We start from the raw sequence: 71,338 nt of genomic DNA, 5'->3' as shown, positions 1-71,338 counted from the left end.
ATTAAGCTAGCATAATGAATGAATTCAATAACAGAAGATTAATGTGCATACCTTCCCTGTGAGTAGTTCCCACATCAAAATTCCAAAACTAAAAACATCAGTCTTGTGATCATAGGGTTTGTGCTCTATGACCTGCAAGTATGTAAGATTTTGTTAGGCGACATACCACTTCTGGAAAAATTAGTAAACTGGACAGCTCTATTTCTTGAGTCCACTGCAGTCCACAGCTTGTGATCATTTGGAAGGTACCCTATACCACTACAGTGTACTGTAACAAATTTTTTGTCATGGCCTGGTCCAGAGCCACCTCCACTTGCCATAGGATAGCTGTACAAAGCTACCAGCATACAATAGCATGAAAGTCCTCACAATTCTTCCTTCACCAATTACTTTACTGCATATCATCTTTATTTGGTTGAGGTTGTGGATGTATGCTCAGATGGCCAGACCACCGAAGTTCAAGTTCTCTCGAGGTGAATTCATATGCCTATTTCTTTTAATAAAGCCACCTGTCCACCCCTAGGATGGTCCAGTTTTTCATATATCATTTATATTTTCGGATAATTATTTGATGGGTGGCGATTTAGTACACTGCTAAAAGACCTCTTGCAAATCACTCTTTTGTAGAAACAATTTGTTCTTTTATGATGGTACAATCAATTAATAATAATGAATTTCCACTTCTCATGCTACGAGGAAATCCATTGATTTCATTCACATCTTAAGCACGAGACATGAGATGAATTTAGAGCATAGGTGTTTCCTGATCACATTTATTTAATATAAACATATAATCATTGGCAGTGGTAAATGATAAAGGTAGCAAAGCTAATAATAAAGAATTACCTCTGGGGCCATCCAACGGTAAGTACCAGTTTCTGCAGTCATAACTCCAGATTGAGCTTTAACACGGGCAACACCAAAATCAGCAACTTTAACAGTCTGCAGAAAGAAGCTAATAAAAGTAAGCCGGGCAAATGTACCCAGTCCTAGATTTGGTACAGTAGAAACTCTTTCTGGCCATGAAGAGCCATTGAGGCAAAAGGAACTTGTCACAAACAATACATGTGTTTTGCATGTCTGAGTATAGAAGGAAGCTAAAGTGTTAACTGAAATGAAATCCACATGAAACAGGAGCAACTCCACATTCTAAATGGCCTTATTAGATTACTTACCCCATTTTCATCCATCAGAAGGTTTGCCGTTTTCAAATCACGATGAATAATATTATTCTGGTGTAAATAGTTCATGCCTTTTGACACATCCATTGCAACTCCAACTAAAGCAGGAAGTTTGAAAACACCTTTATGTTTATGGAGGTAATCATACACACTTCCACCGGACATAAATTCTGGAAGAAAGGAAAATAAAATGGTTCATTCATTATCACGATTACCATCACAACAAGAAAATGGACAACTTGAAGCGACCATTTTCTTCAACCATACCTGTGACTATACATAGATTTGGGGGTTTAGTGGAAGCACCAATAAACTGCACAACATTCTTGTGACGGACCTTCCTAAAATCCAGAAACATACTCAGCAAAGTAGTACATAAAAAAGCAGAGTGCCAGGGAAGCACTCTATGGGGTGATTTTCATCATAAAGGTGGTGCATTCATCCAGTTACATCCTGCATTTGAAGTTCAAATCTAGGCTCATTCTACAAGAGATCAGTCAGATAAAAGGATTGTTAACATAAGATGTTGGCAGGTAAATGACAGTGAAGAGATCTCGACGTAAATGATGACTTGAAGTGACTGTAGGATAGTAATCATTGTAGAAGAAATAAGACTAAGTGACATAAGGTAAAATAACAAGAAGCCAAGTGCAACCTCAGAAACTTGACGGTATATTTAATTAGCATGCCAGACTACCAATATCACAATAAGAACCCATCTGTAATACAAGGTGAAACATAGTTGAGTGTATAGTAACCACCTCATAATATATACTTCCTGAGCAAATTCTCGCTGCATTTCTGCATTTATTCTCTCAGGTTTCAGCACCTTAATAGCAACATCTTGACTGCAATATGTACCCCGGTAACTGGAAACAGAAACATATCATTATGTGAAAAAAATCTCAAAAGGTATTTTTTCCCATGATAACTAGCAACAAACACTCACAGATCACCATATGATCCTGATGCTACTTTATTCCCAAACTTGAGCAGTTTTACATCAATTTCCCATTCACTAGCACCATCTGTTGGTATCTCAACACGGTCAGCTGCTGAATTCTCAGCAATCTGCATGTTTTCAACTGGAGTAGACCATGAATGAGATGAAGACCATGCTTGTGTCTGTTGAATCCAAACCAAAGTAGAAAAATGAGGATACAGAAAACAAGTTGTTGCAGTTAAGGCCCATTAGTCCACAATGAATGAGTCTGTTTTACCTCTTCAATCCTGCCAATCTCCTTCTGCACCGCTTCTACTAAATCCTCTGTTTCCTAAGTAAATTAACAGGTAAACAAATAGTAAGAGATTGGATAATAAAAAAAAGGGTGTACCCAGTGCAGAGAGCTCCCGCTCTGTGCGGGGTCTGGGGAAGGGTGTCAGTGGCAAGCCTTACCCTCTCCTGTGCAATGCGAGGAGACCGCGACTCGAACCCAGGACCTTCCGGTCACAGGCGATAAGAGATTGGATAATAACAAAACAAAATGTGCAGATCACAATGACGCTCTTGCTCTGAAGTATCGACAGTTCATTGATTACATGATCGATATATGTTGCATGATCCATGATGCTAGTCACATGTTCTCATGCACAATTCCATCAAATAGGTAAACTTCACGATTACTAAAGACTTTTTATCTGTCTTAGACCACATTAACTAAAAATGCTAAACCATATTAGACCACATTAACTAAAAATGCTAAACCATATTATAAACTATCTTGCGGATATCTTATGCATTAATTTCACAAGCAGCATTCTGAGAACTCTTGCTCTCTGACTTTATTCTTTGAAAGATATACACAAAGGCTACATATATATTGAAAAGACACACAAGACTCATTAGGCATGGGCAAATGATAACCAGAAAAGAATTAGTTAGTGAATACCTCATCATGCCAGCCGACAACAACAAAGACATCAAGTGAGTAGCCATCATTTGTTGAAAATGCATGTGCTTCTTGAATGTTTAGACCAAGCTCCCCAAGCAGAGATGTCAGCTGTCAGTATCAGAAAATTTTATATCACTAAACAAATAGATAAGAAGACTAACTCTACTAAATATCAAATGTATTAACTCAAGTAGAGGTAGTGAGATATCAGTGAGAATGTATAATATGTACAGAAGGACAAATATATGTACAAGACTTTTGAAGATATAAACCATCCCTATGAGAAATCCAACTGTACACAAGTTTACCTCACTAAGAAGTTTTGGCTTGTCAATGGTTGAAAAGGTGATTTCATGCATGGGCCTGAAATGACAAACAAGAAAACTATTGTATCTGCAGAGGAACAAGTACTTAACAAAGGAAAAGAACGTAACTGGAACTTTTCTTATACCATACAGCATCAACTCACAAGTTACAAAAATTTTAATATGAAACTATGGATGAACTAGGATAAAATAGAAGGAAAAGGTAACTGGCAGGAAACACTTCCTGTAAATAGATCACTCATTGTGTGCTCCCACAGAAGTGCAACCTACAGGTCGGGAGTTCAACTCCCCATTCTCACCTAAAAAAGTGCCACTCACTGTGCTATTTTCAGTGAAATACGTGGTCCACTAATTGTTGCAATGCGATACGTGGCTGCAGGTGCGTCCTTGCTGTTAGAAGCACGTCCTGGACAGATGGGGTTCGTGGCCTTTTCTTGACACTAGGGAAGAGAATCTTCTACTTTTCCGTCAATGCCTCATGGAGGTCTTGCCCCCAGGGGTCGGTTGATTTTCGTGTACTCTTGCTGGTTACACTGGCTAGGGAGCAAATTTGCACCTAGCTGGCAGGGGTTTGAGTCCTTGTTTAATTTAGTTGAAAAAATGGTGGACGTCTAAGGTGCTCTAAAATAGAATATAATAATATAAAGGTACCTAGAGACTAGAGTTTAAAAGGAAAGAGTACCTGTACAGAGATCGACCATTATCAGAGGTGCTATCATGATCTTGATGAGACTTGCTAGCTTCAAGAGCAAGGGCCTCAAGATTTGTAGAAGAACCGAAGGCAGGAGGAGGATGTATGCTGGAAACAAGTCATACATGTTAAACAAAGACCACATCAAACAAATCAGTAGTAGATATATATTTTTTTTCTTGTGCATAGCAGTAATGCAAAATAGTTGTCATTTGCCAATAGACAGATATGAAACCACAGGTACCTTTGCTGCCTGTTCAACGGTCTTGAAGAAACTTCCTCCCCTGCAGTGTTCGAATCAGCATCAGTCTGATTCCCATCAAGAATTGGAGATACCTAATGAATCAAGGCTCCAATAAGGATAATGACCAACAATAGTTGAAGGCCTTTATATATTAATTGCTAATTAGCAACTAGTTAAAAAAAAGAAAAGAACAACTTTATGTACAAAATTAAGAGTTGAAATTCAGGAACAATAGCATACCACCGATTAAAACAAGGGCACTGACGCTTGTGGAAAGCTTAAACTCTAATTTGTAGGTATGGTTACTTGGTGAAAAACACAACATGGATAGACATTGAACTATTGGCATGATCAAATTTTCAGAGAAATGCATAAACACAAAATGTTTGTATTGATAGCTCGATACAATACCACGTGGTCAGCATTCAAGAGAACCCAAATTTGAGATAGTGAAGTAGAATGAAACCCGTACAAGCTTCAGCATAGAACATAATGAAAAAAAAAATCGAGACCGTGCCTATGGCACGTATTTCATTAAGAGGAAGTAGAGAGACATTACAAGCTACCCCTGCAATGGTAAGCGCCTGGCTTACCAACGAGGAGGAGGACCAAAGAACACAAAAGAAAGAAGAAAACACAAAAAGAAGCTGCGGTAACAACTAAGAAGAGTCGATCACAACTGCAGGAAACCTGCCAACGCCCAAACAAGGGCCAACTGGGCTACGACCCCCCGAGCCAGCCGACAACGCGCTCGGCCATTGAGGCCCCGCAATATCAAGGCTAAGCCAGGAGCGTGTCAACCTCCGGGGCAAAGTTGTCCAGGAACGTAATGAAATTTAGCCCAGCCAGTACCCTGACTACTGAACCTAAACAGCAAGGCATGAATGCAACACCGTGACATTACTTCCATGCTTTTGGCAATGAAGAGCTCAGAAGGATCTGTTGGATTTTCCGATCAAAAGGAGCACGAATGCACAACAAAGCAATGAGCTCGTCTCAGTGGAAGATTAGTCCATTCAAAAGGTAATCAGGTGAAAAGTGCACTTAACTAGTTAAAGTAGACAAAGACAAGCAGTCCAGCCTTCACACAGATGACATAAGTACAGTAAGGAAAAGATCAGACAACTGGAATTCTCCATTGCAGGAACGGGTGACAACCAAGTGAACCAAACAACTAAAATCAACAGTCGGTAAAAACATATTGCGAATAAATAAACGAAGAAAACATGTGTTTGACTTTGTCTACTTTAACTAGCTAAGTGCCGTTCAAAATTGCATTCGAAAATCATCACCTGCACGGCCCGCACCGCGAAAGCCGGGCGCTGAGCTGGATCCTTGGCCTGCTCCAGAAGCCGCTTGTGCGTGAGCACGTCCTCCGCCCTCTCCACGTTCACATCCATGGCGTAGCTGCAGAAACCAAAGCGAATCCAAGTCAGCCCAGCCCAGACCGCCGCCCGCAGCGGAAACCACTGGTGGGGGCGAATTGCATTCGCGCCACGTCACTGTCCGAGGAGGAAGCGCTGTCGCGCGAGCGAGCGAGCGAACGAGCACGCACCGGGCGGGGAGGCGGTTGAAGTGGTTCCAGAGCTCGTCGTCGAACCCGGGCGCCCGCGCGTCGGGCAGGCCGGCGTCGTGGAGGCGCCGGAGAACCTCCGTGTACACCTCGAGCTTGTGGCGCTGCTGCTGCTGCTGCTTCCGCGCCTGCGCAGCCGCGGCGGCGGCCGATGACGAGGACGTCGCAGGCCCCGCCGCGCCGCCGCCGGACGCAGCGGCCGCGGCCGCGGCGTGGCCGCCGCAGCTCTCCGCGGCCTCCTCCACCGCCATTCGCCTAAGGCCCTCAGCGCCGCCCGCCCGCCCTCCGCTCTAGGTCTCGATCTCCCCCCAGCTCGCGGATTTGGAAAGCGGAGCGGAGCGAGGGAGATAAATAACCGTGGCCGATTTTTTAAGGAGGAGAAAGGAAACTGGAAAGTGAATGAAACGGCAGCGGGGAGCGGAGCCGCGGCCGCGCAGGAGAGAGATTTGCGGTGACTGCCGGCAGCCGGACACTGGTTATATATTCCCGCGTGGCCGCTTGCGGCCGCGCCACCCGGTCACCCCTTCATCCGTGGTGCGTAGATGCAGGGCGTAAAGTTTTAGGTCCTGTTTAGTTGCCAAAAAAAATTTTACATAGTAACTGTCATATCGAATTTTACGGTACATACATAGAGTACTAAATGTAGACGAAAAAAAACTAATTACACAGTTGGTCGAGAAATCGCGAGACGAAACTTTTGAACCTAATTAGTCCATAATTAGACACTAATTACCAAATACAAACGAAATGCTACAGTGAGCCAAAATCCAAAAAAATTTTTATCTAAACGCACCCTTAGATAGACGTTACATGGGCCATGTTTAGTTCCCTACTTTCCTGAATTTGGCACTATGCAAAAAGAAGATTTTTCGTCACATCAAACTTGCGGTACATATATGAAGTACTAAATGTAGACAAAATCAAAAACTAATTACACAGTTTGATTGTATTTTGCGAGACGAACGTTTTGAGCCTAATTAGTCAATGTTTGGACAATTACTACCAAATACAAACAAATGCTACAGTGCACTACAGTACACCTGCATTTCAGGCGGCGCCAACTTTGGCCCGAACTAAACACGGCCATGGTCGTATACGGTGTTTGGATACTGATAAAAAAATAAATTACAGAATCTGTTAATAAATCGTGAGATAAATTTATTAAGTCTGATTAATCTGTCGTTAACACATGTATGTACTGTAGCGCTTTGTTGTCAAATCATAGACTAATTATGCTTAAAAAATTTGTCTCGTAAAGTTGTCGTAATCATATGTAATTTGTTATTTTTTAGTCTATATTTAATACTCTATAGATGTGTTAAACATTCGATGTGATATAGTGTAAAGTTTTAGCGGAGGAACTAAACAAAGGCTCAGTTTACCTCGACTGGGGAAACTTGGCTGGCGCTGGGTCGGACGACGGTGCCGGTGTTCTGCGTCGGTCTGCCATGTGAGGATGTGGCTTATAAGATTGGAAGGATTATCGCCTTGTTCGTTTGGTTTATAAGTCGTACTTTTTTAGCCAATGAATGATATTTTTCTCTCACAACAAATCAGCCAACAATCAAGACTTATCAGCTAAACGAACGTGGCATATGTATTCCTGATCCTGTGGTTTGGATCTCTGCCATAATAACTATGGAAGAAGCTAACAGGTTGTTTGGCTGGCCTGAAAAATAAGTCAAAATACTGTTTCGGCCAAATTGTTATGAGAGAAAAATACTGCTCTAATTGAAAGATACTGTTCATATGACCAGTGCCACGTGAGTGGGCTGGCCAGCACCAGCTCAGCCAGCCAGCCAGCCAAACAGGCGGTAAGTTGAACTAAACCAGAGCCAAATCTGGTAACATGGTCGTCTGTTGGAAATAATACTTTAAACAGGTGGGAAGTAGCAAGGTTTGAGTAGAGTATCCTTATCGTGCAACAATAGCTAAATTTAGCTACTAGGGATCTAATAAAAAACTAGCTAAAGTTTAGCTGGATTTAGTTATTTTAAACCAACTAAAACCAGCTAATGGTATGAATATGATTCACCGACTAAATTTTCTGGCTAAATTTAGCTACTAGGGATCTAATAAAAAACTAGCTAAAGTTTAGCTGAATTTAGTTATTTTAAACCAACTAAAACCAGCTAAAGCTTAGCTGAAGGATCAAACACCCTAGCTAAAATTTAGATGAAAGAACTTTTAGCTGACTAAAGTTGAGCTTTGAAATTTTAGCTAGATAAAATTTAGTTGAGCGGATCTAAATAGACCCTCTAGCATGAGGATGATGTTAATTTCTGTGGTAATTCGGGCCTAATGTCTTGTGTCCGCCGTCAGTAAGTAACTCTTTCAGATGAGTAACTCAACCAGTCAACCTAATGGAGTTTACTCGCTCACATGCAGGTGAAGACGATGGTCTTTAAATAATTATGAGTATTATAAATGCTAATCTGCCTCAAAAGCAGAGTTAGACCAAGGACTGGAAAGAAACTAAACAAAAAGGGTAAGAGATTTAAATTTGTTTTGCTTTAGTTTTTATCGAAACACAGTACTATTGTACTTTTCCATATACTATGTAGGAGCAATTTCGAGAGTCTTTTTATATCTTTCCATATTGATAGAATAGAGATTTTAAAATCCCTCTTCAATTAGATCTTCAAATATTTCCACCATCTATTCATAGCTTCTCGCTAGCTAAAGATAGGAATTAGCTCTCCAAAATACCGAACAGGCTATATAGGAGTTGTTGGAGTGCAAAAAAATGTAGAGTGATCTTTATTAGAATGGCTCTCCGAATGAGAATGTAAAGAGTGGGTTTAAGAAAGATTGTTGGAGATTCTCTAACAAAAGTTCACGATGCTTCTGAGGCACCAAATCAAAACTAGATGCTCAGATTTCTTTCCTGTCGGCGATGCTCTAAAAGTCTATGTCGACACATCTTGAACACCTAGAGGACACTAGAGCCGATAGATATTAAGGTTGACAAAGTCAACATAGATGCCTGTCACGAATGAACAATTGACTAGCGCTGAATAGATAATAATTAGTTATAAATATAAGCACATGTGCTGAGGTGAAAACTTGAGCTCGGATGAACTTGTGTTATTATAGAAAACATACTGTTCAAATCGTATGGGCCCAAATTTCATCAACATACAGAATCAAGCAAAACAATAAAGTTCGCATAGACGAGGCGTGCCAGCTCGATCACATGCTTGTTTTTGTATGGCGTAAGGTTAAGGTATGGTTTGGGCGGCATAACCATAACCATTTGGGTAAGGCCACTGGCCACTAGCTGAGCTGAGCTCTCGTTGCTGTGGGCAGAGGCAAGGTGGTCTGGTCCGCGGAGCTGCGGGCGCGTTCTCACGTGTGGGTGTGGCGCACAGTGCTCCCCACTGCCGGTCTGCCGCAGCTGATCAAAAGTAGCAGTTGCAATGCTCCAGCCACGCCGGATCCTCGGCGCCTAGTCCCAGACACGCGGGGCCCAGGACGGGATCCAGCGACCAGGTGTGGTGTGGGGCTGTGGGCGCCCGACCGCGAGTCCGCGACGACTACGAGCCGACGGAGCGGGCGGGAGTAAAAAAAGCGAGGAATGACGCGGACCTGTTGATACGGAACGTGGAATATGCCGGACGGGGCGGGATGCGGCAATTGGAGCCAGTTTAGTTCCCTTCATTTTGCCAAAATTTTTAAAGATTTCCCGTCACATCAAATCTTTGGACACATGCATGAATCATTAAATATAAATAAAAAATAAAACTAATTACACAGTTTAGACGAAATCCACGAGACGAATCTTTTAAGCATAATTAGACTATGATTAGACACTAATTACCAAATAACAACGAAAATGCTACAGTAGCACTTCGCCAAAAAATTTGCCAACCAAAGAGGCCCTTGGTAGCCCGTAGCCGCATCCTCGTGTGGACCCTCTTCCTGCGGCCGGATAAGAAGGCCCGGTCAGCACCAGCCACCAGGCCAGTGAGCACCCAGCCACCCACTAATGCTACGTTCAAAAAAGAGCTAGCTAATGCTAATGCAGACCATGTCATGTGACTATGTGAGGGAGGGCGCAACTAATGACTCTTGCGCACCAAGTAACACTGCCGCTCCATGTCGGTCCTGCGGGCCAGTTTGGTTCACGGCGTGGCCTGCCTGTTATGTTCGGTTGGTATTTCTACGGTTGATAAGTCGTCTAATATTGTTTTTGTTATGAGAGTAAAATATTATATCATGGCTGATAAGTCAAGTTGATAAGTTCAAACGATCAGAGCGTCAATCCGTCCGTCAGGCGCTCAAAATCGACGGCATGGAGAGCTGCCTGGCCAGGCAACATTAGCCAGGGTCAGAACCAAACAGGCACGCATACCTCGACGGCTCCACCTTGTTTTATCATGTGATTGCCAAAACTGTAGTTTCAACAAACAACTAGATTTGTACTCTCCTGTTTTAAATTATATGTCATTTTGTTTTAAGTCAAACTTATATAATTTTGTCTGAATATATAAAAAGATGTCCCAATATATATAGCATCAAATTACTTTCACTCAATCCATGATGCAATATGTCTCAAGAATTCACTTATTTGGCATTGTGGACGGCAATATATATTTAAGTGAAGTCCGTTTTACAACACCCCCCCTAAAATCAAATATCAGACATTATAAACCCCTAAACCTTTGAAACCATACAAAGTCACCCCGAGCCCAGTTTAAGCTGGCTTTGACCCGAGTCTTTATCCATGTCGACACCCTGCCACTTCGGCTCCCAACCCTAACCACCCCTCTCCTCTCCCGTGCTTGTAGTGCACCCGCCTCTCCCTCACTTGGCATAGTCGTCATTTCTCCTCCTCTTCTTCATTTCTTGGGCATGTCAGGCATCTTCACATAACTTGGAGTCCGTGGCTTGGGCAATCCTAACCGTGTAACGACCTAAAAACCTGTCGCTTTTGAAACTTTTTGTTAAAGCCTTGTTAAGCCAAATAAAATTGTCTTGATGCACTTGAAATGTTGAGTGTGTTGAACTCTCCCGTTGAGACCCACGTGGTTGTATTTTTTTTTTTTGTTGGACATCTTGGAGTATATGCACTTTAACACTTTATAAGGGCTTCTTTGATAGAGCTTCTCCTGTTCCAGATTCCCTATAAAAGCTGATTATCTCGTTCTAGTTTATAAGTGATTTTATAACTGAAAATGTTTCTCTATGGTTCTCTTGGATAAACTATATGCGTACAATGACTTTGTGCATAGAGTAAATAAGGAGAAGCTTTTTTTTTACTTCTAGTTCCCAAGTTCATTTATTAAGATAATCACTTCACAAAATCAACGTAATCACTTCTCAGTAAAAAAAAACTATTTCGCAGAGTTCTTTCTGGATTTAACCTGAAAGCTACTCTGAGTGGTCTGCAAAACATGCCTTAAATAATTCCTGTGATATATTGTACCCGAAAGAATTTTTTTAAGGACAGGAAGATACAACCGAAAGTAGAGTGAGCAATAATCATTAATCCAGCAAAAAGAAACAATTAAGTTATTGGGCGATGTGAAACAATTCAGATAGGATAGATTCTGATCGGCTCGAGGCAGTGGACAATCCTGCTCACTAGTCTCCGGAGCCACGGGGCACGAGTTCCTTATCGGAGAACAGTCGAGACACAAGAAGATTTGGTGTGTGTGTCTATATATATATATATATATATATATATATATATATATATATATATATATATATATATATATATATATATATATATATATATATATATATATATATATATATATATATATATATTCATAATCGAAGAACCCAAGATCGGCATTCAGCATCGGAGCAAACCACGAGACACCGAAGACACTCTCTCATCCACCACCCACTCCACCAACTCTTCACCCACATAAATACACCATGAACATATGATCTCAGAAGCACTCTGAGAATCAATCCATCGTTAGTAGTAATCACCCACTACCGTTGTATCACTCTACCTTTGTAAATTAGAGAATAAAGGAGGTCCCCGTGATCATCCTACGCTTGTAAGGTAATCCCTAAGGTTTATGCTAAGTGCTTGGGGTTTCCCGAAAGGAAAAGCCGTATGTAAGCTTGCTCTGTGGAAATGAATTAAGCTTTTCTGTTTGAATCCCTGCCTTCCTTCAAGCTTGTTCATATGGGGCGACGTCTCTATGCTAGGGACCCTAGAGGAGAAACCTCTGCGTGTGTTGTTCTCGTGTTAGCCATGGTAGCGACGTTTGTAGAGAACCCTGTGTGCGCAGAGAAGTGTTCCCCTTAGATGGAACTGCCTAGGGAGACGATAGAGCCTAAGTCCTTTGTGTACGTGGCTGGGGATAGCCAGGGAGTAGACCGGGTTAGCCTAGTTCTGAAGCGAGCCAGTGATGCATACGGTGAGTACCGAGTAGGACTGTCACAAGCATAGTCGCACAACCGGCTGAACTGTTGGTCTCGCCAGCCTGCAAAAGATCCTTAGAAATAATCCGCATAAGCATATTCACTAAGCACTAGCTTAACTAATCGTGAAAGCGACATATCAATATTTATATTCACTAATCACTCGCTCACTCATCCAGCGTCCATAAAATATTCGCTGCGTACGGGTGGCTATATTCACTGAGAACTCGAACGGATTCAAAATTCGAATTTTAAGATCTCGAGTTACTATTCACAGCACTATTCAAATTCAAATTCACTATTCAAATTCGCGGATACTATTCAAATTTGGATTATGAACAGTGCACGAGAGCAGCTCAACCACTTTACTATTTAAGACACGAGGCCTCTGCAAGTGTCGCTTTCACGCGTGAATATTTTATGGACGCTGGATGAGTGAGCGAGTGATTAGTGAATATAAATATTGATATGTCGCTTTCGCGATTAGTTAAGCTAGTGCTTAGTGAATATGCTTATGCGGATTATTTCTAAGGATCTTTTGCAGGCTGGCGAGACCAACAGTTCAGCCGGTCGTGCGACTATGCTTGTGACAGTCCTACTCGATACTCACCGTATGCATCACTGGCTCGCTTTAGAACCAGGCTAACCCGGTCTACTCTCTCTCGCTATCCCTAGCCACGTACATAAAGGACTCAAGCTCCATCGTCTCCCCAGACAGTTCCACCCAAGGGGAACACTTCTCTACGCACATAGGGTTCTCTATAAACGTCGCTACCAAGGCTAACACAAGAACAACACACGCAGAGGTTTCTCCTCTAGGGTCCCTAGCATAGAGACGTCGCCCCATATGAACGAGCTTGAAGGAAGGCAGGGATTCGAACAGAAAAGCTTAATTCATTTCCACAGAGCAAGCTTACATACGGCTTTCTCTTTTGGAAAACCCCAAGCACTTAGCACAAACCTTAGAGATTACCTTACAAGCGCAGGATGATCACGGGAACCTCCTTTATTCTCTAATTTACAAAGGTGGAGTGATACAACGGTAGTGGGTGATTACTACTAATAATGGATTGATTCTCAGAGTGCTTCTGAGATCATATGTTCATGGTGTATGTGTGTGGGTGGAGAGTTGGTGGAGTGGGTGGTGGATGAGAGTGTGTCTTCGGTGTCTGGTGGTTTGCTCCGATGCTGAATTCCGATCTTGGGTTATTCGATGATGAATGAATGCGCCCGACGTCCCGTTTTATAGCACGAAGGAAGCGTCCTTCATTCTTATCATCTGATGGAGCGAGCCTTATCGTCAGAAGGAGCCTTTGAGGCGAAGTCTTTAATTATCCCTTCTTACTGTTGCCTGGATAGCTGGACGGAGAATAATTGTCCTAGCTACAGTAGAGTGATTGTATATTCCTTTTGCGCTGTCCTCCATAGCGCATGGATAGTATCCTTCTGGATATTCTTTAGTATGGTCTTCCACGCCCGAATAATTGATGTTGCAAACATCAAATCAAGGATAGGCATGCGGTATTATCTCCATGGCATATAATATTATTTTATAGTAATATTCAATAGGCATGCGATATTATCTCCATGGCATGTAATATTATTATCTCTTCCCTGGGCCAAATTGTTGATAAAACCTTATCAACATAAGGAGTATATTTCTTGTATAAATATATTAATATTGAATTGAGTCTATATTGGCTCTTCAATATTTTCTTCGTTGTCCACTTCTTCAGGTTGCCATATTTCATACCAGGACAACAATTCACGATATTCTTTTCATCATATTGAGATCTAATATTCTGGTCTTTGTCCATGACCACGAATGTCCAATATCTCATCATTATTTTCATCATAGTCTGATATCTGTATATTTATTTTTTACTCATAATCTTTCTTAATATTTACTTCGTAGTCTTTCATCATAGTTTCAAAATTTTCATCTATTTCACCTTTTATTTCTTGTATGATTTCTTCCTTTATGTCTTTCTTCCATTGGAGAGTTATTGACTCTAATTTTTCCATCATCTTAGTATTAATGTATTCATCATTCCATGGATCTATATCTTTTTTTACCGCCTCTTTATATGTATGCAGTCTAGAAGATCCTTCTTCTCTTATATTTGGCCCTGTCCATATTGGTTTTATTTCATTGGCCTTTCTATATTTCTGGATATAGTCTTTGGCTGCTAGCTCTAAATAATAGTTTATTTCCAGAATAGTTCTTGCATATGAAAGAGCTTGATCAATATCTAAATATTTTTTTCAAGACACTCCTCCATCTTTTTCTTTTTCTATTTGCTGAGCTATAACTTCTTCAAATGATATATAAATTCTGAGTGTTTTCCCCTATATATAACATATATGGGTTTCTTCTCCATATTGCCAGATGGCTCTTTTGGTTGTATTTTCTCATTAATCATATGAAAATATTCAGCCAGACTATTTAATATTGCTAGCATATAACCTTTATCTTATCTTTTATTATTATATTGGAACCAGAAATTATCTAGAATGCATTCTTGTATATCATCTAGAACAATATGGTCTCGAGGCTTGAATTTATAAGTATTTGGTGGGAAAATTCTTAGCTTATTATCAGTTCTAAAACTGAAACATTCACCTCCAATAGGGCTTGTTCCTCTCTTCATTCCTACAAAATAGAAGATCGTGAAAATATATCAGGCAATGTATTATCTTTGTCTTTTATATGCTCAAATATTACTTTATAACCATTTCTTGTAATAATATCTTCAAATAAAACCCATCGCCTTGTTGAACTTTTCTTACTATTGATTTTATTGTAGTATCTACATATAGCTTCACAGTCTGTTCTAACTATGAACTCTTTAAATCCTAGATATAATCTAAAATCATTTATTGCATTAATAACAGCTAAAATCTCCCTATCTGTATTATTTATTGCTTTTAGCTTATATTTTTCTGAAGCATACCTACATATTTGTTCTTCTAAGTTTGAAGAGTACTTGTGTGGTTTTTGCTTTAATATTGCACCACATCCTAAGTTAGATGCATCTGTCTCTATAATGAAATAATTATCATCTAAAGGTAACTATAGAGGTTTTAAATCTTTGACTTTTTCTTTAATAGTTCTTACTAACTTTATATCTTCAGAATTAAAATGTTTTTGCCTTTCTTAATTTTGCATACAATGGACCAGCTAACTTAGCTAAATTTTCAATATAATTTCTAGCATAATTGACTATTTCTAAGAATTGCTACAGGGTTTTCTTATCATTCATGACATCTGGAAATTCTAAGATTTTCATTGCAATATGATCTTGTAAATAAATTTTTTCCTCTCCTATTTCATGACCTAAAAAATTTATCTTTTCCTTACATATCTCCATTTTCCTTTTAGACAATATTAACCCATACTATTCTACCTTCCTAAAGAAGGTTTTCAGATGACCTATATGCTCTTTATAGGATTTTGAGAATACTAATAAGTCATCAATATAAACCAATATGAATTCTTAATTTTCATTAAAAATATTTTGCATTTTTCTTTGAAATAAAGCAGGGGCATTTTTTAATCCTAAGGGCATTACTAGCCATTCAAAATGACCTTGAGGACAGGTGAAAGCAGTCCATTCTATTGATTCTTCTGCTATTTTTACTTGCCAAAACCCAGCTTTTAAATCAAATTTTGAGAAATATTTACTGCCTTGTATTCTGTTTATCCATTCTTGCTTATTTGGGATATTATAAGCATCATCTATAGTATTATCATTTAGTCTTTTATAATTAATAACCATTCTTGACTTTCCTCTGGCTATTTCAGCATGATTTCTAACTATAAATGAAGCTGATCTATGAGGACTTCGGCTATCTCTTATAGCTCCTAATTTTAGTAATTTTTCAATATGCATCTTAAATTCTTCTATATCTTTAGGTGTTGCTTCTATAGGACTTGTCTTAATTATATAGTCAGAATTTATTATGTTAATTTTACATAATATACCATTCGTGTCCCAATGCTTCATTGGTATTTCCCCTATTATCTAAATATCTTTTAATCTTGTTACAATTTTATCTATATCTTTTTTAGATTTTATATCTCTATACCAATTTGGTGCTAATGATTGCAAACTGATACATTCTATGCATGAGTTTGCTATATGAAACTCTTCTATACATTCACCTAACTCTTCATCTATATAATTATTAAGGATATTTTCATCAGAACCTTGGAGTTCTAAATTGGTCTTTCCTGAAGTAGAATTTATAGTCTTTCGTACTTCTATTATATATGGAATATTGTCTTAGTAAGGAATAAATATTATTCTTTGCTCATGTATGATAGTTGTTTGTAAAGAGAACTGTAGGAATCTTAATCTTAATATCATATCATGATGTATCATAGATAGATATCTTATTGTAATTTCATCCATTATGTATTTTGTGTTATTTATTTGTACTTTAACATCATAAGCTAGTTGATTATGAACCTTTTTTATCCCAGACATATCAGTAGATATTTCTGCTTTATCTTGATCTATTGTATGAACTATTTCTAGACACTTTACAAAATATTTATCATGTATAATATTTTTTGTACAACTGGTGTCTACTAGCGCTAATATTTTATAAGAGATATTAGGCGTCAATTTTACTTTTACAGGTATTCTTATTCCTATAATTTCTTTAAATGGTAATCTAACTATATATTTGCTACCAAAGTTTATTATAGCTTCTTTTAGTTGTAACGCTTTATTATTATTTTTATTTGCCATTGCTTGATCTTTTAACTCAGTAAGACCTCTATAATTATCTTCTATCTTATTAGCTTCATTGAGTTTTATTTTACTCTTTAGCTCTTCTAATTCTGCTTCTAAGCTATTTATTCTATTCTCTAAATTTCTGACTCTACTTACTAATAATTTATTATCTGATTCTAGTTCTACTTCTTGTCTCTATTTTTGGTTATTGGTTTTTAGACATGAAGCACATGCTTGCTTTAAACATTTAATACATATAAGTCTATTTTCTTGACTGGGGTAAAATATACAAAAAGCACATTTTATATTATACTTACCTCTTCCTTTTATCCAATCATGTTCATAGTCTTCTTGATTCATTAATTTTATTTTTATTTCTTTTGAACTATTAATATCTTCAGATATTATATCTAACCCTTCCATAGCATTATCAAGATTGAGTAACTCTTCATCATCTAAAGAGTCTATAAAATCTTGGTAACTCTGAGCATTATTTTCTTCTTCTTTATAACTTTCTAATAAAAACTTATTATTAATCTCCCATTGCTCTTCTTCACTGATAATGTATTCAATATTATTTGTTTGCACAACTTCTTTATGAGTCTCTTTGTCTTTAGTTTTTTAACTCATCTTCCTATTTCTTTATCACAACAGGTGTTTTGCAATATTTATTCTTTAGTTCTCTCTCTTGATATTATCAAGTCTACATATTTCACGTCTAAAGTAGAGTTCTTTTTCTCTTATAGCAGACCATTTACATATCATAGAAGTTTTATATTCATCATGAATTTTACTTAATTTTTTCTCATAACATTGAATCTGACTATCTAAAGTTTCCATTATAAATAAAGTATTTGACTGATCTTATACTAGCGACTTGTTTAAGCTTGGCAATATAATTAAATCCCTTAAATTCAAAATATAATAACCAGGCTCCGATACCACTGTGTACGGGGGGGCTATAATCTCTGAGAACTCGAACGGATTCGAAATTCAAATTTTAAGATCTTGAGTTACTATTCACAGCTCTATTCAAATTCAAATTCACTATTTAAATTCGCGGATACTATTCAAATTCGGGATATGAACAGTGCACGAGAGCAGCTCAACCACTTTACTATTTGAGACACGAGGCCTCTGCAAGTGTCGCTTTCACGCGCGAATATTTTATGGACGCTGGATGAGTGAACGAGTGATTAGTGAATATAAATATTGATATGTCGCTTTCTCGATTAGTTAAGCTAGTGCTTAGTGAATATGCTTATGCGGATTATTTGTAAGGATCTTTTGTAGGCTCGCGAGACCAACAGTTCAGCCGGTCGTACGACTATGCTTGTGACAGTCCTCCTCGGCACTCACCGTATGCATCACTGACTCGCTTCAGAACCAGGCTAACCTAGTCTACTCCCTCGCTATCCCCAGCCATATACACAAAGGACTCATGCTTTGATACCATTGCGTACGGGGCGGCTATAATCTCTGAGAACTCGAACGGATTCGAAATTTGAATTCTGAGATCTCGAGTTACTATTTATAGTACTATTCAAATTCGTGGCTACTATTCAAATTCGAGATTGAACAGTGCACAAGAGCAGCTCAACCACTTTACTATTTGAGGCACAAGGCCTCTGCAAGTGTCGCTTTTACGCGTGAATATTTTATGGACGCTGGATGAGTGAACGAGTGATTAGTGAATATAAATATTGATATGTCGCTTTCACGATTAGTTAAGCTAGTGCTTAGTGAATATGCTTATGCGGATTATTTCTAAGGATCTTTTGTAGGCTGGTGAGACGAACAGTTCAGCCGGTCGTACGACTATGCTTGTGACAGTCCTACTCGGTACTCACCGTATGCATCACTGGCTTGCTTTAGAACTAGGCTAACCCGGTCTACTCCCTCGCTATCCCCAGCCACGGACACATAGGACTCAGGCTCTATCGTCTCCCTAGGCAGTTCCACCCAAGGGGAACACTTCTCTGTGCACATAGGGTTCTCTACAAACGCTGCTACCAGGGCTAACACGAGAACAACACACGTAGATGTTTCTCTTCTAGGGTCCCTAGCATAGAGACGTCGCCCCATATGAACGAGCTTAAAGAAAGGCAGGGATTCAAATAGGAAAGCTTAATTCATTTCCACAGAGCAAGCTTATATACGGCTTTCCCTTTCAGAAAACCCCAAGCACTTAGCACAAACCTTAGGGATTATCTTATAAGCGCAGGATGATCACGGGGACCTTCTTTATTCTCTAATTTACAAAGGTGAAGTGATACAACGATAGTGGGTGATTACTACTAATGATGGATTGATTCTCAGAGTGCTTCTGAGATCATATGTTCATGGTGTATGTGTGTGGGTAGAGAGTTGGTGGAGTGGGTGGTGGATGAGAGTGTGTCTTCGGTGTCTGGTGGTTCGCTCTGATGCTGAATACCAATCTTGGGTTCTTCGATGATGAATGAATGCGCCCGACGTCCTGCTTTATAGCACAAAGGGTGCGTCCTTCATCCTTATCATCTAAAGGAGCGAGCCTTATCGTCAGAAGGAGCCTTCGAGGCGAAGTCTTCAATTATCCCTTCTTACTATTGCCTAGACAGCTGGACAGAGAATAATTGTCCTGGCTACAGTAGAGTGACTGTATATTCCTTTTGCGTTGTCCTCCATAGCGCACGGATAGTATCCTTCTGGATATTCTTTGGTATGGTCTTCCACGCCAGAATGATTGATGTTGCAAACATCAAATCAAGGATAGGCATGCGTTATTATCTCCATGGCATGTAATATTATTTTATAGTAATATTTAATCATGGCTGTAGTATTATCTCTTCCCCGGGCCAAATTGTTGATAAAACCTTATCAACATAAGAAGTATATTTCTTGTATAAATATATATATCGATTTTGAACTGAGTTTATATTGACTCTTCAATATTTTCTTCGTTGTCCACTTCTTCAGGTTGCCATATTTCATACCAGGACAACAATTCACGATATTCTTTTCGTAATTGACATTCTTTGCCATAACTTGGCTTTATTAGTCTGCCAACTTCTCTCTATATTATACTATATCTTCCATAGTATTCTCTCAAGAATACTTTTATTATTTTATTTTGATACATCATATAATATTCAGGAGCAAATTTGGTATTTCCTTCTAATTATTTTGCTTCACTGAAAATTCTCCAATTATCATGGTTCGTGTCTTTTACGAACAACTCTTCATAATTTTGCCATGAGTCTGAAGTCCATGTAGTAGGAAATTTGTTTGATCCCTTTGTAATATATATATCATGCAATGCTGGTCTTATTGGTTGTGTAAACTTTGGTGGATTAGAACAAAACTTAATTTTGTATCTACCTTGAATGCATGCTAATTTCTTACAAGCTTCTTTGATAGCTATTCCAAGGTCTGATTGGAGTATCTCTTCAAGTGTACCATATATATCATGAACTAATCCATGATCAATAATAGTCTATAAAGATATATCATCTCCAATATTTCTTTGTATAATTCTGAAATATTTTAAATTTATATCAGCCTTCAATATTAAGAATCTTTGATGAGGCTTAACAATTAATTTATCATCAAGATGAAGTAAAGGAAAAGTATTTGCATTCACAATTATTCCTAGATGTCTTTCTTTACCTTGGTATAATTTCATAAAGTATTTTTGTATATTATGAAAGATTTTGTAATGCCTTTCAGTATATTTCTTCCAAATTAGATCTATAATATCATAAGTAAAATATGACAAAGTTTGTTCTGTCTTAAAACTTAATCTAGGTATGAGAAACTCTTGTGGAATATTGTTTAAATATTTGTTTCTTTTTTCCTCTAGAATTACTTCTTTTTCTGGTGGCACTTTATTTTCTTCATATATTATTTTAGCTTCTGAGTTCTTTTTCATATCGCTTTGTTGTTTTAAACATGACATGCATGCTTGTCTTAAGCATAGCCTACATGTTGCTCTTTTTGCTGGATCTTGATAATATATGCAAAATACACATTTTATATTAGGATCACCTTTTTTATGATCCCACTTGTGTTCGTAGTTTATTTGATCTATCATTTCTATTTTTAATCCTGCTAACTCATCAATTAAATCTAACTCTTCATCACTTGATTCTTTTTTTCATCATATTCTATTTCATCTGTCTCTATAATTGAATATATCGATTTATCGTCCATTATATCATCATCACAGACTAAGATATTTTCATTCACACTATCTATTATTTGAACCTTTTCTTGTTCTTCTTGCTTATTGAAATACCTTTTCTTGTCTTTGTTAGGACATGTTTTGCTTAAGTGATCTGGTGAGTTGCAAATAAAGCATCTACATGTACTATCATAATTTTTTCTAGGATTATATCTTCTTACATTTCTCTTATGGAGGAATGGAGCTCTATTGTCTGATCTTCTAAGGAAATAACGTCTCTGTCTTTACATTTCCTTTCTTATAATTCTTAGGATATTTCTTGTTTCTAGATCTCTCTTCTCCATATGTCAATGGTATTTGAACTATTTTATTGCAAAAATTATAGTCTGATTGTTTCATTGATCTTTGGGCTTGTATGTTGGTGCATATTTTTCTTAACTGTTTGAAAACGAATGTTGTAGCCTGAGAGATATTATATTCTTTACCAATAGTTTCCTTTTTATATTTTTCTAATATCATAAAACCTAAAGGCTCTGGTAATTTATTAAAATATTTTTCTACTATACCTTGGTTATAGCCTTGCTTGGCAGTCATAGCATTATACAAATAGTATTGAGAAAATTCCTTTATTCCTTTCCAGCTTGTTAGTGACAATTTTTCTATTTCTTTTAATCTTTCATTTTATAATACAGTAAATCCTAATTTAGGATCTTCACCTATTACAATGCTTGATATAATATTTGCAAAATTATATGGATTACTACCAGCCATTTTTAATTGGGCACAATGGTTAGGGAAAGCTTCTACCCATTGTTCCCATAAAATTTTGACTGATTCACCTAAAAATGTTTCTAAATATGTAATCATATCTTCTACTCTATTTCTAATATTATGCTGATTTTGTATATACTTTTGGACTATCAATCCTTTCCATATGCTAATTATATTTGACCAATCTATAGGATCATGTGCTGCTAAATTTAGTATAGCACCATCACTTTTATAATTCTAGAATTGCACCTTCTTTTCAAATTCTCTTCTTTTTGAACCCATATGCTTATATTGTCCAAGTATATATCTATATGCAGGTTCTTCTTTTTCTGGTGGCCAAGTTCCTGGTTTTCTAGTTGGTCTCTCACTTTCTCCTTCTATCTTTATTTTAGGACCTCGTCTTCTTTTTGATGTACTTGGATCTATTTCCATTGCTTCTATGGCATTATTTTTATGCAACTCATTATTTTCTAAGGGGCTTATGAGAGTTATTGAGTTACTGCATATCTCAATTGTCTCATCATCCTCTTCTTCATAGCTTTCTAATAATACCTTATTATTAATTTCCCATTGCTCATCTTCGCTTATATCATTATCTTCTATGTTATTTATCTTATCCTTGCTATGTTCTAATTCTTTTTGGACTTCCCTTATCCTGTTATCTATTTGTTTTGACACAAAGTCATTTTTCTTTATTAGAATGCTAAATTTCTTAGCATTTAATTCTCTATCTTTCTTGATATTATCAAGTCTACATATTTCTCGTCTAAAGTAGAGTTTCCTTTCTTTATAGCAGCCCATTTGCATATCATGGAGGTTTTATATTCATCATGAATTTTGCTTAGCTTTTGCTTATAATGATTTATTTCATTATCTATATCTAATTTTTCCATAAATTCACATATGCTATGCCTTCTGTTTTCTTCCAATTTTGCCTCTAAACTGGATGCTTCTAAATCATCTAAACTTTGTTCTTTATAATCTACAAACCTAATACTAGTCAACCCTCTATTATTTTCATAGCTTATGTAATCTTTAGGTTGTTTTAAAATTTTTGGCTCTATTAATGAGCTTATATTCCATTCTTCTCCTGCTCTTTCTTCAGAACTTATTTTCAGAGGACTCATAAATTTTATTCCTTTAGATTGCATACTTTCTACAACATTGTTCACATTTACCTTATATCTGGTTCCACTTCTGTTGGTTAACCTTCCTATAAATTCTATGCTTACTAGTAGATTCGTTCCTTTAAAATCTTCATATCCTTTAGTTTGAAATCCAAATGCCATCTTATTTATAAATTCTTTAACTGGCATTATTAAGTCTGGAGCTATATATGTTATCAACATATTTTCATTCATATCTCCTTCTAAAAATCCTAATGCTGCTTTATTTATTGAGTCCCATCTTTTATCTAATAAAGTTATTAGAACATTGGTTCCTAATTTTTTCCTTGTCATTCCTTTAATTCCAATGATATACATTCCCTGATGTATATATTTATACCCTAAATATTTTAAAGCATTCTCAAATTGTTTACTAACAATTCTTAGCATAACTGGTTCTGTTAATACACTTAATTCTACATCTCTGGATATTCTATATAATCCATTTTTATTTTCAAACCATCCCATTTGATATATTTGTTGAGGCCTTATTTTCCTCAAAATATCTTTCTAATATCTTTCAAGATCTCTTTCTAAGTCTATCACTTCTTCTAAGGTTTCAATATCCTCACATCCTCCTTTTAGTTTATCTTTAAAACTTAGACCGAATTTTAAGATCTTAAGTTACTATTCATAGCACTATTCAAATTCAAATTCACTATTCAAATTCGCGGATACTATTCAAATTCGGATTATGAACAGTGCACGAGAGCAGCTCAACCACATTACTATTTAAGGCACGAGGCCTCTGCAAGTGTCGCTTTCACGCGCGAATATTTTATGGACGCTGGATGAGTGAGCGAGTGATTAGTGAATATAAATATTGATATGTCGCTTTCGCGATTAGTTAAGCTAGTGCTTAGTGAATATGCTTATGTGGATTATTTCTAAGGATCTTTTGTAGACTGGCGAGACCAACAGTTCAGCCGGTCGTACGACTATGCTTGTGACAGTCCTACTCGGTACTCACCGTATGCATCACTGGCTCGCTTTAGAACAAGGCTAACCTAGTCTACTCCCTCGCTATCCCCAGCCACGTACACAAAGGACTCAGGCTATATCGTCTCCCCAGGCAGTTCCACCCAAGGGGAACACTTCTCTACACACACAGGGTTCTCTACAAACGCTGCTACTAGGGCTAACATGAGAACAACACATGTAGAGATTTCTCCTCTAGGGTCCCTAGCATAGAGACATCGCCCCATATGAACGAGCTTGAAGGAAGACAGGGATTCAAATAGGAAAGCTTAATTCATTTCCACAGAGCAAGCTTACATACGGCTTTCCCTTTCGGGAAACCCCAAGCACTTAGCATAAACCTTAGGGATTACCTTACAAGCGTAGGATGATCACGGGGACCTCCTTTATTCTCTAATTTACAAAGGTGGAGTGATACAACGGTAGTGGATGATTACTACTAATGATGGATTGATTCTCAGAGTGCTTCTGAGATCATATGTTCATGGTGTATGTGTGTGGGTGGAGAGTTCGTGGAGTGGGTGGTGGATGAGAGTGTGTGTCTTCGGTGTCTGGTGGTTCGCTCCGATGCTGAATGTCGATCTTGGGTTATTCGATGATGAATGAATGCGCCCGGTGTCTCGCTTTATAGCACGAAGGGAGCGTCCTTCATCCTTATCATCTGAAGGAGCGAGCCTTATCGTTAGAAGGAGCCTTCGAGGTGAAGTCTTCAATTATCCCTTCTTACTGTTGCCTAGACAGCTAGACGGAGAATAATTATCCTAGCTACAGTAGAGTGACTGTATATTCCTTTTGCGCTATCCTCCATAGCGCACGGATAGTATCCTTCTGGATATTCTTTGGTATGGTCTTCCACGCCCGAATGATTGATGTATTTATACAAGAAATATACTCCTTATGTTGATAAGGTTTTATCAACAATTTGGCCTGGGGAAGAGATAATACTACAGCCAAGATTGAATATTACTATAAAATAATATTACATGCCATGGAGATAATACCGCATGCCTATCCTTGATTTGATGTTTACAACATCAATCATTCGGGTATGGAAGACCATACCAAAGAATATCCAGAAGGATACTATCCGTGCGCTATGGAGGATAGCGCAAAAGGAATATACAGTCACTCTACTATAGCCAGGACAATTATTCTCCGTCCAGCTGTCCAGGCAACAGTAAGAAGGGATAATTGAAGACTTCGCCTCGAAGGCTCCTTCTGACAATAAGGCTCGCTCCTTCAGATGATAAGGATGAAGGACGCTCCCTTCATGCTATAAAGCGGGACGCTGGGCGCATTCATTCATCATCGAATAACCCAAGATCGGCATTCAGCATCGGAGCAAACCACCAGACACCGAAGACACACTCTCATCCACCACCCACTCCACCAACTCTAGACCCACACACATACACCATGAACATATGATCTCAGAAGCACTCTGAGAATCAATCCATCATTAGTAGTAATCACCCACTACCATTGTATCACTTCACCTTTGTAAATTAGAGAATAAAGGAGGTCCCCATGATCATCCTACGCTTGTAAGGTAATCCCTAAGGTTTGTGCTAAGTGCTTGGGGTTTCCCGAAAGGGAAAGCCGTATGTAAGTTTGCTCTGTGGAAATGAATTAAGCTTTCCTGTTTGAATCCCTGCCTTCCTTCAAGCTCGTTCATATGGGGCACGTCTCTATGCTAGGGACCCTAGAGGAGAAACCTCTGCGTGTGTTGTTCTCGTGTTAGCCCTGGTAGCGGCATTTGTAGAGAACCCTGTGTGCGTAGAGAAGTGTTCCCCTTGGGTGGAACTGCCTGGGAAGACGATAGAGCCTGAGTCCTTTGTGTACGTGGCTGGGGATAGCGAGGGAGTAGATCGGGTTAGCCTGATTCTGAAGCGAGCCAGTGATGCATACGGTGAGTACCGAGTAGGACTGTCACAAGCATAGTCGCACGACCGGCTGAACTATTGGTCTCGCCAGCCTACAAAAGATCCTTAGAAATAATCTGCATAAGCATATTCACTAAGCACTAGCTTAACTAATCGCGAAAGCGACATATCAATATTTATATTCACTAATCACTCGTTCACTCATCCAGCGTCCATAAAATATTCACGCATGAAAGCGACACTTGCAAAGGCCTCGTGCCTCAAATAGTAAAGTGGTTGAGCTGCTCTCATGCACTATTTATATCCCGAATTTGAATAGTATCGAATTTGAATAGTGAATTTGAATTTGAATAGTGCTATGAATAGTAACTCAAGATCTCATAATTTACATTTTGAATCCATTTGAGTTCTCAGAGATTATAGCCCCCCGTACGTAGTGGTATCATATATATATATGGTTTGTATATATACATAAAAAATGGCTTGCCCATCGTGCTGTACTATATAAAACAGTGTTGCAATTGGACGATCGTAGCGGTTTTAGCTGTTTGCCTGTTTCTAAACTAAAAAAAATGAACATAGGGCATGATTGGTTGTCCGAATCGGACCGTCATATGGCCCATTCCGTATCCTTTGGTGCATTCGCTTGTGTTTGGTTGTCCTACTTGCACCTTTCTTTCTTTCTCTTGGACAGATTCCCTCCTCCATCCCGGACAGCGTCGTCTTCTCAATCCCCACTTCCCTCTCGGTGTAGGCTCGCTCGGTGCATGGCGGGAACCTTTTGTGGAGAGTGCAGGAGATGAGGCCATTCGGGCGATAAAGCGTACGCGTTGGTCACGGCTAGGGTTACCGCCCTCACTCTTCGCCTCTCCTTCCACCATTGCTCCGGTGCAAACTCCCCTCTAGCTCCCCCTCGACCTCGGTAGCCCTACCAAGGCGACCATCGCCGGTAGATTTCTCTCGGTCCTCCAGCGCTTCGACGGTATATGCCACATGCGCTCTTCCTCTCCTCCTTCTTCAGTATCGATTTTGTTGAATTGTTGGTGGATTTTGCTTGAAATGCCAAGAGATTAGGGTTCTTGGTTTGACATCCTTAGATCTGTTTGATGCTATACCTGATTTACCTATTCCTAGCTCAGATCTGTACATGATGCTTCATATTTGGTTTATACCTCAAGTTTTGTGTAGACCTTTTACATGCTGATGCCTATTTTGTTATACACACTGAGCAAAGTGCCTAGAGGTCAGTGATGTTGATTGTGTAATAGTATACGCTAGAGGAGCACCCTTTGGTGTGGCAGCCGCGTCTTTCATAGTTCATTTTGTCTGATTTTTTGCTTGCTAAGCAGTACACACCCATGTTGCATGCTACCCTTCTAATGTTGCCCTCCATCCTGTTGGTAGACATGGCCTTTGAAGCTAGGCGTAGGGTTGCCGCTGCTATGGTTGTTGTAGTGGCTGCTTGGTTTTCATGTGGTTTAGGAGGAGAGTTGAAGATTCATACTCAGTCACCTATGGTCCCTTGGCTGAGAGGGACAAATAGAGGATGAACAACCTTAGATACATCTATGAATATGATGATGGGCACTGTGTCAACCTTCTTAGAATGAAGAGGGCCCCTTTTTCCAACTTTGTGACCTTTTTCGTAGTAGAGAGCTTGTCACTGACAGCATACATGCATCTATTGAAGAACAAGTAGCCATGTTCTTGCATGTTGTTGGTCATAATGTGAGGTTTAGGGTGGTTGACCTCACCTTTAGGAGGTCCACAGAGACAATTAGTAGGTTCTTTTAGAAGGTGTTATATACGGCAGAAGAGCTGAGGAATGATTTGATTATCCCTCCTGCTACCAATGTCCATCCTAGGATCCTTGGGAGCAGAAGGTGGTACCCCTATTTTAAGGTTGGTATCCATAACTTGTCATACGTAGGTCTCATTCATTATCAGTTTAGTGTCAATGTTCACTTGCACTTATGCTTTGTTGATTTAGGACTGCATAGAAGCAATTGATGGTACTCATGTCTTAGCTAGAGTGCTTGTGAAGATGCAAGCTGCCTTTAGAGGTAGGAAGCACACCATCACACAAAATGTGTTGGCAGCCATGGACTTTGACCTCAGATTCACCTATGTGCTTACTGGTTGGAAGGGATATGCACATGATGCTCTTATCTTGTCTGATGCTCTTGAAAGAGCTAATGGCCTTAGAGTGCCACCAGGTATCATCCAAACCACAAAAAATCATTGACACTTTGCTTAAACCTAAATGAAACTACTAAAACATATCCCTATCTACTAATTTCTAGGCAAATTTTATCTTGTTGATGTTGGCTATGCAGTGAGGCCTGGTTTCTTGCCACCATTTCATGCCACAAGGTACCATTTGAGGGAGTTTGGTTCAAACTGACCTCAAAATCAAAGAGAGCTTTTTAATCTAAGACATTCGTCTCTTAGAGAAACAGTTGAGAAGGCTTTTGGGGCTCTAAAGAATAGATTCAGGATATTGGACAATAAGCCTTTCCACCCATAAAAGACCCAAGTTAAGCTTGTTCTTGCCTGTTGTATTCTTCACAATTGGATCCTCAGGCATAGGCAGGATGAGCGTGTGCCTGCTAAATCCACATGGACTCATAACATCAATGACAATGCTGAAAGGATCAAGATGCCCAAGAGGGAGGGTGAATTGGGCTAATTCTAAATTTTCTTTCAATAATTAAATCATACGGTTAGCCCAATTACCCCCTTGTGCCTAAAAAAGTGTTTCTATTAATCTAACACACAAAAGACTTGTAACCTATGTTACAAACTTACTCTAGCATGGCAATTCTATGGATGTAAAAACAAGTATTGAATTGCTCAAAGTAAATGCTCAAAGTAAATAGAGAGAGAGGAACGAGGCGATATTTTGCCGAGGTATCGGAGAGTCGCCACTCCCCGCTAGTCCTCGTTGGAGCACCCGCACAAGGGTGTAGCTCCCCCTTGATCCATGCAAGGATCAAGTGCTCTCTATGGGTTGATTCTTTGACACTCCATCGCAGTGAATCACCCACAACCACTCACAACTTGAGTTGGGTCACCCACAAGCTCCACTGGGTGATCACCAAGCTCCCAATCACCATTAAGCCATCTAGGTGATGGCGATCACTAAGAGTAACAAGCACAAACTCTCACTTGACCACGCGAAGCCTAATGAGAACGGTGGATGCACACTTTGCTACTCTTGATTCACTAATGAGGCTACTCTCTTAGATTCTCAAATCTCAATCACCTCACTAGGACTTTGCTCTTCTTGGCACTCACAAACGTGTTTCTCAACTGTTGGAATGAGCAAAAGTGACTCCACACATGAGTGGAGCTTCTATTTGTAACATGGGCTAAAAAATGAACCGTTGACCGGACGCTCCGGTCATGTTGACCGGACGCTCCGGTCAGTTCAACCCACACACTAGTGATTAAGTGTTGACCGGACACTGGCAGCGTCCGACCATCACTGACCAGACATGTCTGGTCGCATTTAACCCTCACTGGAACCTTACTGTACTCGACCGGACGTTGAACCCCCAGGGTCCGGTCAGTACTGACCGGACGCATCCAGTCGCAGATTTTCTCTTCTAGAACCTTACTGGAGTCGACCGGACGCTGGCCCACAGCATCCGGTCACTCGACCACTTGGTGTATGGTCACGCTAGACGCAATCTCCTTGATCAAATGAACTGACCGGACCCTGCAGCCAGCGTCCGGTCCGACCGGAGCTAGTGTCCGGTCAGCATTTGACCCTCCATTCACTTCCAACTCTCAATCATATGTGAATGAAGTTTGCTCCATAGGATCATAGGGTTATTGTGGAGCTACCTAGTGCTAGTTTTAATAAGTGGGCACCACACCTAACTCACTAGACTTATCTAGGTCAAGCTACCCGTCCATACCCCCCTTAATAGTGCGGCCAAAGAAAAAAACAAAGTCCTAAACTACTCTAAGTGTCTCTCCAACTCCAATCGACACTTAGAACTAGTCATCCTTAACCTTGTTGTCCATCCTTTGAAAACCGAAACGATTTTCATCGTAGGGGCATGACCACCTTGATTGCCCAATTGATCTCCATTACCATGACCTAACTTAATTGCCTCTGCAAAACACACGTTAGTCATAGTAATCTTATATTATCATTAATCACTGAAACCCAACAAAGGGCCTAGATGCTTTCAATCTCCCCCTTTTTTGTGATTGATGACAATACCACCTTGAGTATATGAAAGAGTGAGGTTTTTTGACATGCTTAGTTCATATAAGCTTTTGTTAATAAGAACAAAGTAGTTAGGCAAGCTTATATGACCCAAGCCAACATGATGTACTCAAAAGATATGAAATAAGCATGAGTACAAGTGGTGAAGCTCATTTGCATCGGAGTAAAGCGCGGAAGCAAAAGCAAATGAGCATAACACAAGTGATATGACATATAAAGGAGTTCAAAGTAGAGAGCACACATGTCATATATCACAATCATGTAGATATCCCTATCACATAGATATAATAGTATGCATGAAAGTAAACACACGAATGCATAGAAGTAATAGTATATCACACAAATAAAACTCCAAGTGTATATAATAGACTAATAGCTAACTAGGCTCCCCCTAAAAGTCGCTCCCCCTGAGTCTACATACTTGAACCCTCTCCCCCTTTGGCGTCAAACACCAAAACCTAAGGGTCGGTTGGCGGGGCTGCAGCGGATGAGCCGGGCACTGAGGTACGAGGAGCAAGATGGAACTGGGCGCCATCATCATCTGATCCTGAGCTCTATACTGACTGACCCTCTATGGCTGGAAGCGTCGCTGAAGCGATCTGGGTCTAAGCTGGGGCAGGTGCTGCCTGTGATGCTGCTGGTATGTTTGTCGTAGGATCTGAAGATGCGATGGAAGAAGGGAGCCTCTAAGTAGTCATGGCGATGGGAGTTGCTATAGAAGGACCTGGGGCATGCATATGTGGTGGTGTAGGCATCCCTGTCAACTCACTAAAAGATGTTCTAAGACTCCTAGAGTGACGTGTCAAGCACAAATAGCGATGGTGACTGATCCGGTGTGAAGCCCGTCTAAAGTGGTGTGAACTACGGGGCTACCACTGGTGAGGATAACCACTAGGACACTTGTACTATAGGAGAAGCAAATAGAGCTAGAGGCTATCCCTGACTCTAAAGCCCACTGGGTTGTACTGCTGGAGTCATCATAATGGTAGTAGGCTGACCAATCTAGGGCAAAGGCTGTGGCTATAGGGCCCCAATGGCTATCACTACATGCTCCATGAATCCCAAAAGCTGCTGTTGCATGAGTAACTGCTGCTGATGCATCTGCTGCTACTGCTGGAGGACCTGCTGCTATCGCTGGAACTCATCCTAACGAGCCTGAAACTGTGCAAAGTTGGTAGCAGTCTCCTGAGCCTATCTAGCCTGATCCTGCTACATCTGCTCAAGGATAGCAATCAAAGCGGGGTTCGTCTACGGTGCAGGTGGAGCAGAGCTAGAACTGCCTACCTCTGCATCATGTCTATGTGGAGGCATCTGAGGAGTAGGTAGGTAGTCGTCATCCGAGCTGTCACTAGACTCTCTCACCTCCTATTATGCCTTAAGCTGCTCCTCCTCAGTAGCTGCTATGCCTCTAATGATCTCATCCTGCTGAGCTACAGACTCTGGTATATCTAGACAATGGTGAGGCTGACTGGGTGCCTATGGCGTGCTATGCCTGATCCTCTATGCCATGTTATAAGAAGGAAACTTGGTGGTGGCACCTCTGTACTCTGCAATCATCTTCGGTGACCTAACTATCACTGCCTTGAGGATAATGAAAGTGATCCAGTGAGCATAGGGTAGCTGCCTACGACCCTTGAAGCCCTCAGCTATCGTGTCCTCCATCTCAGACAGAAGAAGATCCCAAACATCAAACACTGTCTGCTGCATCAGGGCATTGAGAAGCCATAGCTGGATACGTGTCAGGCCCTCCCTATATCCCATCCTTGGAAGTAGTGTCCTCCTCATAATAACCTCTAGAACTCGAGCAGTCGGAGTAAGATCACTGGGGTTCCTGCGTGAGCCCTCGCCAAAAGGCTCCTTGAAGCAGTGTCGCACAAGATCTATAGGGGGCACCAAACCACCATGAGGACACCTGGAAGGCTCTATCTGTCTATAACAGACCTCATGTAACCTGACTGGCTGCTCCTGTAGCCTTAGTATCTCCCTGACCCTCTAACTTGTCAGTCTATAATCTCTGCCTCGAAATGCAAAGTGAATAAAGTTATGGTGCAGGTTAACAAAGAGAGAAGCATAGAACAAACGAACCCACGATGGTACATATAGTCCTGTCCATCCAATCAAATCAGTCAGCCCCGATAGATATGCAAGGTAGGGGTGAATATGCTCTTCAGCTACTGCTGCTATAGCCTCAATGCTGCAGACTCTCTAAGATCTGAAGACTGCTCCACTGTTTAGATATGCATTGTAGAAATCTTCCTAGAGCGATGTGTAGAATCCCTCAGATGCTCTCTCATCCCTCCTCAGAGGAAACCATACATCAAACTCTACAAACCTCAGCTGCTGAACCTGCTTGGCCGTGGTGGCCCTCAAGTCAAGGTGGGTCACTAGAGGCAGACCCTATGGTTGAGGCGGTGGACGAGAACCCCTGAGCTGAGTAACTGATCTCAGTGAAACTAGGACACGAGTACGACCAGAGCGGCGTTACTATGGCTGTGGTTCCAGCTCTATCTCCTTGGCCTACTGGACTTGCTCACCCTCCTGAGACTGCTGTGACGGCTATCCCTCCTATGTCTCCTAAGCTAGCTAAGGCTCCTGAGTCTGCTGTGCCACCTGCTGTGACTCCCCATATGGCTAACTCTCATCAATAGCATGATGCCTTCCTACAATCATGACAGTCCCTGGTGCACCACCATGAAGGCGCTTAACTAGCTTGATTCTAGCCCTTGCTTCTGGTGAAAGCGGCTGATCTGCAATGACAACTCCACTGTGGGCACCTCCTCTTTCGGCACGCTCTGTGGCCTCTGCAACTGCTGCTGCTCTCGCTGTCTCTACATCAGGGTACTTGCGCTTCTTTGATGCAACCTTCTTCATCGCCTTGCCTTTAGGACCTATAGGCAGGCAAGGTAGAGGCCTCTGATCATCATCTCCTGGACCACCACCAACATTCTTGGTGCGAGCCATCTGATCTGACTAGAATCACTACCGCTGATAAGATCAACTGTCCACTAACACTTTCGAGGCTTGGCCTCGATCCTTACTCGCAAGCTTGGCTCTGAGTTAACTGTCAACTACAACTGACACCTTAATGACACCGACTCGCTGCATGATGGAATAGATAGATATAGGAATAAATATGATATTTCTAATAGATGCAAAACCCTAAGAGAGCAAGCAATGTAGGTACGAAATTGAAGCGACTGACTTGCTACCTAATGAACCGATGATCCGAGAAGAGAAGAGACATCACATAGGGGAACCTTCAGAATAGGCTAGGGTTAGGGTGGAGCAGTGAATTGATAGCCCTGGATGCAATTGAAGTCTAAGCTTTGAAACTGATCTAAATCAAGAGCAAAGCAAGGTGAGTGCTAGGGCATGGCCTTACCGGCGCTGTATGAGGATAGCACTACGGCTGTGAATCTCGACACTATGGACTGACGGTGGTGCAAGGGCACCAGAGCTTGGCTCGGTGGCGCTGTGGTGGAACGGCGGTTGTGGAGTCACGTAGAAGGATCTAGGGAGCGCTGTGGTGGTGAGCTTGAGCTACAGCGAGAGGTAGGGCATGATGACACAGTGAGGCTAGGGCGACGGTGCTCGCGTGGAGGATCTGCGACGACGTATGGGCATGGCTGCGGTGGTGAGAGAAGCTACGGTGGCATCGGTGCGGGAGGCTAGCTAGGGCAAGGGCGGATGCAGTGCAAGGTACGGCCGGATTGGTTATAAAGGGGTCCCCATGTGAGTAGAAAAGGAAACAGAGATAAGAATCCTGAAGCCGCATGAAATCTACTGACCGGACGCTCCGGTGGTAGTGATCGAATGCTACCACCCAGCGTTCGGTCGATTCTAGAGAGGTCCAATTCTTCTAGAATCGCTACCGGACGCGTCCGGTGGACACCGACCGGACGTAGCCAGAGTCCAGTCAACTTAGCCTTCATCTTCTTCACACGACCAGACGCTGAGACGTCTTCTGACCGGATGCTAAAAGATAGAGTCCGATCACTCCTTCGCAATGAGTTCACCTCCTATGAACTGACTAGACGCTGGACATCAGAGTCTGGTGCAGCGTCCGGTCACCCTTTTCCAGCAAATCTTCAATGTTCCTACGCACTGCCTATTCCCAATCAAGTCCCAACTCAAATAAGATCCAAATAAACACCAGTTGGGACTGATGTGAGTGACCTCTCTCAAACCCTTAAGTTTTTCAAAATATTTTTCCTTAGGCTATAATTCTTTTTAAGAAAATAGGTGAAAAGAGGTGATTTGAAGACAAACGATAAAACAACATTCATGCATATGCAATACTTGAATGTAAATCTAGTTGCTTGTCAAGTTTGATCCAAGGTTAAGCTTCTTCACACGCTTTTCGACGGTTATCTTAATCATGTTAGACAAGCCCTATATGCAATATAAAGCATTAAACATGCTGTATATTACAATGCAATGCAAGGGACAACACAAGCTTAATTTTTAGTGAAGTTGCTAAAATCGAGCACATTGAGTTCATTCCGCAATCTACAAAATGTTGCCTCATCTAGCGGTTTAGTGAAGATATCTGCCAATTGATCCTCGGTCCTTACACCTTCTAGTGATATATCATTTTTAGCAACATGATCTCTAAGAAAGTGATGACGGATATCTATGTGCTTGGTGCGTGAGTGTTAAACTGGATTATTTACAAGTTTTACCGCACTTTTATTATCGCACAAAAGGGGTACCTTTTCTAGAACTACAGCGTAGTCTAGCAAAGTTTGTTTCATGTATAATATTTGTGCACAACAAGCACCCACGGCAATGTATTCCGCTTCGATGGTGGACAAAGCCACACTATTTTGTTTCTTGGAGGACCAAGACACAAGTGATCTACCAAGCAAATGGCACCCTTCGGATGTGCTTTTTCTATTAACTTTGTAACCGGCATAATCCGAATCGGAATAGCCAACTAATTCAAATATAGCTCCTTTGGGATACCATAGGCCAATGCTTGGTGTGTGCTTAAGATACCTAAGGATTTTTTTACAGCAATTAAATGTGTTTCCTTAGGATTAGCTTGAAATCTAGCACACATACACACACTAAACATGATGTCGGGCCTAGATGTGGTTAAATGTAACAAGCTACCAATCATGGAATGGTAGAGAGTTTGATCAATCGGGTTACCTCCCTCATCTAGGTCGAGATGTCCATTGGTAGGCATTGGTGTCTTGATTGACTTACATTCATCCATCTTGAATCTCTTGAGAAGATCTTTTGTGTATTTCTCTTGAGAGATGAAGATGCCTTCTTTCATTTGCTTGACTTGAAAACCAAGAAAGAATGTAAGCTCACCAATCATTGACATCTCGAACTCCTTTGATATCAATTTACCAAATTCTTTGCATGAGTCTTCATTTGATGATCCAAAGATGATATCATCAACATATACTTGACAAATGAAGATATGCCCATCAAGCTTCTTGGTAAATAGTGTGGTGTCGACCTTCCCAATGATGAAGCCCTTCTCAATGAGGAAGTCCCAAAGGCGCTCATACCAAGCTCTTGGGGCTTGCTTAAGCCCATATAGTGCCTTGGACAACCTATAAACATGATTAGGATATCTAGGGTCTTCAAACCTAGGAGGTTGATCAACATAGACTAGTTCATTAATAAAGCCATTTAAAAATACACTTTTCACATCTATTTGATATAGTTTTATTTCATGATGTGATGCATATGCAAGTAGGATATGGATGCTTCTAATCTTGCAACCGGTGCAAAGGTCTCTCCAAAATTCAAACCTTCAACTTGGGAGAACCCCTTTGCAACTAGTCTTGCCTTGTTCCTCACAACAACACCTTGATCATCTTGCTTGTTGCGAAACACCCACTTTGTTCCAATGACTCTTGCACCTTTTGGTCGCTCTTCAAGAGTCCAAACTTCATTGCGAGTGAAGTTGTTCAACTCTTCATGCATGGCATTGATCCCATCCGGATCTTTAAGAGCTTCTTCTATCTTGGTAGGCTCATAGCAAGAGACAAAAGAGTGATGAGCAATAAATGAAGCAAGTTTTTAAGATTGAGTCATTACACCTTTTGATGGACTCCCTATGATGAGATCTTGTGGATGATCTTGTAGGAGAGGTGTATTTCTTCTATTGACCACTTAAGGAGGAGGTTGTGGAGCATCAACATCTTGTGCTTATACCACCATTTGCTCATGGGAGACATAAGTGTCTTCATTTTCTACTCTCCCATCTTTTTTACCATCTTGTGGTACACTTGATGAAGAGGGTGGATCTATCACTTGTACATCATCTTCATCATCTTTAGGCTTGATGTCTCCAATCAGAATGTTCTTCATAGCCTCCCTCAATGGTTCATCACCTACATCATCAAGATTCTCATATGCTCCTTGGGAGCCATTAGATTCATCAAATTCCACATCATATGTTTCTTCAATCAAGCCAGTGGCATGATTAAATACTCTATATGCCTTGGACTTTGATGAGTAACCAACAAGAAAACCAATATCACAACGTCTTTAGAACTTCCCTAGGTGTTGCCGCTTCTTATAGATGTAGCATTTGCAACCAAACACCCTAAAGAAGGAGACGTCCGTCTTCTTCCCATTGAGCAACACATAAGGTATCTTGCCAAGGAACTTTTAAAGGAATAGACGGTTGGATACATAACATGTGGTATTGATTGCTTCCACCCATAGAGCTTTGGGGGTGTTATACTCATCAAGCATAGTTCTTGCAAGGGTGATTAATGTTCGGTTCTTCCTCTCAACTACACTATTTTGTTGAGGAGTATAAGTTGTGGAGACTTTATGTTTGATTCCAACTTCATCACAATAAGCTTCTATGTTTATGTTGTCAAATTCTTTCCCATTATCACTTCTAATCTTTTTGAGCTTCACTTCAAATTTATTTTGAGCTCTCTTGGCAAACTTCTTGAAGCAAGATACAACTTCAGATTTGTCATGAAGAAAGAATACCCATGTATACCTTGAATAATCATCAACAATCACAAGGCAATAAAGATTTTCTCCCAAACTCTTATATGTTGTTGGTCCAAATAAATCCATGTGAAGGAGTTCTAGCACTCTTATGGTTGACATGAAAGCTTTAGTTGGATGAGTATTTGCAACTTGCTTGTCGGCTTGACATGCACTACAAAGCTTGTCCTTTTCAAACTTCACATCCTTCAACCCTCTCACCAAATCATTCTTCATAAGCTTCTTGAGTGAGCTCATCCTAACATGAGCAAGTCTTCTATGCCATAGCCACCCAAGTATTGTTTTGGTGAATAGGCAAGTCTTTAAATTTGCATCCTCAGAGGTGAAGTCTACTAGATATAAGTTGTTGTATCTAAATCCATTGAATATTACTTGATTATCATCTACCTTGGATACAACAACCTCCTTCTCGGTGAACAAGCATTGGAAGCCAAGATCACACAATTGTCCAACGGATAGCAAGTTGAAGCTCAATGAAGCAACATAAAGCACATTGGAGATGGAATGATCATTTGATATTGTCACTTTGCCCAATCCTTTAACCTTGCCCTTTGAGTTATCTCCAAATGTTATTCTCTCTTGTCCATCTACCTCTTCATCTAGTGAGGTGAACATACGAGGATCACTAGTCATATGTTGAGTGCAACCACTATCAATAACCCAATGACTTCCACCGGTCTTGTAATTCACCTACACATAAGAGATTCAAGCTTTAGGAACCCAAACTTGTTGAGGGCCCTTCACCTTCTTAACAAGTGACGTAGCCACCCAAATCTTCTTAGACTTATTCTTGTTAGGGGGTCCTAAGAACATGACTTTCATCTTTTCACTAGAATCCTTTCTAAGCATGTAGTGAGCATTGAAGGCAAAGGGTCTAGCATGCTTGGGCAAGGGTTGTGGCGGTGGAGTTTGGCACTCATAAGTAAAGTGGCCTTCTTGTCCACACTCAAAACATTTCTTTGGCTTTGGCTTTGGCTTTGATTGTTGTTGTTGAAATTGAGCCTTCTTCTTCTCTACACTTGCCATATATCCAATGCCACTTCTATCCATCTTCATGATGGTGTTCATGGGTAGCTCACTTTAGAGATGCTTGCCTCTTGCAAACTTGCTCAATCCCATCTTGAGATGTTCTTTCTCCATCTTGAGCTTCTTGTTCTCTTCCTTGAGAACATCATTGTTCTTCTCTTCCTTGAGCTTCTTATTCTCTTCTTTGAGCTTCTCATTCTCAAGGATCAACTCTTCATCATGATCAAGAGTTTCTAGCACAATGGTGTTGTAGCTTTTCATCTCTTCAAGATCTTTCATGAGCTTTTCATTTGCATTCTTGAGCTTGACATATTCATCATAGTCATTGCACTCAACCACTTTCTTGCCTTTGCCACTAGATCTTTGCTCAATGCTCTAATCAATTAAATCATCACATGATGTAGCTATATCAATCTTAACAACATGGTTAGTAGCATCATGTGGCTCATTTGGTAAAAATTCTTGAGCAATTATAAGAGTATCATAATTAATCTTTAGGGTTGTATATTCATCTTTTAGCTTATTGTGGCTAGTGATGAGCTCATTGTGCACCCACTCAAGTTTATCATGTTTATCTTTAAGCTCTTTCTTAGAAGATTTGAGCTCCTTGAGTTTGGATGATATAGCATCATTTGCCTCTTTAAGCTCAACATTAGCCTTTTCAAATGTATCGCATTTTGCTAAGAGTGAATCATTTTTAGCATCAAGCTTTTTATTTTTAGCTCTACTCTTTCTAATGATCTTAGTGTATTGTCTTAGTATTTTTATAAGATCATCATATGAAGGTGAATCATCATCATCTCTATCGCTATCATCATCACTAGCTTGCTCATCATCACTACTATCATCATTATTAGTTACCTTGCGTTCACCCTTGGCCATAAGGCATAGGTGTGTAGAGGATGATGCCAATGGTGGCGGTGAAGATGAAAGATCAATAGCAATGGCGGCCACCTTCTCATCTTCACTATCATCATCGGATGATCCACTAGATGAATCAATGTCCGTGTGCCAATCACCGACAATGTAGGCCTTTCCACTCTTCTTTTTCTTGTGGAAGTCCCTCTTTTTGCCATCTCTCTTCTTGTATGGCTTGTTCTTCTTCTTCTCATCTTCATCTTTGTTACTTGAGTCATCTTTCTTGCCCTTGTTCTTGTTCTTGAACTTGTCTTTCTTGGGCTTGGTGCATTGATGTGCTAGATGACCAAGTTCACCATGATTGAAGCAATCCATTTTGGACATTGGCTTTCTTCTAGAGCTTGTGAAGAACTTCTTCTTCTTGCTATCGAACTTGATGCCACTCTTGTTTAGCTTCTTTAGCATTTTAGCGGCTTTCTTCACCATGAGAGCAAGATCTTCATCTTCATCTTCTTCATCACTTGAGCTCTCATACTCAAGTCTTGCTTTGCCCTTATCTTGGCTAGCTTTGAATGCTAAGTCCTTCTCTTTCTTCTTGGTAGAGGATGAGCCATCTTGTGGTGTGATGTGCATGTACATCTCATAAGCATTGATCTTTCCCCAGATTTGTGTCGGTGTAGCGGTGGAAAGATCACCTTGGTGTAGCACGGTCACAATATGCCCATATTTATCAATAGGGAGGACACCCAAGATCTTTCTCACAATGTCGGATGGTGACATTTGAGTAAGTCCAAGTCCATTGACTTCCTCTACAAGAACATTCAAACGTGAATACATCTCATTAGCATATTCTTTGGGAAGTATCTCAAATGAATTTAGCTTTTTAATTACAAGATGATAGCGTTCCTCACGCTCACTCTTGGTTCCCTCATGGAGCGCACAAATGTCCAACCATAGTGCATGGACGTCTTTGTGGTTTCTTACGCGGTTGAACACATCTTTGCAAAGGCCTCTAAAGATAGTGTTTCGAGCCTTTGCATTTCACTTTTCATAATTAACCTCATCGCCTTGTAAGTGTGTAGCATCCTGAGGTTTTGGAAAGCCTTGTGAGGCGGCTCTAAGTATACCAACGTCTAGAGCTTCTAAGTACGCCTCCATACGGATTTTCCAATATGGAAAGTCATCTCCCTCAAAGATAGGAGGAGGTCCATCCTCGTGAGACATCTTGCTCTAAGCGATTAAGCTTAAAAATGTGAGCACAAGGCTCTAATACCAATTGAAAGGATCAAGATGCCCAAGAGGGGGGTGAATTGGGCTAATTCTAAATTTTCTTGCAATAATTAAATCCTACGGTTAGCCCAATTAACCCCTTATACCTAAAAAGTATTTTTATTAACCTAACGTACAAAGGACTTGTAACCTATGTTCCAAACTTACTCTAGCTTGGTAATTCTATGGATGTAAAAACAAGTATTGAAATGCTCAAACTAAATGCTCAAAGTAAATAGAGAGAGAGGAATGAGGCGATGTTTTGCTAAGGTATCGGAGAGTCGCCACTCCCCACTAGTCCTCGTTGGAGCACCCGCGCAAGGGTGTAGCTCCCCCTTGATCCACGCAAGGATCAAGTGCTCTCTATGGGTTAATTCTTTGACACTCCGTCGCGGTGAATCACCCACAACCGCTCACAACTTGAGTTGGGTCACCCACAAGCTCCGCCGAGTGATCACCAAGCTCTCAATCACCACCAAGCCATCTAGGTGATGGCGATCACCAAGAGTAACAAGCACGAACTCTCACTTGACCACACAAAGCCTAATGAGAATAGTGGATGCACACTTTGCTACTCTTGATTCACTAATGAGGCTACTCTCTTAGATTCTCAAATCTCAATCACCTCACTAGGACCTTGCTCTTCTTGGCACTCACAAACGTGTTTCTCAGCTATTGGAATGAGCAAAAGTGACTCCACACACGAGTGGAGCTTCTATTTATAACATGGGCTAAAAAACGAATAGTTATGTGCCTCTGTGGGGTGACTGGACGCTCTTATCAGTTCAACCCGTACACTAGTGATTAAGTGTTGACCGGACGCTGGCAGCGTCTGACCATCACTGACTGGATGTGTCCGGTCGCATTTAACCCTCACTGGAACCTTACTGTACTCGACCAGATGCTGAACCCCCAGGGTCCGGTCAGTACTGACCGGACGCGTCCGGTCATAGATTTTCTCTTCTAGAACCTTACTGGAGTCGATCGGACGCTGGCCCACAGCGTTCGATCACGCCAGACGCAATCTCCTTGATCAAATGAACTGACTGGACCCTGCAGCCAGCGTCCGGTCCGATCGGAGCCAGCATTCGGTCCGACCGGAGCCAGCGTCCGGTCAGCATTTGACCCTCCATTCACTTCCAACTCTCGATCATATGTGAATGAAGTTTGCTCCATAGGATCATAGGGCTATTGTGGAGCTATCTAGTGCTAGTTTTAACAAGTGTGCACCACACCTAACTCACTAGACTCATCTAGGTCAAGCTACCCGTCCATACCCCCCTTAATAGTATGGCTAAAGGAAAAAAAACAAAGTCATAAACTACTCTAAGTGTCTCTCCAACTCCAATCGACACTTAGAACTAGTCATCCTTAACCTTATCGTCCATCCTTTAAAAACCGAAATGATTTCCATCGTAGGGGCATGACCACCTTGATTGCCCAATTGATCTCTATTACCATGACCTAACTTAATTGCCTCTACAAAACACACATTAGTCATAGTAATCTTGTATTGTTATTAATCATCAAAACCCAACAAGGGGCCTAGATGCTTTCAAATGCCTCACAACCAAATCATGTCCCTGACAATGGTACCTGGACACAACAGAGGGAGGCATGGCTGCATAGATATGGGAAAACAGGGAAAATTCTAGGGTGTAGTGGCATGGTATGTGTACTGTTTAGTAGCATTGATGGAACTTGTATTTTAACTAAGACCTATGGCACTTTGTAATGATGTAGTACCTATTTCTTTTCTGCCTATTTGATCTGTTGAGCTTGTATTTCATATCATGCAATTTATTTTCCTTACATACTGGTTTGTTCAATGTTATGCTGGTTGTGGATAGAAAATGGACAATATGCCTAACCAGGTTGTTAACATTGGTGGTGAGGACAATGTGGTGGAATAGGGTGGGGTAGTTGCTGCTGCTGATGGCAATCCAGCAGCCCCTCAGCCCAATGGCCCTATGCATTAGACTCCTATCCAATTTGGGTTCATGCTAAGGAGGTTCCATGATTTGGTGGGGCAGGGGGTCCAAACTGAGAAAGGGTTCAAAGAGGTACATGTTAGGCAGGTTGCACTCATGGTCTCTGAGTTTGTTGGGGTCAATGTGAGCACCCAGCAGATTTACAATCACCTGAGAAAGTGGAGGCAAAGGTGGGTTAAGATTGTTAGGCTCAAGAATTTGAGTGGTGCTCTGTGGGATAAGGACCACCATATGATAGTACTTGATGATGAACACCTGCTTGGCCACACCAATGTTAGAAACTATTTGGATAACACCTCAGCTATCCCTTTTCTTTTGCTCCCCTATGTCTAATAGTTATATTTGTTTCACTAACTAGGACCATCCTGCTGACGCTAAGTTTTTGAACACACCAATAGAGAACTATGTTCAGATGGAGGCCATCTTTGGTGGTAACCAGGCCACAGGCATGTATGCAATGGGCTCAAATGAGCCTCTAGGTACTCCAACTGACATTGGCCAAGGTGATATTGATGCCGTTGAGGACATCACTGACTTAGGTGGCACAGAGGTTGATTCTAGAGAGGGAACTCCTTTTGGTATGGAAGGCTCTAAGGGTTCTAATGCCAAGAGCCAGGAGGAAAGGGGTGGCAAGAGAAGGAAGCTTGCCCAAGAGGAAATAGACCTCATGAATAGAATGATCAAGGTTGTGGAGTCTGTAGGAGATGCCCTCAAGACTCCACAGCATAATGAGGTGCATCAGGACCTTTATGGCTGTGTTATGAACTGCCCTAGGTACTCACAGGAAGCACTCATGTTTGCCCAGTTTACCTGCTGAAGAACAAGGCTGAGGGACTTTGCTTTGTTTAGACAATAGAGGCTCATAGGATCCTATGGCTTAGGACCTACCTGAGCACAATCTACTTTGCTTAGATGCATATGAGTTGGCCTCTCCACTTTTGCATATAGCCATGATAACTGTCTTATGCTATAGGAAGTATTTTGAGGTGTAGCACTAACCTCATCTGATGCTACAAAGAATCATTTGCCGCCTGACCAAGGCTGCACCTAGTTTTGTATAGCATAGGAGGCATGGTGATGGATGTGAGGTTGTATTGATCTATGTGGTGTAGACATTAATAGCGAGTGATTGATTGTCACTTAGTTGATATGAGCCCTAAAATACCTTGGATTGTCACTTAGTTGATCTGAGCCCTAAAATACCTTGGATTGTCACTTAGTTGATCTGAGACATTTCAGATGCTATTATTATTCTTGTTATTCTTATTGTTGGAGTTCCTATTTGGCAGATGATGCAAACTATATCAATCTGAGGTGGTTGTGGGTATTCTTTCTGTTGCTGCTTTATTGTCTTCTTGTGTTTTCTCATGTCTATCATCAAACCATGTGATACGTCCATTCCCAAGCAGCTGTTGTTGGCATGCCTACCAGATGGCTAGGATGGACGTGTCCTACACTTCCATGGCAGCCATGAATTTGCCTCAGCAATTTGTGTTCTTATTTGCCACCTAGGATGATTGCAGTTAGCTTACAAGATGATCATAATTTAGTTTGTAGTTAGCTGAGGCCTGCATTTTTTTGTGCCTATGATGTCAACCATTTTTTTTGACTGAGGCTGATATAATTGTGAGATCCTTTTTATGCCTATGAAGATAACAATGTCAGTTTGAGTAATGGATTATGCACATTGATGACCTTGAACTTGTTAGGTACTGGAGCATTGTTTCTTCTATCTTCTACTTATGCTTCTTATGGCTGTCATCAAACCATGTGAGACATCCTAGCCCAAGCAACAGCTGGGTAGTTGTGATGATCTGATGGCTAGGTTGGATGTCTCTCATGGTTTCATGCCTGTCATGATCTTGGTTTTCTACTATATGTTTGAGATTTGTTGCTGTCTATGTTTCTTATGCTCCAAGTTCAAGGTCAAATGAAAAGACAATTAAATCTGAGGCAAATCCATTGAACTAACATTCATTTTATCAACATCTTATACTTGCTTTTATGTGTTTTAAGGGGCACATGGCTTGGTATGTTGTGTACCATGGCATAATTCCTGGGGTATATGCAACCTGGGCTAGATGCAATGCCCAGGTAACTGGTTTTCAAAAAACAACAGTTACATGAGCTTCCCTAACAAAGAAGAGGCGGAAGCATCATACTTGGAGTTCATGGGTTATGAAGATGACAAAGTTTTTGTCAATCCTCTACCAAAGGTGGTCAGGAACAAACCGATGTTATTTGTTGTGGCTATGGTGCAGTCTTTTTTCTTGCTGGTGCTCCTGTGGTTCATTCTTGCTCGTTGCTACAACTGCCTGTGATGCTCAAAATGACATGGCTTGGTATGTTGTCTATCAAGGAAAGGAACCTGGGGTCTATGCAAACTGGCCTTCATGCCATGCCCAGGTATCTGGTTTTGCAAACTGTTGCTACAAGTGTTTGTGAAACCTACTTGTAGTGCTTCGGGCAACCAATCAAGCCCTAAACACGTGTAAAGACAATGACCTTGTGAGGAACTATGATTTTTGTTGTTCATGATTTGCTGAGAGTACTATTGTCATGTTTACTTATGTCATTAGAAGCTCCAAGGTCATTGTTAATGTTAAGCTTATTGAACTGAGACAAAGTTATCTCTGTTTTCTTCTATTGTTCTTCATTCTGCATAAGCTGGTGGTAACCACACCAAAATGGTACATGGGTGCTCGCACCTCAGGCCGTGCGCCAACCAAACACAAACGCTACCACCACTTCATACAACAAAACGATCAACGAGGGCAACCAAACAGAATCAATGACATCCAGGACAGCTAAGCTAAACCAAACCATACAAAGGTGGGTGAATACTTCTATGCCGGTTCAGAAGAGCGTGGACAGGGCCACCCTCCCGGACCGTCGACCTCGGAGCAACTAATCACGCCCACAGTGGACGAAGCGCCATGATTAGATAAGCATAGTCTTGCGGCGTGCCGTAATAAATAATCAGGACCAAATAATGATCGCGATATTGGCACATCTAAATAAATGAGTACGTATTCGCCATGATTCTCAACTGGACCAATGCGCATTTCTTCATGGCTCTCTCCCGCTCACGCAGCCGTACATGATCTGATGGCTAGGTTGGATGTCTCTCATGGTTTCATGCCTGTCATGATCTTGGTTTTCTACTATATGTTTGAGATTTGTTGCTGTCTATGTTTCTTATGCTCCAAGTTCAAGGTCAAATGAAAAGACAATTAAATCTGAGGCAAATCCATTGAACTAACATTCATTTTATCAACATCTTATACTTGCTTTTATGTGTTTTTAAGGGGCACATGGCTTGGTATGTTGTGTACCATGGCATAATTCCTGGGGTATATGCAACCTGGGCTAGATGCAATGCCCAGGTAACTGGTTTTCAAAAAACAACAGTTACATGAGCTTCCCTAACAAAGAAGAGGCGGAAGCATCATACTTGGAGTTCATGGGTTGTGAAGATGATAAAGTTTTTGTCAATCCTCCACCAAAGGTGGTCAGGAACAAACCGGTGTTATTTGTTGTGGCTGTGGTGCAGTCTTTTTTCTTGCTGGTGCTCCTGTGGTTCATTCTTGCTCGTTGCTACAACTGCCTGTGATGCTCAAAATGACATGGCTTGGTATGTTGTCTATCAAGGAAAGGAACCTGGGGTCTATGCAAACTGGCCTTCATGCCATGCCCAGGTATCTGGTTTTGCAAACTGCTGCTACAAGTGTTTGTGAAACCTACTTGTAGTGCTTCGGGCAACCAATCAAGCCCTAAACACGTGTAAAGACAATGACCTTGTGAGGAACTATGATTTTTGTTGTTCATGATTTGCTGAGAGTACTATTGTCATGTTTACTTATGTCATTAGAAGCTCCAAGGTCATTGTTAATGTTAAGCTTATTGAACTGAGACAAAGTTATCTCTGTTTTCTTCTATTGTTCTTCATTCTGCATAAGCTGGTGGTAACCACACCAAAATGGTACATGGGTGCTCGCACCTCAGGCCGTGCGCCAACCAAACACAAACGCTACCACCACTTCATACAACAAAACGATCAACGAGGGCAACCAAACAGAATCAATGACATCCAGGACAGCTAAGCTAAACCAAACCATACAAAGGTGGGTGAATACTTCTATGCCGGTTCAGAAGAGCGTGGACAGGGCCACCCTCCCGGACCGCCGACCTCGGAGCAACTAATCACGCCCACAGTGGACGAAGCGCCATGATTAGATAAGCATAGTCTTGCGGCGTGCCGTAATAAATAATCAGGACCAAATAATGATCGCGATATTGGCACATCTAAATAAATGAGTACGTATTCGCCATGATTCTCAACTGGACCAATGCGCATTTCTTCATGGCTCTCTCCCGCTCACGCAGCCGTACATGCACTCATCAGCGATCTGTAATCCGGCAGCGTTGAGCTCTACAAGCAAGAAAGCAAGCACCACCACCTATAGCAGGAGCGCTTGCCCACGTGCCCGTGTGGTGCGCTCATGGCTGCTGTCACTTTGCGAGCCTGTGTGCCCAGTGCCGCTATCGCAAGCGGACGCGAGGCGAGGGCGATGGCGAGGGGCAGATTGCATCAGGGAAAGGCTGTCGTGAGGAGGAAGAGGTCTCTGACGCGGCGACAACTCACCACGCCAGGAAAGCGGGGAGGGCCGGGGGCCGACGCGTCTCGGTCGGTCGGATTCCCTGGCGCTGGCGCGCGGCGTCGAAAAAGCAGCCAGAAAACGGGCGCCTAGTCGTTTGCCTTGCCGGATCTGATTCGTGCGCGGATCATCATCGCTAACCCCCTAGGGCTATGGTGCTGCCGTGCGGGTGCTGGATCTCATCCGATTGGAGTTGAAGACGACATGCATGTCAACATGGGCAAACTCTAAAAAGCAAGCAGCACTGTGACGCCCGTGGCCCGTCCCCCCTGAAGATAGTCGCGGACGAGGTTGCATGATCAGTATGGTCGCAACTCACAACATGCGCTTTTTATGTGCAGGGAACCTACTCATTTCACCACCATTTTCTGAATCCTGATGAGAATTTGAGACGTTCTCAGGACTTGTCCGCTCCCTTAATTCAACCAATCTGTAAATGAGCCTCCAATGTTGTGGGATACTACTCCTCTGTCCTAACAAAAAGTATAGTTCCTACTTTTTATTAGACAACTAGGCAGTGTGCCCGTACGTTGCTACGGAACAACTAAACTTTTGTACTAAAAACACATGAATCATACGATAAAATAACAATACTGTGAAATTAAATACCCATGCTAATGCAATGGCGACCTTCGATAATACAAATCAAACATTCAAAAGAAAATATATACATCGGTAACAAAGCGTATAGTGCTCATGCTAACGCCACAACAGCATTTCAGATATGCTTATGAAAACAACCAAACGAAGGCACAAGAGATGAAGGGGCACGGGTGATTAAGGAATTAAAAATAATAACAACCGGCAAGGAATCAAACGTGAGCAAATTATGTCAATTTTTACTGAAAATCAAACATTAGCCGACTATTACTGAAGAAATAGAGTACCAACGCATTCTTTTAGTGGAACTGTGCATTTGAAGGGGATAAAAAGAAGTATCAATCTCATATATGGTCGAGAGATAAAGCTCTAATAAAATAAATCCCACAGCCAAACCAAAATAGAATCAAAGCAATTCAAACATCTGTAAACAGGTACTAACGAGGATTTCAGTACAGATTCCTTGTTGGTTTGGCCAAAAGTCCAGCTTTTAGCCGCCAGATATGCATACAACTTTTAACTCAGATATGCATCCATCTTTGATTATGAAAGCGTACAGTATCTCAAAACACTTTCCAAGAAAAAAAACAGATCATGTGTTCCCCGCCCAAGATGTCGTTCTGGCTTTAATTTCCTTGCTAGGAGGCTTAGAATATAAGGACCAACAGGCAGCAGCAACCAAAGCGCTGCAAAAATGCTAAATCATAATTAACCTGGGGGACTTAAAACTGAGTACATTGCTAATTGTGTGATTGCAAGACCATGGGGAATCATCTAGTGTCCTAGAAAGATTGTTATGAACAGGGAGAGCCTAAGAGTGCCGAGCTGATTGGTGAAGCCCATAGCAAACAACCCTGGCTTCCTTGCCCTGAAGCAGATTGAAGGTGTAAGGAGATCTCTCACACGATTTCAACCACAGCCAAACAAGGTGTTCCTGAACTCCAATGACCTGTTGCGCAACCTCCAGTACCTGAATGTGTCGAGCAAGAAGAAGAAATGATGTCAGCACTTTCTCGTCTTGTTCTGAGTTACAGGGGAAGAGCCACAATCCTACCAGTGCAAGTTAATAACTGCAAGGGTGTATAGAACAAGCAGAAAACTGTCACTTCCATATCTTGAGCAATAATTCAAAAAAATACTCATGCAAGATATAACAACAAACAATTGAACCTGTTACATTATTGAAGTCATCAAACATCGAAAGACAAACAGGTTTAACTGATCCAACTTCTTATTTTTCCAAATTATCATCTAAAGCATTCTGGTTGTTGGAAATTTCTAAAAACAAAATACCATCGTACGGCCGTCGAACAGGGTGGGCTGGCAGAGGCACGCGTATATTAAGAAAAGCACAAATGTTCGGACCAAAGACCTGCATGGAGAGATAGAGGGATCAGTTTCTCGACTGAAACCAGGTGAAAGCATCATTTTTTTTCAAAACACAAGAAAACAAACTCTGGGCTCTCTTTCATGATCCCGTAATCTTGAGCAGCTTTGATCGACCTTTCGTATGTTTGCTTTATTGCATCCCTCTTCAATCCAACAGAAAAAAGAGAGAAATCAGAAGGCATCACAACTGGGAAGCAGAAGGGGGAAATGACAATGGCAGCAGTCAGGAGCATCTGGGTTTACTTGAATTTTATTCTCAAAATCCCCCACCGACAACTGCATCAAATTGAACTCTGGATTCAATTCAAGCTCTCCAAGTCTCAAGCTCTATATACATACATACATACATACATACATACACACACACACACATATATAATATATATATATATATATATATATATATATAAGGATTTCATCCTACAAATACTTATCATCAAAGTTGTGTCAAGTCTAGGTGCTCAGTTGAAAAGTGCAGTGATGATAGACATGAAAAATGGTGCTACAAAATTATTCTACTATCATCTGACATGTGAATGGATTTATAGAACTGTACAAATAAAGTCAGTTTCTATAAGAACATACCAAACAATAAATTTAAAAAACGGAACACTCTATGCGGCCACATGGTCAGGAAAACTAGAAAATGTATAGTATATAGCCCATGCTAACACTACGGCGATACCTGGTAATACAAATCAAACAACCAAAAATATTTCAATTTGATAAAAATGGAATGGACATATCTGTTACAAAGGTTACCTGCTATTATTCTTAGCCCCCATGGACTCAAGACACGAATCACAAAACAAAGCAAATTTCCCACTGCGGAGTGTGCAAGATAAAGCAATTAAGCAAGCTGAGCAAGGTATGGATGAGGGGAGGAATAACAAACTTTTGCAGGCTTTGCATCTGAATGTTCTCTTCTGAGGTGCTGAGCCTTTTGCCTTCCGTATTGCTGACCGCAACATGTCTAATGTAGCATTTGTCCATGCCCTCAATACATCATGCAGACTATTTCCATTTTCCAGCAAAAAGTAGTCGGATGGGTGCTTTTTTGTACTCCCAGCATATACCTCAAAGTAGTAAGGTGAAACAACCTGCAACTCATGTTCCATTGGTTCAATCCTCAAAGCTCGGATAAATAGGTGGTGATTTTGGAGAAGAGGAGAAAAGTCACTTTTCGGCCTTTGCATGAAGAGCATGAGCACAGTATGCCGATGGCTTTGATAACTCACCAGAGTACTGCTCGCTGAAATAAGATGAGAAATAGATCCCTGGTCAAAATTACAGTAACCATGATACTGACCACAGAATAAGACATGGAAAATGCAAGTGCATGGTACGATATCTTGGCCTCCAAAACAGCAAATAGAGATCACATCTCACGTTCACCATAATGCGTCATGTTTTTCTTTTTTTTTTGTGCCAAAAAGATAATACAGGTGCAGTAGGCCATGCTCATGTCACAGAGGTACCGAAAAGACAATACAAGTGCACTGTAGGCTCAATTGGGCTCCTGGAAATGAACAGAATGGGAAGAATTAAAAGGGCATGCAATTCCATATCTCATAGATTAATAAATTTGTCAAAAACCCAACTCCATGGTAGTTCCCAGGGATAGATACACTAAACCTAATCTCCCTGCTTATCCTACACAAGAAACAATGCAAAACAACTATTGCAATGGGCGGTGGCTTTCCATTCTTGGCTTATAAGCACACAGATTAAAAGATACGGCCACCATGTTTGAAGTAAAAATGCTATCACGAACAAGAAAACAAATCGGCAAAATTAAACAAGCACCTCCGCAGATGAATCGTCAGGAAATTAATAATTTGCTACGCTTGGAATAATTTCTGGTACTATGTAGTAATAATCTTTTGTTAGCACGCCTCAAATTTTGGAAACGGATTTGAATCCGATAAAGAGAGAAATCGAAAAGATTGGTTCAATGATGAGTAGCACGAACAACACGTACATGCTGGCACACGCACCACGCAGGCACGTACTTGGATGGGCAGCGCGTCCATGTCGGCCCGGAGCGCGACAATGGGTGGGCGGTCGGTGCGAAGCGTGGTGACGACGCTGGTGCGCGTGACCAGGTGGCGGAACCCGACACCCAGGGCGTCCAGCTCGTCGCGGGCGAGGCGCGTGTAGGAGGAGAGCTTCACGTCGAGGTCGCCCTCCAGCTTGCACGCCTCATGCTGCAGCTCCTCCCACTCGGACTCCTGCAGGTCCAGCGCCACGGCCGCATCCGACGATGACGACATCATCTCCGGCTCTGGCACCGGCACCGACGAAGCGCGAGATCCAATCCGGCGAGGGGTCCGGGGTCGCTTGTGACGCAAAGAAGAAGAGGGGAAAGTGGGGAGTACCTCCGATCTGGATCCGGACGCGGGGCCGTGCCGTCGTGGGGAGCTTTGGACTGGCAAGGAGGGTGGGTGCGGCCGGCGTTACGGCCAGCTCCGGGCAGGCGCGGGCTGCGTCGCGGCGAGCTGCGGGCGGGTGCGGCGGCAGCGTGGGCAGCTGCGGGTGGGCGACGATGGGGAGGCGGGCGGAGGAATCACAGGAGCGGTTTCCTTTTCTGCGGCGTGGACTCGCGGTGATCGCAGGGGAAGGCAGACCGAGGGAGCTACGGGTGACGTTGGCAGACAGATGAACCAAAATAAATATTGTATTTAAACAAATATTCACACTTTATTTTTTTATTGTAGGAGATTAATCTTAAATTTGAATAAAGATATGTACAAATTATTAATATTTATGATGTATCATGAATTTCATTACATTAATTATAGAATATTTTTAGAAAAATATTAATAATTTTTTCTATAAATGTACTTAAATCTAAGAAAGTTTAAACTAATTAGTTCAAACGTAGCACGATTATTTTTGTTTTTGAAGGAGCTAAGAGATATCAGGTGCTTATAAGCTCCGTTTGGTATAGCTTTGTTTCAATAGTGAACTAGTTGTTTATAGCTTAAGCTCCACGAGCAGCTCTAGTGGTGGAGTAAAATTGTTTTTGGTAAACTGTTAGGCAAAATTGTTCTATATGTGTAAATTCTTAAAATATATTCTCACAAATCAAATCTCTGCCACGTAGGGGCTTATTTTCAACTTCATCCCGCATCCATCTTTCGTAATAGCATATATGAAGGACACTACAGAAGTGTTTAAAAATACTCCTTCCGTTCTAAATTATAAGTTGTTTTGATTTTTTTTCATCCATTTTTCTATGTATCTAGACATATTATTATTCAGATGTATAATCAAAAAAGTCAAAACGACTTATAATTTGAAAGTGATGGAGTACTTGTATGACACAAGGAAAAGCTACAGCAACAACAACAAAGCTTGTCAGTCTCAAGCAAGTTGGAGTAGTCTAGAGTTAAAACCCACTAAGAGCCCCCTACTCACGATTCAAGCACATCAATAACTGTTTTTCAAGCACTCCTATTCAAATATAGATCTCTAGGTATATTCTAAGCTTTCACATTTTTTTATTGCCTCCTCCATATTAATTTCGGTCTTTCTCTATCTCTCCTTGTATTATTAGCTTGGCACATGGGGCGCGCCAAAAAAAAACAGTAGGAAACCATCCAATAAGGGTCTATTTGGATTGGAGTTTTTCCATAGGATTTTCAAAGGAATGAGATTCCTTCATTTTACTTATGTCACCCTGTGTTTAGACCTATTCAGCTGGTATTAAAGTCGGCTGATAAACCAACTATAGCTGTTTTATTATGAGAAAAAAATACTATAGATTCTAACTGATAAGGCGACTTAACAGACCCTTTGGAATGGAGGAATACGTCACCCTCCATTTTGAAAAAAAAAACCGATGTCCATGTGCTTTATGCTTTTATTTTTGAGAAAAATTTACCGGCAGTCTTCAAAATTGTCTGAATGTACGATCTAGACCCATAAAACACGTGGGCACGCCACATGCGCCCACAAGGTAGATCAAAGTGGGGGCAAATCTTGATACTATATTTTATATAGTCTGTTTAACCAAATTCAGAGGTAACTAGCAAATGCCCTACGGAAGTCAAAATTTTATAAGGCAACAAGAGTACGAAAAAAAGTGGGTCAAAATCAATAGATAAATAAATAGTTCTAAGACTGTTGCTGTATTTTTATCTATCATGAATGGGTCCCTAAGGTAACAGAAATTCAGCCTAAGGTATTAAGTCGTAAGCCTGTGCTGCTGTATCTCTGAGTCTCATCCTCTTTGCATGGCTGTAGCATCTTAGATTAAAATTCAAATGAAAAACCATACATGTACATTGATGATTTTCAGGTAGAATGCAGTTCTAAAACATCCCAGCTTGACCAGCTCCTGTCCTGATAAAAGGCTGAATCGTTTCCTACTTAGCATATTTTTCTACTCCATCTGAACCAAAAGATAATAGGTTATCAGAGATAATAAGATAACCAATGATGAGACGAACATAGCCAGTTCTACCTTACTTTTATTTACCTTTGATTGCGTCCTACTCTTGTCAAAAGCAAAATTCTCCAGCGAGTCCAGTCCTTTGTTTTCAACATCATGGATCTCATACTCTGATGCTAATACCTTTTTCATTTGGATAATTTCAAGGCCTACTGCCCTGACCACATCACATATATAGTTAAGCTAATGTAAAATAACATCACACATTGGTTCAGTTATAGAAGATTCAAGTGATAAAAAATTTCTACTGGAGCAGAAAGTTGTATAGAAGATCCATGTGATAAAAAAATTCTACTGAAACAGAAAATTAGTAATGGTGTCAACCACACAATCTGGCTCCTCCAAAAAACAGCTCTACAAATCCTAACTCGTCCCCTAGTAAAGCTGAAGCTCCTTCTGGAGCCATACCAAATAACACAAGGAATTGATTAGTGTGCTAAAAAACTGAGAATTGATCCCTATTTGCTTGACTGCAAGGAGTAATATAACAAATTAGTTCAAACCTATCAATAGCATGGTAATTGATCTTTCTTTTTATAAAAATGAAAATGATGCATGCAATTGCAGAAACCATCTAAGTTACTCTGTTACTTTAAATTTGATTTGTCGTGTTTGAACAAAGAAGGGATCGAGTTCGGAACGATGATATACGTGATAGATTAGGGGTAAGCACCAATTGAAGAAAAGCTTGTCCAACACCGGTTGAGATGGTTTGGACATGTCCAACGGAGACCTCCCGAGGCACCGGTGCGTAGTGGAATCCTAAGCCAGGATAGTAACGTGAAGAGAGGCAGAGGAAGACCGAAGTTGACTTGGGTAGAGGCAATAAAAGGAGACTTAAAAGGATGGAATATACCCAAAGACTTAGCCTTAGATAGGAGTGCTTGAAAAACAGTTATTCACGTGCCTGAACCTTGATGGCTTCTGCTGGGTTTCAACTCTAGCCTACCCCAACTTGTTTGGGACTTAAAGGCTTTGGTGTTGTTGTGTGTGTTGAACAAAGAAAACAGATACCGAGACTCATGCGTGAGAGTGCACTGGCCACATCTGATACCAATCTAATTTAAAATTCTGAACTTGAAGCAATTCAAAGCTACAAGTTAAAAGCTTTGAATATGAAAGGGGCAAACAATACGTGTAAAAGAGAATCAGTTAAATGATAGCATAACACATGCTGCTCAGGATAGTAGTTAAAAGCTCTGCGCATGACAAATGATAGTATCACACATGTTGCTCAAGCTATCCTGCTTCTTCCTGATGCTCAAAATTGAATAATCTTTGTGTTGCAGATTTTATTCCTACTTGTCAGAGTTCTCACTTGTTCGTCTATTGATTTGAGCATTACAAGCATAGTGGAAATTCTATAGAGAACGACAAAAGCTCCCATTAACTGCTATAGTTCTCTAACCTTCTATAATTAAAAGGGCAATAGGTTCACATACACATAGACCGAAGTTTTCAGTAATATTCTTCAATTTGGCAGGTAGAATCAGATGCCTATGAAGGCATAGACTCTGTCGGCATCAAATATTGAAAGCAAAATCCAGTCGTGCTTGGTGCCTTCTGAAGAGTAATCTCATTGAGCAAAGCAAAATCCAGTACCCATGAAATCTTCTGTAGTAGCTGAAAATAGGTTCCACTCCGCACGGGCATTCAAAAGGAAACAATTGGATGAGGTTAGGGGAGGGGTGAGACGCAGCTTACCGGCCAGGGGCTCGAAACCTAACCCTAGATATTGCAGGTCACAGCTGCGGGGAGAGGGCGCGCTTCTTCGGCTGCTCGGAGCTCCTTCAACGGTCCGTCTCCTTCGCGGCTACTCGGAGCTCCTTCAACGGTCCTTCTCCTTCGCAGCCAAGCAGGGAAGGGCGTGGTGGGGCGACAGCTTCGCGGGATGTGGTTGGGCGACGGCGGCGCGACGCCGGAGTGGACCGCACGGGCCCTCGCGGTGGTGGAGTGGACCGCACGGCCCTTGCGGCGTCGAGGCTGCGGAGTGGAGGGCAGGCGCCCTTGCGGCGTCGGGCGGTGCGCTTGGGAGGAGGAGGGCGTGTGGGAGCTGGGACTCTGGGAGGATGCCGGATGCGGGAGGAGAATAGATTGGGGCGGCGTCGTGCTGAGTGGGAGTCGCTGGGTCGAGCGCGTGGCCCACATGTCGGCGCAAATTTGAGTTATGGAGATGCGCCTGACGCAGCGGCTTCACCACGGGGAGTGAACGGGTCCTGTTTCATCTGGTTAGGAGTAGAGATTAACACCCTGTTCGCTGGGTTTGTACCGTACTTTTTAAGTTAACCTATTTTTTTCTCACATCAAATCAGTCAATAGTACTTTTAGTCATGACTTATTAATCAAACAAGCAAGCAAAAAGGGCATAAAATCTCTAATTGTCCTTTAGCCTTTGCTCAATTTGTTGATATGTACTTTTTGCTTAGACATATATCCAATATTGAAATCATGAGTCTGCCACTGTGTACTATACAAGAGCTGTGTAGCAATTGGTCCCCCTAAAACAGGAAAGCTTTTTCGATTGCTTGATATGTATGAGGTCCTGGACTGGATGATCTTCTCCCTGAAGCTGATTCCTTGTTTGAATCAGGATACGGTGATATGGGTCATGTTCGTTTGTCTTATAATCTGTATTTTCCAGTTTATCTTTTCAGCTAGAACAGTATTTTCTCTCACATCAAATCAGCCAGAACAGTATTTTAGTTTTTTTTTTCAACGAAGCGAATTGGCCATGATCCTGATTCCTGAATGTTTATCATGATTCATGAAGCACTACACTGCAATTGGGGGAATCTGCAAGGAAGACATTTGCAAAATTAAGTATGTCGTCCAATCGTACACTTCATTCAGGGCAGTGGCTTCTCTCACATCAAATCAGCCAGAACAGTGTTTTAGTTTTTTTTTCAACGAAGCGAACTAGCCATGATACTGATTCCTGAATGTTTATCATGATTCATGAAGCACTACACTGCAATTGGGGGAATCTGCAAGGAAGACATTTGCAAAATTAAGTATGTCGTCCAATCGTACACTTCATTCAGGGCAGTGGCTCGTGGAAAGTGCATCCACTTCCACTTCCACTCACAAAGTATTTTATGAACTAATTTTTTAACATTTTTTTTGTAAACTAATTTTAAATCTAACATTATTTTTTTCTTCTAAAACGAACACTTTTGGCCGCGCCTATTGCCATGACGCGGCGAAACGTCTGTGCCGCGCCATACATTGTGGCGCGGCGGGAGGACGGCGTGGCATCGACCGGGGCGCTGACCGATGATGTGGCAGGGTCTGTCGCGCAATAGACCACGGCGCGCGTTAGTTGCGCGGCACTAACGCGCTAAGGCCCACGGTGCGGCAGGATCTGGACGTAGACAGAAGCCGATTCAGCTGCTGTCGGTGAGGATCGGCAGCGACGTGACCATGGACCCCGGCTTCGTGTCGCAGCTGAACGACACCTGCAGCTCTGACCCCAACACCTTCGCCTTCCTAGACCCCTCGCCGGTGGGCTTCGACAACGCCTTCTACCGGAACCTGCAGGTCGACAAGGGCCTCCTGGGCTTCGACCAGGTGCTCTACTCCGACATGAGGTCGCGCAGCACAGTCGACTACTACGCGTCCAACTAGGGTGCCTTCTTCAGTGATTTCGTGGTGGCGATGACCAAGCTCGGGAGGATTAGAGTCAAGACACCGGCCACCGGCGACAAGATACGCTAGGACTGCCGGTTCCTGAACTAGTTGCTAGTTAATCTCGTCGGCAGTGCTGCTGCGACGCATTGAAACAAATATGAAGCAAATAAATGGAGTCTGTGCGCAAGTTGACAAGTTGCCACATAACATTTTCATTGGTTCATGAGTCTGCAAGTTTTGGACAACAATATTCGTTCGACATAACCAACTAAGTTCCAGGAGTGTAAGGATCCCTCGGATGTCTCTGTCTCTTTGGATTTATATGCAACACATTGGGAGTGTAGCCAACGTCGGTGTGGTCGCGTTGCCGGTGCGTACGGCTCGTACCCTGCAAGTATATGATATGCACGATTACTTATAATCTTTATGATCATTAGTTCATGGAGCCTACTTATTTAAAGAAACTTCCTTTATTACTATATGTGAGGCTCATTGGGTACCAAGCGGAGCACCACCTAGCTGACACATGCCGATCTCATCCTGCTGCCAATCGTCCCACTGGTGGTGCTGTATGCGGAAGCCCAAGGGTCCTTCCTAGCGCCTGGTTGTCCTCGTTTGCAGGGTCCTTCCCAGCGCTATGATGTGGTGGTGTACGCACTACGGAAGCGACACCTGTCATCGGCTGAGAAGAGCCGACTGGTGTCCTCAAAGAGTCAGAAGACATGCCACCCGACCACGCCGGGTAATCGGGTTCCACCCAAGGAGTGTCCATACAGCTCAACTTCTGAGCTAGCTTCCTACTGCTCCGCTTCACCTTCTGTATAAATAGACATTAAGGTTAGTGCATTTCCCAAACGTAAATACACTAAAGAAACATTTTCAGAACGGACAAGTTTATGTTTACCTCCACAAAAGCCTCGAGAACGCCTGGCCCCTGGCCTCTAGACTCGTGAAGCTAAAACGTTGTTTCGTTGGACAACCTTGACAATTGTGTCGCCTGGGTACAGAAACACGGTTAGACAGTTTTAGTACACATACTTAATACCAAATGGATAACAAATTGTACCATTCGAGTATCTTACCATGTATGTTTGAAGCGAGACTCTCTGTAGTTGTGTGTCGTCCCTAGTGGCAACGTCGTACATATCTTCGATCACATCTTCCTCGTTGTCCTTGTCAGTTGCCTCCTCATGGTACGGGGGACTTGATATATGTCCTCGTAGGCCTATGAAGCCACCGCAGGTACTCGTCGAAGGTGTGCTGGTCGTGTAGGGGACCCGCATCGACCGGCTGCTGGTCCCTGTACTGCCACAACTGGATGTACGCGTTGTGTGTCACGCACCAATCCTTGGTCTTGTACCTCTTTCTGCGGTCATACCTGCAACAAAATGATTGTTAGTTGTACCATACACACCTCTGAATTATAGCTTTGTTATTAATCGATAACGCACCCGTGCAATTCTTAGTTGGTGGAGTAAAGTGGTGATGGGTAGCCTGTCATTCTTCCAAACTGCCTGCAACCCCTGATGGGTAAGTGAATCTCGACCACGTGGAAGAAAATAAGAGGGACGTTGCAGCGATACTCGTCTGACTCATCCCTAGTGACAGGACTCAGATAGTACTGGAGCTACGAAGTATCCCAAGGACACCAATGCACCTGAACATTTCGTAATTGAGTTAGGTTGTGATATAGTGTACATCGAACAAGACACATGTATGATAGTAAAGAGAGCGTAACCTGGTGCTGTGTCAGGACATCGAGACAGTCCGTGTACTCCCTGTACTTGCGCCTCGCATTCCCTCTATCTAACTCTGCTTGCATCCAGATATACAGAGCTATATGGAGTGTATCCTGCCCGTTCTGATGCTGCATTGAACACGATAATGAATTAGCCATTAATAATTTCATCATATGTAACTGCCTCGAAGAATATAGTGAACCGAAGTACTTACCGGTAAACCAGTAACAAGGGGCCTCCCAACGGGCCATCGTTCCCAACACCAAACTTGAAGTAGGTAGGAGCAACCCCAAGGTTCGCATACCCTGAGGTGCGACGACAGGCAAGGCTGTCGATACGTCCATGCCAGGACTACGCTACCCTAGCTGTATGCCGCTATGTTATCCCACGACCGACGTAGTATGTCAAGAAAGATCCAGCTGATGGTGTTGCCTGTAGCATCTGGGAATAGGAAAGCACCAAGAAAGTGCTAGAGCCACACTCTAGTGAACCTATCGATCTGAGCCTCATCAGCCTGTGGCTCCAAATAATTAAAGCGCTTTATAATCCACGACGACGAAACACCAGAACTTTTTCTAAAATTCACCAAAGAAAATGAGACCTGATGGCTGTAGGAAAGCAATATAAGTATTAAATAGGCTTGAATTGCTCATTTATTTTTCTTGGAAACCTCGTCGCCCGGTGAAAGAAAACCACTGAATTGAGCCACCAGCTCCCTCCAGTGATCGTTGTCAACTATACCTGTCACTGGAAGTCCCCCAACCAAAGGCCAAAGATAGCCTTCATGTCCTGCATGGTCAAGGTCATCTTGCCGCAAGGTAGGTGGAATGTGTGGGTCTTAGGCCTCCACCTATTATCAAAATAGAACGACTGTTAGTTATCTCAAATTTGTTATAAGAATGTTTACGTACAATGAAGGCACTTACACTTGTCTATAGCTGCAGTAAGTAGTACAAGTAGTGTTGACAACACGGACAAGCTCGAGGAAGACGACATACCGTATGTACGGCGCGTAACGCTCGTCCCACTGGTGTGCCCTGGTGTGCGTGCGGGGTGTCAAAGGAGGCAAGGGCACCTCTGCGTCGGTGTCAGTCAAGAAGTGTGCTCGGTGCGGGTCGTCGTACTCCACCTCAAAAAGGGGGTACAACTGGTGCTGCATGGGAGGGGCCATCCTGTTATAAATTGATAAACAAAGGGTTAGAGTATTCAAATTAATAATATTCAAATTAACATTATGTAGCATTGTAAAATTTGAACTACTTGTTATGCAATACGAACACAATATGAAAGCACATGTATATATTCAAAGTAACATTAACAGACATATTAAACAACTTCACTAGGAAAATAAGCAACTTCTATGTATGGACCTGCTGCCCTCGTCTTCTATGCCTACAAGCGTCTGTGGCGCGGCAGGCGTTCGTGGCGCGGAGACCACGCACGCACATAGCAGGGCAGTGGTGTGGCTCCCTTTTTTGGCCGCCGGCGAACTCGTGAAGGAGCCCGACGACGCCATCTTTTTTCTTAAGGTAAGTGAAAAGTGTCTTACTGATCTTAGGGTTGGGGATTATTACCGGATTTAGGTAATTTGCATTCCTAGGGGTTCAGATTTGGGCAAGAACTGGGGCTTAGTGTTGAAGTTGATTCGACTCCCCTCCTTCTCGGTGCTTAAGCGAAACCCTATATTCTGATTTGGCTTAAAGAACTTTGAATCAGACAAATCTGAGGCTATTTAGATCTTAACCAAACACTAATTAGGTCTTAGGGTTCAAGAATTAGGCTAAGCGGCTTCTCGGATAGCAATTGTTAGAACTTATACTTAGATAAGATCTTAATTAACCTAATTACAGGAACGCCTAAACCAAAATTAGCACTTAATTTAGACTTTAATCAATCTTACTCACTGCCGGCGTGTGCCGTCGTTGTCGTGGTGGCGTGCGGGCGCGGCGGGCGGTGTGCGACCGGTAGCAGGCGTGCGGGCATGCTGGCGGCATGCGGCGCGGCGGCCGACGGCAAGCGTGGTGGGCGGCGTGTGGCGGCGAGGCGGGCAGGCAGCCAGGCGAGCAGGCGTGGCAGCGAGCAGGCAGATAGAGGAAGGGCGGTGGCTCACAGGCGATATTTACCTAGGACTGTCGCGCCATGTGCTATGGCGCATCAGGCCATCAGTGCCGCGCCAAGATCGGTGGCGCGGCAGACCCTGCCACATCACCGGTCAGCGCCCCGGTCGTCGCCACGTCGCCCCTCTCACCGCGCCACCATGCATGGCGCGGCACAGGAGTTTCGCCGAGCCAGAGAAATAGGCGTGGCCAAAAGTGTTAGTTTTGGGAAAAAAATTAAACAGTGTTAGATTTAAAATTAGTTTACAAAAAGTGTTAAAAATAAAAAAAAATCACCACAACTAGAGGGTTCAGTGAAGAGAATGAAGCAAGTTCAACACATTGTGGATGTTTGGTAGAAAATCCCAGCCCAAATTAAATAACTGAATCAAACTCCCAACAACCCATATCTATTGTACTCTGTACATGCATAATTTAACTATGCAATTTCCTACAATTTCAATCAGAAAAACAAGAGAAATGGAAGAACACATAGAATAGAACTATGGCCACCCCAGCTACTTGTTAAGTAGTCTGTTGCTCTCCTCTAAACGCGCGGCGAGGGCATGCATCGAAAGGGCTCACCTGCCGCTGCACTGTAGCTGCGGCAGGGGCAGGCACCAAAAGACTCTCCTGCCGCACTGTAGCTATAGTAGGGGCAGGCGCCGAAAAGCTCCCCTGCCGCACTATAGCCACAGCAGGGGCAGACGCCTAAGTCAGCCCTGTTGTCATATCTAGTCACTGTAGCAGCATGGCATCCTGATATGTCTGTGTACTAGGATTAGATAGGTAGAGTTGTATATATATTTTTCCACTGCAACTCAGTAAAGAGAGAGAGAGTTCAGTTTTGCCATCTCCTCTATAGAGCTCCAATCAACATTGGTGCTTATGCTCTCTGTGTGTGCTCTGTTCTCCCCCTTCTTCTACCACTAGCCATAGTGTCTGGTTAGCAACGCCGGTAAATGGTCGGCTCACCCGAGCCAATGATCCTGAGGTCAACAAGTGGTATCAGAGCCATACAAATACCATCGCTGGACTAACCACTAGCGATGACAGATGGATTGGAGATGGACAACAGCAGCGGCACTGCTGTGGCTGCCTAGCCACGATAGGAGGTCATCGTGCGCACAGTGCGGGAAGTCAATGGCACCAGTTGGCCGACGCTGATTCGCACCAAAGGATGAAGGTCAAGCTCAAAGTCTGATGGCTCTAGAATGCCACTGACAAGGGCACCAACAATGAAGAAGATGACATGTCAATGTTGGAGGCTATCCTCGTTGTTGTATCAGCAGAGTATAGGGAGCCGTTAGGGGGTGAAGAGCTCTGCTAAGGAGGCATGTGAGGCCATTGCGGCGATGCACGTCGGTTCCGACCGCGTAAAGAAGGCGACAGCCCAGCTGCTGAAGCAGGAGTACGTCAACCTCAAGTTCAAGGATCATGAGTCGATGGAGGACTTCTTCCTTCGCCTACAAATGCTCATCGGCAAGCTGAGGAGCCACGGTGCCACCATCGACGAAGAAGAGGCGGTCTCCAAGTACCTCCACTCCGTGTTGATGAAGTACAGCCAGATTGCTCTCTCCATAGAGACGATGTTGGACTTGTCCACCCTCACTATTGAGGATGTGATAGGCCATCTATGGGCGGTGGATGAGCATATGGAGCAGGCCACAGCAACAACGAACAGCAGCACTGAAAGGTCCTTGTTTGGTTTTGGTAATTGAGTGACAACTTAGGTGGACTAATTGTGTTTATGTGAGATACACAGGTGATTAGTCCACAGGTATATGTGTGTGAGCAACATATGCCATGAAGGTGAAAATGGCTTAGAGATGTTGCAAAGCTCACACATGTGATGATGAAGGAGCTTAAAAGCACATGAGACATGACATTGAGTCATGTGATCAAGGTGGAGAAGATCAAGACAAGACTTGGCTTGATGGACCGGTTGCAAGCGTGAAGGGCAAGTCGAAGGCTTTGGAGTGATGGACCGCGTGGCGGTGAAGCTTGAGCAAGACTTGGCGCCGATGGACGATGGCAATGGTGAAGAGCAAGTAGAGTCAAGATCGATGAACCAATATGATCATGTGATGATATGAAGTGGATCATATCATTGTTGATCGTGTTGGTGCATGTATTGCATCGACATTGGAGGAGATAGAATGGAATGTGCAAGGCAAAGGTATAACCTAGGGCATTTCATTTCACCGGTCATAGGTGTGTAGAGAAGTTTATGACCGGGTTTAGGATAGATGGCCGTACTATCAAGAGGGGCAAACTTGTTTGCATATCGGTCATCTAGTGCCACTCGAGTGATCTAACTTTGCATTGTCGCTAGGATCGAGTGGCGTGGCAAGTTGAGTGGCTAACATCCTTTGGGAAATGATTATGAAAAGCTAACACACATACACATTGTGGGATTCGGCGCTTTCGGGAAAATGGAATGCCTATTTTCTATTGCGCCGGATGCAAATTCTTGGTGGTTAGCTCATTGGAGCAAGGGTGAAGAAGTTAGAAGTGAAAACGAGTTGGTCGCAAAGATGCCAGCGTCGGTCAACTGACCGGACGCTGGATCTGAATGCACCGGACGCTGCAAGGCTGCGTCCGGTCAGGCTGACGTACGGTGACGCAGTAGCTGGAGAGTGACCGGACGCTGGCTGCGTCCAATTGTGTTCGACCGAACGCGTCCGGTCATGCTCGGGAGCTTACTGGAAATGACCGGACGCTGAGGGTCCAGCGTCCGGTCAGTTGAGTGCTGCTGCATCCGGTCAGGTCAAGTGACCGTTGGAACCGGGACACGTGGTCGTCTGTGGGCGACCGGACGCTGAGGTCCAGCGTCCGGTCAACACGACCGGAGCGTCCGGTTGGCCCGACCGTTGCCCAGTGAAGGGGTAACGGCTAGTTTAGCCCTTGGGGCTATAAATAGAAGTGGCCCTCGGCCATGGCTGGTGGAGCACCTTGGGGGACTTTGTGTCCATGCTTGTGAGTGCTTGGGAGCCCTCCATCACACATATACTTGATAGTGATCATTCGATTGTGTGAGTGAGCGATTCTAGTGCGATTGCATCGTGAGGTTGCATCGAGTGGTACTAGGTGATCGAGTTGCAAGCCGGTGGTGCTTGTTACTCTTGGAGGTTGCCACCTCCTAGACGGCTTAGTGGTGGTCTCCGTCAAAGCCCGCAAGAAGCTTGTGCAGCGCTCCGGAGAAGTGCTTGTGAGGGGTACTTGTGCTCGCCCTGCAGGAGTCGCGAAGAGCAACTTTAGTAAAGCGTGTCATTGAGCTACCCTCACTCAAGGGGTAGGTTCTTGCGGCGCCCGACGTGCGGGCTTAGCGGGTGATGCTAATTAGCCGCCGAACCACCAAGTGAGCGGTCGACACAACAGGGACTAGCGTGTTGGCAAACACGTGAACCTCGGGAGAAAAATCATCGTGTCAACCTTATTCTTCCCGTTGGTTTGCATCCCCGTTACACAAGCTTGCAATTACTTTTATACATATTAAGCTTGTGTAGTTGCTCATGTAATTAGATAGCTTGTGTAGCTTGCTAATTACCTTCTTGCTTGTGTAGCATAGAAGTAGCTCCCTTGCGTGGCTAATTTGGTTTTAGTAACCTTGTTAGTCACATTGCTTAGTTTGTGTAGCTAAGTATTTGCGCTCTCTAATTAGGCATTGGTTGCCTTGTTATTGAGCATTGCTAGTGAGCTTAGTTAGCTTTGTGCTTTTGCTTACTAGCATGTGTAGGAGCTCCCTTGTCGCTTAAAGTACTAGTGGCATAGGTTTGTGTAACCTTGCTCCTAGAATTGTTTAGGAGAGCTCTAGCTAGCCCGGCACCTTTGTTGCTTAATTGTTATCTTTGCAAGGTGCTAGTGAACATATATAGTGGGGTATAGTCTTGGCTAGACCGATAGTTTTAATTCCGCATTTGTATCGGTTAGCCGACGCGATTAAGTTTTAGAAAAGACTATTCATCCCCCCTCTAGTCGCCATCTCGACCCTTCAAGCACGCTGCTGCTGATAGAGGAGGAGTGGGCTGCCCAGATGAAGGAGAAGAAGTCTAGGGAAGCCTCCTCCAGCCGAGGTGGCGATGGCAAGCACTGTAGCAAGGCTTCTTTGGAGAAGAAGAAGAAGAAGGTTTACCCCAATGCTTGCCGGCGCTGTGGGAAGACGGGCCATTGGGCAAAGGAGTGCCTAAATCACAAGTAGGAGAAAAAGGCTAAGGCTCATCTAGCGCAGGCTGATGATGGTGATGATGAGGCCACTCTCCTGATGGTGACGTTCTGTGCACTACATGACATTGAGGCTAAGGAGAAGGGAGAGGTGATGGCAGTGGAAAGGGCCTGGGAAGGCTCTAAAGGCTGTCAACCTCGATGAACCACGTGCCCAAGTCCACCTCGGACATGTGGGCGGCAAGCAAGAACAGCGGTGGTACCTAGACTCTGGCGCCAGCAACCACATGATGGGCTCCAAGGCAGCCTTCTCTGAGCTCGACGGCGATGTGATCAGCACGGTGAAGTTCGGTGATGGCTCAAGGGTGGCAATCTGAGGGCGCAATACCATCATCTTTAGGTGTTAGAACGGCGAGCACCACATGTTGACGGATGTATATTATATCCCGTAGCTACGTTCAAGCATCATCGGCATTGGCCAGCTAGATGAGCGCGATAGCAAGGTACTGATTAAGGACGGCGTCCTTAGGATCAGAGACCGGGACCGGGAATAGCACCTTCTTGCCAAGGTGAAGAGGTCCTAGAACCGGCTATACCTGTTCGACTTAAAGGTGGAGCAGCCAGTGTGCCTGGCAGCACGACATACTGAGGAGCCATGGCTGTGGGATGCCCGGTTCGGCCATCTCAGCTTCGATGCGCTCGGTCGGCTGAAAAAGATGGTCCAAGGGCTGCCCTAGATCAAGCACGTAGGTGAGCTGTGTGACAGCTGCCTTGCCGGAAAGCAGAGGAGGCTGTCGTTCCCAAAGGTGGCCAAGTATCGAGGTGATGGACACGCTCGAGCTCATCCACGACGATCTCTGCGGGCCAATCACGCCAGCCACAAATGGTGGACGACTGATGGATGATTGTAGTCATTATATGTGGCTACAACTCCTAACGAACAAGGATGAGGTGGCGAAGGTGATCAAGAAGTTTAAGGCACGCGCGGAGGCGGAGAGCGGCAAGAAGCTACGCGTGCTGCGGACTGATCGCGGCGGCGAATTCACTTCGATGGAGTTCGCTACGTACTGCGTGGATCAGGGTGTGGTGCGACATCACACCGTGCCGTACTTGCCATAGCAGAATGGCATGGTGGAGCGGCGAAACCAGGTGGTGGTCGACATGGCTCGATCCATGATGAAGGCCAAGAGCATGCCGATGAGGTTCTAGGGTGAGGCGGTGACCACAACGGTGTTCATCCTCAACCATGCGCCGACCAAGGCTCTGAAGGGCAAGACGTCATTCGAAGCTTGGTATGGGCGCAACCTGAGCATGTCCTTCCTCCGAATATTCGGCTGCATCGGCCACGTCAGGAAGACGAAGCCAGTCCTCACCAAGCTAGAGGACAGGAGCACACCGATGGTGCTCCTGGTCTACGAGGAAGATACCAAGGCATACCGGCTCTATGACCCACGTAGAGGCAAGATGGTTGTCTCACGTGACGTCGTGTTCAATGAGAAGGTGGCCTAGGACTGGGACAGTCCAGGCATGGGGGAAGCTAGCGGCTTCACCAACACCTTCGTCGTCGAGCACTTGGTCATCCACGGTGGTGGAGACGCTGGAGAGGAGGTACCGACCACTCCAGCAACAGAGCTGAGCACTTCTGGGACGGTGCCAAGCACTCCGGGAGGGGTGTCGAGCACTCCAGGAGTGGTGCCAAGCGGTCCCGCAGTGATGTCGACAACTCCAGGATGGGTGCCGAACGCTCTCATAGCGGAGCCGAGAGGTCTTGCAGTGGTGCCGACCACTCTAAGACAGGTGCTGAACACTCCTGCAGTGGTGACAACCACTCCAGGAGTGGTGACATGCGGTCTAGGAGTAGTGCTGAGCACTGCAGCGGGGGTGCCGAGCACTCCAGGTGCTGTGCCGACCATTCCAGCGAAACAGGGGATTCCATCGACGCCGATCGAGTTCGTTTCATCTCCAAGCGACATCACTGAGTTCGTGGATGTCTTCCACGATGGTGAGGAGGTGCGATTTCACAGGCTGGATGACATCGTCCGTGGCACAGGGCCCTCAGGCTTGGCGGGTTGGCTGCTCAATGACCCAGAGCTGCTTCTCGTCAGTGCAGAGGAACAACCCACGTTCGCGCTGGCCGAGCGCGATGCGAATTGGCGACGAGCGATGCTAGAGGAGATGAAGGCGATAAAAGAAAACGAGACTTGGGAGCTCGTCGATCCACCTCTAGGATGTCGTCTGATCGGCCTGAAGTGGGTGTACAAGGTCAAGCGGGATGAGTGCGGCGCCATTGTCAAGCACAAGGTGCACCTCGTCGTCTGAGGTTTTGTCCAGCGCGAGGGCATCAACTTCGAGGAAGCCTTTCCGACGGTAGCGCGCATAGAGTCTGTCTGACTGCTGCTGGCTTTGGCAGCAGCGAAGGACTGGCGCGTCCATCACCTGGACGTAAAATCAGCCTTCCTCAATGGTGAGCTGGCGGAGACGGTCTTCGTCAGGCAACCTCCGGGTTTCGCTGTCCAGGGAGCGGAGCACAGAGTGCTTCGACTGCGCAAGGCGCTCTACGGACTGTGGTAGGCCCCACGAGCGGCGGCCACAACGATGTGCCAAAGCTGGGTGGCTGCGTCGGCTGATGGGCGAGCTGACCAGTGTGGAAGCTCACCCACCAGCATTGATGGTAGACAACCAGCCCACCATCGCCCTCGTGAAGAATCCGGTTCTCCACGACTGGAGCAAGCACATCGATGTCAAGTTCCACTTTCTCAGGGATTGTGTCGATGAAGGGCAGATCGTCATCGAGTTCGTCGAAACTGGTCGTCAACTCGCGGACGTCCTCACCAAGCCGCTCGGCCGTCTTCGATTCACGGAGCTGAAGAATATGATCGGCATGGTGGAGGTTCTAGGGTTAGCAGCAGGATTAGAAAAAAAAATGTTAAGTAATCTGCTACTCTCCTCTGAGCGCGTGGCAGGGACAGTCGCCGAAAGGGCTCTCCTGCCGCTGCACTGTAGCCACGGCAGGGGCAGACGCCGAAAGGCTCCCCTGCCGCACTGTAGCCACAGTAGGGATAGGCGCCAAAGTCAGTTCTGCTGTCACATCTAGAAGTTCAGTTTTGTCATCTCCTCTGCTGAGCTCCGGCCAACGTTGGTGCTTATGCTATGTGTATGCGCTCTGTTCTCTCTCTTCTTCTATCTTTAGCTATAGTGTGTGGTCGACAACGCTGGTGAGCGGTCGGCTCACCCGAGCCCGTGATCCCAGGGCCAACACTACTGCTGTCAAAAAAAATGCATGGATGAAGAATTTCGATGTCCTCCAACCAATTAATATACAAGTCAAAAATCAAACGGTAGCCGATCACTACTTATTCTGATCGTCGACGTCCTTCTAGAGGTCGGCCGGCGGCAGGAAGTAGTCCGTGGTGAGGCCGTGCACATTGAAATCGGCCTCCACCGTCGACGTCTCCTCCAGCTTGCGCTTGTGGTTGACGGACCCCTCGCCGTAGCGGAAGAGCGTGACGTTGGTGTGGCCGCCGTGCGCGATGTTGATGCCGTCGATGCAGCGGTAGTCGGAGATGACGGACTCCATGCTGGTCTCCCAGAAGATGTTCTCGCTGCGGCGGTGGCCCTTGCCGGACTTCATGCGCAGCAGGTGCGAGTCCTCGAGCTGGATGAGCAGCCCCGTGCGCTGGCTGAAGTTGCCCCACACCGTGTGGTGGATGATGTCGAACGCCGGGGCGCTCCGCGCCCGCAGCGTTGCCGCGCCGGCCTCCAGCTTCAGGATGAAGCACTCCTCGTTGTTGAGGATCTTCTCGCCTATGCACACCGCGTCGGAGAAGAGGTTCGCGATGGAGCGTGGATCCAGGCCCTGCGAATAATAAAAGGAGCACGATCGAATTAGGAGCTGAACGCTATGCATTGCATCATTGCATGCTTGCACGGAATCGGCATGCACGTGCCTTGGTGGCGCTTCATATTACCTGGAGAGAGCGGCGGAGGGGGCGCGGCGGGCCGCGCGAGGCGTGGGACTGCTCGGCGGCGGACTGGCGCCACGCGACCTTGCTGTCGCTGCCGGCGCTCATCTTGTGGCCGGCCATGATGAGCTCGAAGAACCAGACCTCGGGGGTCTTCTGCCAGAGCACGAAGCCGCCGACCTCGGCGCGGCCCTGCGCGGCGACGGTGGTGACCATCTGGTCGCCGAGGTGGAACTCGGACGCGCACATCCGCACCTTCCCAACGGCGTACATGCTCCGCACCCCTGCAGCGCCGCCTGCCCGCCCGTCGCCGGGATGTACTGCTGGATGATGTACCTGGCCGTCGACGCTTGCTTCGAGTCGATCGATCGATCAAGCAAGGAACCGAGTCAGATTCTGGATGTACGCGCGCGCGCGCGTAAAAGACGCAGCATGCATGCATGGCAGATGGCAGTTGCAGGCAGGATGATGTTGCTGGGTGGCTTACGATGGAGGAGTCGCGGATGGAGCGGCTGAAAGCGCGGTCGTGCGGAACAGGGCAGGTTATGAGCGGCGATCCGACGACGTTGAGGAACACCTGGAGCTCCGCAGTGGCGGAGGCAGGCCCGTCGACGGTGGCGCGATCGAAGGCCTGGTTCTTGAGCCAGGCGAGCATGTTGGCGCCCCGGGCGCCGCGGCGCTTGTCGGCGCTGGGGGCGTTGATGAGCATCTCATCGGGGATGGGCACCTCCAGCACGGTGTCCAGGGAGTCGTCGCGGTCCAGGTTCGGGCACAGCTTCCTCATGACACGCCCGCCGCGTCGTCGTCGTCGTGCCGCGCATCAATGCCGCCGAGCGCCGATCCGTGGAGGTGGAGGTGCTGACGTACAATGCAAGCGCGTGGGTCGTGTGGAGCAGGGCACTAAGCTAGCGCGTGCTTGCCGGAGACACGAAGAGTCGAAGACAGAAACAAGTTGGAGAAGGGAAGGCCAGTAACCGGAGGAACATGCAGAACGAAAGGTGGCAAGGCATGCATTGGAAGCGAGGAATAAGTGGATCGCGCAAACAACGGGGGCGGGGAACTACACAGCTAGATAGACTCTTTGACTTGACAGCATCCGCGATTCCGCGCCATGCCGCCATGGCCATGCATTGAAGTTTTTTTTTTTACTTCGTGCAATTTCCAAATTCCAAAAGCAGAAGTAGCGTGTTTGGTCAGATGTATCATACTGACAATGAACTCTTTGGAACCTGTTTGTTTTTAAATAAATATAATATTTAATACTCACTTCATCCTAAAATATAAGGTATTCAAATATTTTTAGAACATATTATGTAGTATAAGATAAATGACGTACTCCTTCGTTCTATAATAATAAATTAGTTTCTGCAAAATTTCTAGATAGATTAAGGACGCCATCTCCTTTCTTTTTCTGAAAGATATTTCTTATATTTGGCAGCTATCTTTCTGGGCACCCATGATTAGCTTCTGTATTTGGAGGCATTGTTCCATGTTTGTATAGGTTGTTATTTATTTTTTTAGATAAATTTTAATCCTTAGAAATGTATTTATTTGGGGATGGAGAAAGCATATAACCCCCCTGATTATCATATTTGAGTTGGTGATAGACCTTAATGGTAGGTATGCATGTGAACATTACGTTTTTAAAGTGTTAAATCCCTTATAGTTTGGTACCATAACCAATTATCTAAATCGTGACTCCTTCGGGCCTCATTCAGTTATCCAGGAACGATGCCCTGGCCCCAGCCACAATGCTTCACTAATTTATATAACCTTGATCAGTTGGAATGATTCCAAGGCCCATTCCACCTACTGAACGAGGCCTTAGTTAACGTTATCTAAAACCAATCCATGTTCTGCCACTTACAGCGTCTTTGTCTTAGAGTCGATATTCACCCTTAGAATCCTAGTCTAAGTTGGAGGACACAGAGAACACCTCAAGGCTAGTACATCCTTCCCTTTGGTGATAATAAAGAGAAATGCTATATGTCAAGCGTTTTTTTTTTTTGCCTCCATCATTTGAATTTGTGTGCGTCCAGAAGAAGCCCAATCTACGGTCCGATCCGTCGCACACCTCCGGCTCCGCGCTCGTCGCTTCCTCCCTGCCTCCGCCTCCGCCCCTGAGACCGCGGTGCGCGACTCCGCCCCCCAGACTCGCACACCCCCGACCCCTAGACTCACGACGCGACTCCGCATGCTGCTTCGGCCTCCACCGCATGTGACAAGGGGCTGCGAGCCTGGGGCTCCTGCCTGCGCCTGGGGCCAAGCCCGGCCGAC

At 43.3% G+C, this 71,338-nt stretch overlaps 4 protein-coding genes across 17 annotated transcripts in view; 1 reads left to right on the top strand and 3 right to left on the bottom strand.

The window, feature by feature from the left end:
• The window catches only part of LOC136542215 (serine/threonine-protein kinase STY46-like), a 7,598-nt gene extending 1,225 nt beyond the window's left edge, over positions 1 to 6,373 (bottom strand). The window contains exons 1-13 of one of the 2 annotated variants that reach the window (XM_066534548.1): positions 5,890 to 6,373; positions 5,627 to 5,741; positions 4,335 to 4,426; positions 4,082 to 4,198; positions 3,382 to 3,436; positions 3,071 to 3,181; positions 2,402 to 2,455; positions 2,131 to 2,306; positions 1,943 to 2,050; positions 1,449 to 1,522; positions 1,176 to 1,351; positions 847 to 942; positions 52 to 132 (exon numbers count right to left, since the gene is read on the bottom strand). In XM_066534548.1, the coding sequence (XP_066390645.1) occupies positions 52 to 132; positions 847 to 942; positions 1,176 to 1,351; positions 1,449 to 1,522; positions 1,943 to 2,050; positions 2,131 to 2,306; positions 2,402 to 2,455; positions 3,071 to 3,181; positions 3,382 to 3,436; positions 4,082 to 4,198; positions 4,335 to 4,426; positions 5,627 to 5,741; positions 5,890 to 6,158 (1,524 nt within the window). In that variant the 5' untranslated portion in view covers positions 6,159 to 6,373. The remainder of the gene's footprint in view (positions 1 to 51; positions 133 to 846; positions 943 to 1,175; positions 1,352 to 1,448; positions 1,523 to 1,942; positions 2,051 to 2,130; positions 2,307 to 2,401; positions 2,456 to 3,070; positions 3,182 to 3,381; positions 3,437 to 4,081; positions 4,199 to 4,334; positions 4,427 to 5,626; positions 5,742 to 5,889) is intronic. The other variant, XM_066534547.1, reaches the window with a different exon arrangement.
• Positions 6,374 to 48,066: 41,693 nt separating this feature from the next.
• LOC136542214 (uncharacterized) lies at positions 48,067 to 55,604 on the bottom strand. Of its 13 annotated transcripts, XM_066534545.1 has the most exons (6): positions 50,999 to 51,681; positions 50,256 to 50,269; positions 49,913 to 50,117; positions 49,084 to 49,160; positions 48,922 to 49,000; positions 48,067 to 48,598 (listed from the first exon to the last, which is right to left on the bottom strand). In XM_066534545.1, the coding sequence occupies exons 1-6, from the start codon at positions 51,291 to 51,293 to the stop codon at positions 48,528 to 48,530; spliced, it is 741 nt and encodes a 246-aa protein (XP_066390642.1). In that variant the 5' UTR covers positions 51,294 to 51,681; the 3' UTR covers positions 48,067 to 48,527. The 13 variants fall into 13 exon arrangements, 2 of the variants coding, with proteins under 2 accessions (XP_066390642.1, XP_066390641.1); XR_010780624.1 differs by adding an exon at positions 53,501 to 55,604 and having other exon boundaries at positions 48,067 to 49,000; positions 49,084 to 50,117; positions 50,198 to 50,269; positions 51,396 to 53,413; XR_010780625.1 differs by lacking the exon at positions 50,999 to 51,681 and adding exons at positions 53,300 to 53,413; positions 53,501 to 55,602 and having other exon boundaries at positions 48,067 to 49,000; positions 49,084 to 50,117; positions 50,198 to 50,269.
• Positions 55,605 to 56,664: 1,060 nt separating this feature from the next.
• Positions 56,665 to 57,097, top strand: LOC136544288 (peroxidase 51-like). Its single transcript, XM_066536506.1, has 2 exons — positions 56,665 to 56,759; positions 56,845 to 57,097. Exons 1-2 carry the CDS (start codon positions 56,665 to 56,667, stop codon positions 57,095 to 57,097), a joined length of 348 nt encoding a protein of 115 aa, XP_066392603.1.
• Positions 57,098 to 68,352: 11,255 nt separating this feature from the next.
• LOC136546685 (uncharacterized) lies at positions 68,353 to 69,980 on the bottom strand. The gene is made up of 3 exons (XM_066538646.1): positions 69,549 to 69,980; positions 69,068 to 69,410; positions 68,353 to 68,955 (listed from the first exon to the last, which is right to left on the bottom strand). Exons 1-3 carry the CDS (start codon positions 69,843 to 69,845, stop codon positions 68,453 to 68,455), a joined length of 1,143 nt encoding a protein of 380 aa, XP_066394743.1. The 5' UTR covers positions 69,846 to 69,980; the 3' UTR covers positions 68,353 to 68,452.
• Positions 69,981 to 71,338: the final 1,358 nt, after the last annotated feature.

The sequence above is a fragment of the Miscanthus floridulus genome, chromosome 3 (genome assembly GCF_019320115.1).
Source record: "Miscanthus floridulus cultivar M001 chromosome 3, ASM1932011v1, whole genome shotgun sequence".
In the NCBI taxonomy this organism is placed as follows: domain Eukaryota; kingdom Viridiplantae; phylum Streptophyta; class Magnoliopsida; order Poales; family Poaceae; genus Miscanthus; species Miscanthus floridulus.
Note: the sequence above shows the minus strand (reverse complement) of the source record. Positions and strands in the feature narration are given on the sequence as shown.

What these genes read in the sequence shown, in the direction of transcription:
- LOC136542214 (XM_066534544.1), bottom strand. Translation starts at nt 51,293, where the DNA reads ATGATGTCGTCATCGTCGGATGCGGCCGTGGCGCTGGACCTGCAGGAG. An exon ending in CAGATGCAAAGCCTGCAAAA is followed by an intron (nt 49,161 to 49,912) that starts GTTTGTTATTCC and finishes GTTGGATTGAAG; the next exon opens with AGGGATGCAATAAAGCAAAC. An exon ending in TGTTCGACGGCCGTACGATG is followed by an intron (nt 48,599 to 48,921) that starts GTATTTTGTTTT and finishes CGACACATTCAG; the next exon opens with GTACTGGAGGTTGCGCAACA.
- LOC136544288 (XM_066536506.1), top strand. Translation starts at nt 56,665, where the DNA reads ATGACGCGGCGAAACGTCTGTGCCGCGCCATACATTGTGGCGCGGCGG. An exon ending in CTGACCGATGATGTGGCAGG is followed by an intron (nt 56,760 to 56,844) that starts GTCTGTCGCGCA and finishes ATCTGGACGTAG; the next exon opens with ACAGAAGCCGATTCAGCTGC.
- LOC136546685 (XM_066538646.1), bottom strand. Translation starts at nt 69,845, where the DNA reads ATGAGGAAGCTGTGCCCGAACCTGGACCGCGACGACTCCCTGGACACC. An exon ending in CCATCCGCGACTCCTCCATC is followed by an intron (nt 69,411 to 69,548) that starts GTAAGCCACCCA and finishes ACTCGAAGCAAG; the next exon opens with CGTCGACGGCCAGGTACATC. An exon ending in CCCTCCGCCGCTCTCTCCAG is followed by an intron (nt 68,956 to 69,067) that starts GTAATATGAAGC and finishes TATTATTCGCAG; the next exon opens with GGCCTGGATCCACGCTCCAT.